General features: G+C 50.7%; 1 protein-coding gene across 1 annotated transcript; it reads right to left on the bottom strand.

Moving 5' to 3' along the window:
• Positions 1-21,468: 21,468 nt before the first annotated feature.
• LOC119109861 (alpha-mannosidase 2x) lies at positions 21,469-71,347 on the bottom strand. Its single transcript, XM_037233613.1, has 9 exons — positions 71,191-71,347; positions 53,091-53,355; positions 39,765-39,854; positions 37,167-37,339; positions 35,909-36,042; positions 34,665-34,792; positions 29,069-29,190; positions 24,455-24,590; positions 21,469-23,748 (listed from the first exon to the last, which is right to left on the bottom strand). The coding sequence occupies exons 2-9, from the start codon at positions 53,343-53,345 to the stop codon at positions 21,469-21,471; spliced, it is 3,318 nt and encodes a 1,105-aa protein (XP_037089508.1). The 5' UTR covers positions 53,346-53,355; positions 71,191-71,347.
• Between the last annotated feature and the right edge of the window lie 742 nt (positions 71,348-72,089).

Here is a 72,089-nt window from a genome sequence, read left to right as displayed (position 1 = left end):
GGTACTCAACGATCGTTCAATGTTTCTGACGTACATGCAGTTACAATTAAGCCGTGAAAACAAAATCACCAATAACAGTCACCAACGTCCATCTACAGTAGAACTCATCTCCGTTCAACACGCACAATGAGCATGAACGCATGAAATGATACTAATATTGAAACGCAGTAGGAGGCAGTATATCTGCACATGCGTACACAAGCACACACAGACACACACACACAGACACACATACACACACACACACACACACACACACACACACACACACACACACACACACACACACACACACACACACACACACACACACACACACACACACACACACACACACACACACACACACACACACACACACACACACACACACACCACACACACACACACACACACACACACACACACACACACACACACACACACACACACACACACAACACACACACACACACACACACACACACACACACACACACACACACACACACACACACACACACAACACACACACACACACACCACACACACACACACACACACACACACACACACACACACACACACACACACACACACACACACACGCACACACACACACACACACACACACACACACACACACACACACACACAAACACCACACACACACACACACACACACGCACACACACACACACACACACACACACACACACACACACCTTTTAATTTATCTACCAACCCCTCAACCTTGGGACGGCGATTTTCCGACTCAGACCTGATCACGACTGAAATTGTCCTACGTCCGCCATCTGCGCTGATGCGGTTGGATATATTTCATGCCAGAATCGATGCGTCGGACAATAAAATGTCAGAACACCATCATTTCAAAGACATTTCCAACCACTGGCTCGCTTTTTGGAGGTAATCATTCCTTTTACCGGTGGCGGACGCTGAATCGCCCCAGTAATCTGACTTAAAGTTCCAGTCACTATCCGTAATTTGGAAACCAATCTGAACAATTATACGCCAAACAAAACTGGCGAACAAAAGCACATAAAGCGACGAAGTAAGTCTATAAACGCCACGGTCGGATCGCTCGCGGCATGGGCCACACATAGCTACGACATGAAAAGGTCCGCCGATGTGCACCAATGTGGAATGTGTTCAGATTCGTCCAAGGCCAGTCATGAGAAGATGGATCGATGAGACGAATCATGCGGCGCCGCCTAACGTCAAACGCACGCGTCCGTGCTGTGGCGGGACCATGCGCATTACAGCTGGGTTCATCAGGTGCGTGCTGGTGCGTATACGAAGACGATTCAGAGTCAGAGTCGGACAGAGTACTGCAAGCTGGATATTTCGTTGCAAGGTCATCTGGATTGACGAAACGTGTCACCAGCATGATTGCTATGGTGTAAGAAGTTCTCTCATGTACCACGACTAGCCATGTGCCGAAACAATGCGAACACACACGCTTGGATGACATGAGATCTCAAGCACTTCACATTTCATCGCATTCAGTAGTCACACTTGAGGTAACTTAAGCATTTGTGCTTCAACAAGTACGACAAAAAGGGTAATAATTTTGCATAAATTCAAAAAAGACAAAAGGCAAAAAACAAGAGAAAAACACGAGTAAGATGTGAAGGCTAATGGGTACAGTACTACTTTTGGTTGAACTGTGAACTATTTTCAACTTTGCTTGGAGAGAATTCTGAAACGAAAGGCCGCACGTTCGTTTCTATTCCAAATAAACGAAAATGTGTTGATTTGTGTTTTGCTTTCTGTTACAACACTACTGCCTAATGCACCGCGCGGTACCTGACAGTACCAATCACGACCGGTACTCGCGTCCACATAGTACCCATGTGAAAGGAAAGGAAGCATCTTCGCGAGAGACTCTTCAAGGAAATAGCTATCTTAAATGCGCGCAGAAATATTCAGGCTGCCAACGTACAAATGGTCTAAGACATTTCACGTCCTGAGCCTGAATGAAGGCTGTCTTCCGGACCACTTCATGGTGGGCCGCCGCGCAGGTAAACATGTGTCACGTGATCAAGGCGGGCAACACCAGCAGCCACCCGCCTGGTCGTCGTGCAGCGCAGCCAGCCAGCACCGACGCCGGTCGGTGAGCCGCTGGCTGTCGACGTGCGCATGCATGGCGCACCGCGATGCCTATTTCTTCTACACTTAATGTTGATGCTTACATTACTTTTCAATGAAAACAAACAACGGACCACGTCCAGCTCTTTTTAACATAGCACGCTTATAATTGTTTTCAATCCTTTAAATGCGAAACATTCGATTTAAAGCTGAACTGTGTGTCATTGTTTCAGAGATGGGAACAAGTGCTGGAAAAATAAAGATTCGAGGTTAAAGGGGAAAGTATGTGAGATTCCCGAATATAGCCCCTTCCTCGATGTATCGGTCTATTAAATGTGACTGAAGACAGCTTTTTAATCTGAACTATCTGCTGGATCCACGAAAACTAAAAAGATTTAAAAATGCGGGCCAAGTTGTTTGGAGATCTGAGCCGCACAAAACTTATTCTTATGGATGGATTCAAATAAAAAGACTACTGTGGAGAAACATTCCTCAAACCGATTATGATGAAGTAATCGCCACCTCGTGTTTCATTAGTAAACGTATCATGTTTTTTCGGATGTCATCCTAAAACGATAAACTGATCATTTTCAAAAAGCAGCTATCAAACGATGAACCTCTCCATACCGAGATCAATGCTTAACCTTACATCACGGTAGTTCCATCAATAATTAACGGGAAGGCTCCGCATTTAAAGATACTGAAGCAAGCATCAGGTATGATGAAATAAGCTTACTTTTAACTTTTGGTATATTTTTAAGTGGAAGAGACTGCTCTAGATATCACAATATATATGCTTAGCAAATACACACCTCAATACGTCATTATTTGATTGCATCACTGTACCTTGCACAACACTTATTGAAAACCAATTGATGGCTGTCATATCTTGAAACCGTGCTCAAGAACGCTAGACATGAACGACTCGAGAATTTTGTCTTTCTTGGCCTCGATTGCACCATGGCCAATGGAATGGCAATATGTGAATGACGTCATTATGGCATCATGGATGCTTGGGCGTCCTTAAAATCGTGTCTCCGAACTAGTCTGCACATCTTTGCGGGCGTGCGGCCCAGAAACTAGAGGGTTTTAGGTACTAAGAAGTGCAGGGCTGTGAACTGCACCGAATGATCTTCAAGATCGTCATTTCTTTCAAACCCGATAGAAATGTGCAACACTCCCTTAAACGATAATTTGCGTTTGTGCGTGCGTGCAAAATGTCTGTAGGTGCAGATTGCTTTACAGCTTTTCGATGTTTATTCGCTAGCAATGTAGAGATTTCGCTATGTTTACGTAACAGAACTATATCCACTGTACCATTTTCACATGTCCTGGTGGAGGGATTGGATATATTATACTTTTCACATGTCCTGGTGGAGGGATTGGACATACTATACTGTAGGAGCCAAAGATGTGAGCAGTGCCAAACAACAAAGTGGCAAATCGAATGTGCCATTGCAACTCGATACACTCGAGAGGTGCCTTCAAAATACCGTTTTTATCCAATGATTTTCGACTGAATTCGGTGTGTGAAAGTTGGAAGCCGAGATATTTTAATACACTTGGCTTCTAGCTGTCGAAGCTACTGTCGGGGCGTGCGCCGTCTTTGACTAAGCCAATTCGGCGATTACGAGTTCTGATAGTGAACATTGTGGACCTCCAGTTGACTAGAAAGAGCTGAGTAGCCAAAGGTGACAGCAGTTTTTCATATATATCGTGAAAGCACTCGACGTGTCTAACAGTGCGGGATGGTAGACCTGTCATGCCTGCCATCGTAGACAGCCACTCTACTAAGCAGAGGCCGCAGCCAGCACCATGACGGGCCTCGGTCTGATTCCGAACGGCAGCAAGGCCTCGGCCTGATCTCAAACGGCAGCCAGACCTCGGCCTGATTCCAAACGGCAGCAAGGCCTCGGCCTGATCTCAAACGGCAGCCAGACCTCGGCCTGATCTCAAACGGCAGCCAGGCCTCGGCCTGATTCTAAACGGCAGCCATTGACAAAGCATGATTGGGTGGGTTAGTTGCCGATACCGCGAAGCTGCACGATATGCCTTTTTGCAGAAACCGTACTGGAAATTTCGCTCGCTTGCAGAAATCGTCGTTATAGTGCTACGGGTTTAGGCACGTGTTTTTCACAATCCACGCATAAACGAAAACTGGAATGCTTCATTATTTTCACGGTCACCGTGTACAAAAAGTGTGGAGGCAGCTAGTACGCGATGGGACACGCCTGTTGTGCTAAACTCCATAGTCGCGCCAGTGACAATGGTCTCATTGCCTGTCATGTCATGTCATTGGGGCTTTACGACGCACTCAGCTGCTGAGACTATATGGCGTCGCCTGCCTCTCACCCTGGCAGGAAGGGCGGGCACCGCGGGGAATCGAACCCCGTACCTCCGGTTTCCCAGACGCGCAGGGTCTCATGGCCTGTCACGCATTTCAGCATACATATGTATGGCGACTGAACCGGAACAGACTCAGGTATCCTAGCATGGAGCGCCATACGAAGGCCCTGGACATGGGTCTTCATTTGCAGCAAATACAACAGGAAGGTTATTTGTCAAGCACAATCCATTTTAATTAACCGCAGCTTATACGTCAAGCCAGGATAAGCATGCGCGAATGGGGTTCATCCGAGCGGCATACAAATGGCATCAGTTAGTATGTACGTTTCTTCCACAAATGACACTTTTTGAGCACCTGACAGCCCAACGCCGAAGTAAGACCCCACAATGGGGAGGCGGGGGGGGGGGGGGCATTGGTACCTTGACCAGTCAAGCTCTAACCGCCGCTGCGCCCGTTAGTCTCCGACAGACCTGGCCTGACCGGCGAGCCGGGGTGTTTTTGACTGACCTCGGCTGGCGCGCTTGCCGTGACCAGACTGGGGCCGCCGGACCGGCAGCACAGGGGACGGCACGATGATGCTGAACGGCTCGGCACTGGATGGACGTAGCTGCTCGGCGCTGGTCGGACAGAGCAGCTCCCTTGCCTGCCGGGTGGACAAACAGGTCAGCGGACCTTAGACTGGGGTGGATGAGCAGGTCAGGCGACCTCGGAGACTAGGGTAGACAGCAGGTCAACCGATCTCACTAGGTTAAGCGAGCAGGTCAACCGACCTCAGGGACTAGGATGAACGACCACATGAACCGATTTCGGATGCGCGGGTGGGCCAGCAAGTCTACCGACCGCGGAGATACAGGCAATGGGTCCCTTAAGCTCTTGGTTTTCGGCATGATGGGTTTAGATTTTTATGCCGACAGTCATCGACCTGGCCGATTGACCTTGATCATACCGGCGGGCACTGGGTAAGCAACGTCATAAACTAGCCTACATACACTCGCAATACTTAATTATTGACGATATAATCAAGTCTTCGCCGCCCAACAACCAACAATACATTTTGTCGTAAACAAACTTATAAAGGCACACCATTACGGGAACTCAAATGAGAACAATTAAAATTACATGTTCAAGTTTCCCATGTATGACAAAGTTGAGACGGACGGCAGCGATCGAGGTAGCATTGCTTCTCACACAGGCGACGCTGCGCTGAAGCTGATGAAGCTCATCACTTCTTGGTTTGGTGATGCATAGATGGGTGTTTTGTGGGCTTCAACGCAAATTTATTGATCGTATTGATGAAAATATGTGCTGGCAGTAAAACACTTCCATCTTGGTGTCTTCCGATTATTAATTCACATAGAACTGGCACCATGCTGTTGAAGTATATTTGCCTACAAACAGCCATTTTGAACAAATTTGGATTGCGGAATGTCGCACGCCTAAGACATAACAACAGTTTATTTTGTAAGGTTGATTAAACGAAGCGTCCAAAGTTAAATAACATTAGCAATGATACTAATGCAAGGTGGACACCTACCACAGCTATATCCCATTAGCACAGTGACCAAAATTCATGTTTTGACGAGATCAGTCCCAAAATTTTGTATGTTAGTCAAAAGCAAATCATGTGCTCCCGAATTTTTCCGTTGAATACACGTTTTTACCCTTTGCCATTCAAAATTTCATTTTGAGGCGGGTTGTTCCATACAGATTCCAGTTTGACATTCCACCTTGACTTGTTCCCTAGTCTCAGGGACGCGCTAACACCCATACATTTGTTTCCGGCGATTCTTGATGTCCCTCCCCTTCGCCAGCATGTGCATTGACCCGCCAGACAGTGGCACACAATGCTCCATCCTTTCCTTCTAACTCCCATACAGAAAACAATGACGAGCTGTACACATGCGCAGTTAGACCTGTCTGCAATACCGGCGTTAGTACAGAGTCCATCCGTTACCGTGCGCCTCTAACCTTTGGGCACACTGGACCGGAGTTTGGCTGGTGCCGCGACACCACAGTCGTTTTTAATGCGCATGACATGCTTCCGAAGGAAAACGTTTGCCCGCCGGAGAGTTCATGTTCGCAGCAGTTACAGGGGCACATGACAACCAATGCGCATAGGTGGGTTTCGACTTTTAGATAATTTGCTGCATCGAAGGTAGGAATAAAAGCGGAACTTTTCTACACAAGCTACTAAAAATGATAATCCCGTCTCAAATCAACGCATCAGGTCACTCCACCAAGTAGGTAGTGTTTGTTTCATCTATTTTACGGACCGCAAGCCGGACAGAGTGCATTGCGCACATTTCCATGGGTGACGGCACTACTGTCGCCATGTTAGGGGAAGCGGCAAGCTTCAGATCGGCCGGACTCGCTCCAAGTTTGCTTTTAAGGTGGACTTTGCTGCCACTCTGGTGGATTTTACTTACCCTCGTACAAATATAAGATGTCAATTTCATTCCTCAAGAAAAGGTCCCTTCACGACACGTCCAAACAACCAGTACCTCCCGGTATCTTGAAGGTCGATAAGTGTCAGCATCAGAACGCTAAGCTCATGACCTCGGAACGCGGGCGTATGGCCATGCCGAACACCCGGTCCACATTGGACGAATGGATCGGTAAACAACTGACCGGTCGGTCTGATGAGTACGGGTCTTGGGTGGTGTGTCACGAGACATGGAAGTTCGAGAAGCCAGAACGTCCCTAAAGACCCGTGTGGGCAAACAGCTTTCTGGTCAGAACGTCTTAAAGACCCGTGTGGGCAAACAACTTTTTGGTCGGCTCTTTCCGTACGTCACAGTAGGCTTGATGATCAAGTTCATTTAGTATTAGAGGGACATGACTCATCCGGCTGCTCTCTGTTACTACTCCTATGCTCACACCAATTCGACTGGCTGCATTTAAAATAGCTAAAAGACCACATATTTTGTGAAGAGTCATTGCACATTCGAGCGTTGTATTCCGTTGATGCCCTTGGCGTTTTGTGGATTAATCATGACGAATAAAATTGTTTGTCCTGTTGAGATTTTAACTTCAGCTCAATGAGAATTTAACATTTCGAAGTCAAGCCATCAGCCGAATTGATAAATTGTGCATTGGTTTGTTGAAGTAAATTGCAGGAAGACAGGATTTGGTCTCCTGGTCGTTGTCAGTTCACACACCAGCGGACAAATGGCAGCACTTACCGGCCACATCAGCTGGTCGGCCATCGCGGCGCCGCACCTGTTGCGCTCGTCGCTCGTGACACCACGCACGCCTGCCGCACTCCTCCCGCACCCAACTGGCCTTCGCTCCGGCCGAGGCCCGAGCGGCCTCACTAAAAGCCGACCATCGGCCTCGGCGTCGGCGCCGACGGCCGCGGCGGCGTCCGTGACGCGGACCACCACGCGCCGTGACGCGTCAATTAGCCCGCGGCGGCAAAAATGGCACGGCGCCGCCGGCGGTAACGGCCGGCCGTCACGTGATTAGCCGGGGCGCCGCGCGCGGGTCGCGGGCCCCTGGATGGCCGGCGGCGGTCGCTAATGGCACGCGCCGAGCGCCTGCTGCGAGGCCTGAAGTAGCACTTGGCGGCGGGTAGTGCCGAGCATAAGTGACTGTGGCTTTTAGCACGGTCAGAAATAAAGAACAGTCGATTAACGACTAGTCGAACGCCGCGGATTGGGCCGACCTTGGACGGATGCGTCACATGAGGGACGGTTTGGATCCCATCACCGATAGGGTATATCATTTGTGAAAGCACTGGCGCAGCTTCGGGTTTATGCGAGTAGAATTCCGTGAAGCGATCATTATATCTTCGTTACGAATGAAATGATGCATCGACTGTCTTAATTAGACAGTGATTCCAATGTGACGGATATCATGTACGTTAAAATACGAATAGCGATAAATATGCATGCATTCTGAGATAAAGGCCGTAGGCCGTAAGGACCTGTCTAAATAAAATAAAAACATTGAGGGTACCACCACTCCAAGGATTCGAAATCCCAATGCATAGCGATGTACAGGTTGAGCCATGCACTTATGTGCAGGGCGGCCCAGATAAAAGTTAAACAGCATTCCCCTCAACAGGAAAAAGTGTACCTGCCGCACAATCATTGCTATAATGTCTTTCGACTGACACGTCAATGGAAAATGCAATTTGCGACACTGGTAGTCATTAGTCTCCCCACATTTATGAACTCTCGACTCTACAAAAAACTGACCAGATGGACTCCTGGCGGTCCAGGATGCGCTACGGCCGGGACTGGTTCAGTTGGTCGATCATCCTGTCGGTCTTGCTGGCGGTGACGAGTCCCATCTCAGGTCCGAATGCCGCCTCAAGCTCTGGGAGGCTTGTCGGTCTAATTTGTGTCAGATCTAAATTGCACCCATGTGCAAATCTTGCCACCGCGCTATCTCACTTGGAATTTAACGCAGGACTTCTCCCTCCACTGCGTGGCAGATATGTCGGTTGGCGTTCTCAAAGCCCGCTGCGCTTGCAGCGTGCCGAAAGCTGGCTTTGAGAACATCTTGAGAACTAGCGCGACACCACAGCCGTTTTGCTCGATTCCGCACGTCACTTCCGCAACGTCAGCCGGTGATACCGATCAAACACCACTGTGACACCGGTCAGACCGATCAGACCTGTGATACCGATCATACGCTATTGTGACGCCAATTTGACACCACTGTGGCACCGATCAGACTCTACTGTGACACTGATCAGACACCACCATGACACCACCTCCACGCTTCCCGCTAACCTATGACAGCCATCTGGTGGCGCACGTTCTCGTCATCCAGCAGCGCCGCCAAACTAAGCACGGTGAAATCTCGCCGATAGCACTCCTGCAGGTTTTCATCACTGCATTATTATAGGCACTGTTGCGATTGCCATCTCAGGTGCTGGATGTGGAGCAAATGGCCGGAGCTGCCATCTCATCGCAGCACGCGCATGCTGGAGCGATTGTAACTGCAGTAAGAATATTTTATCATGCTTGAATGTGCTACCACAGCACTACGTAGCTCTCGTTGGAACCTGGTCAGTGACCACAGAGAGTAACTGTTTTACTCTTAAAGGTAATGTTCCACATTTGTATGGCGTTTTGAACTGAAATAGCCATCTTTAGAACGTTTTGATGCAGTTCACCGATATGCCCTATTTAAGACCCAAAACGCGCTGGTTCCTGAGCCACACGCCGACAAAGTACGAAAAGGCTTATTTACAGCCAACTTCAAAATCGCCTTCTGACTAATGACGCCGTAAAAACGTCATTAGATCCCCGTGGGTACAGGGTGTTTTTGTTTGTGGTTAAAACAGCAAGCCCGCTGATACATTCGCAAAGGCGATGATGCTCCGCATGTGGTACAGCGCGCAGAAGGTGTTGGCTGTCAGTAAGATGGTGCTGCTGAATGCGTGCCGCGAACACAAGCGTGAACAATTTTGGGTTGTGCGACACTTGTCGTGAACGGGTCATTTTTCCTGATTTCTAGGCCGCTGGTCAATGTTATAAAAAAGAACGCCACTGTCTGCAAAAAAGGTATGGCACCCAAGAAATGGGCACTCTCCCGAAATTATGAAAAAAGAAGACGCGACGGCAAAGCTGTCTTTTTCTCCTGCTGGCCTTTCTTCTCCTTCTACTAACGTATCTCTTACAGACAGCTCAGTTGGCGCCTTGTGTACCGGAGCACAGAACCTTGCACGGGTTTATGGGTTAACAAGGCATTATGAAATTAGGGAACATTACAGTAATTTTAAATTTATATTTGTCTAAGTATTTCACACATATGGTACGACAAATTTAAATCTTGATCAAAAATTGTGTTTTACGAGAAGAAGTTCTTGAGCCGCATTACCATGAAGCTCCGTTGGGACTTTGTTTCGAAGGGAGGTCACGGTGAAGTCCGGTGTTGTGAGTGAAGATCTGTGTGGAAATTGTGAGAATACCTACGATTTGATAGTCCCGCAAGCTGTGCAAATGTGAGATCACACTTACTTGACAGAAGACTGAGTCGGGGTCCCGAAATGCGTGTAATCACTAGTGGTGTGTGCCAGTGGCTTGTGTTGGTATTGATGTGATGGGGAGTGTGCGTGCGAGGTTTGTTCTTCTGAAAGAGATCATTGTTTTGGTGTTCTTCAGTCTACTGGCTCCCAATAGAATGTGATCCATTGATGCCTGATATATTGATGCCTATTGATATTGATGCCTGCATTTACCTTTATGTTTGCGTTTGAACTTCACAAAGGGATGCTGGCAAACTGAGAGAAACACTAGCACGTTTATTGCAGGGGTGTACAAAGGCAAGTACTGGTGCTGGTACTTCATTATGATTTTGCCAACATTGTGAACCTATTGAGGTATTGCAGCATGTAATTAATCCATTGTATGTCATTATATCAGCAATTCATTTTGGCAGCAAGGGCTGGTGCGTGCAGCTCATTAATGAACATGCTCAGCATAGGCTTACATTATGTAGCTTTGCAAAATTGTCGTTCCCTAAATGATTCTTAAAATGCAGCTTTATTGCTACTTATGCGCATTATACTGTCTTCACAAGTCTTGTATGCAGGCGAGCATTGCTTCTGAGTAATCAATGTGATAGTCATTGCAACTTGCGTGTGATGCTGGGTGCTGAGAAAGGTGAAAAAGTATTGCTGTTGGTGTTCTGGACAACACTTAATAATATGTTCAGCATGAGCCTGGTGTGCACCGGCAGCTTCATCACTTCCTTGCATTTTGCCCATCCATCCATGACTACATGCACTTGTCATGTCTCCAGCCTTGTGCAAGGTCAGCATGTTTGTGGGGTCATTTCACCGCATGCAAAATGTTACTGTTACTTTTTAGTAAAGCAGCCTGATGGCTGCAGCATGTGGCATGACCATGGAAGTGAAAAATGTGTTTGCATCTTTCTCACCTGTGTTTTCTGGATTCCCGAAGCAGTCTGAGCAAGTGATACCCCTTATTGGTTGTGTGCTTTGCTGAAAGTGATTTGCATATTGTATCGTTTGTTTTTGGTCAGCCATATGCCAGATGGGGAGTAAATACAAGAGCGCATACCTAACCCATCTTTTCATTCTGGAATTTATTATAAAAGCGGCATGGATTGCAGTAAAAAAAAACATATTGTTGTTCATTATGTCATACCACAGAACAGCACCGAGATAGTGCCAAAATGAAGCTATTGACCAGTGCCATTACACAATGTACCACATTGGTTGAGTATCTTGGTCAGGCTTATGAGGTCGCAGCTTATAACTTATGAATGACTGGTAAAAATTCATTTAATAAGGCCAAAGGACTGTCTACGGCAAGAATGTCTTTGCACCACAATGGTTATGTCAGCGTTGACTATTAACTGCAAAACAAATCTAAACAAAAAAAATTATATTGGTAGCCCAACGTTACCATCTTTACCATAGCAATAGCGATGTTTTGACAATCAATGCATGGCAACGTTACAAATTTATTAATTTTCGCATGACACCACATTTCCAGTTGCAAACGATAAAGACAACGTTACAAATTTATTAATTTGGCACGACACCCCATTTCCAGTCACAAACAGTAAGGACAGCGACAGCACACATCACATAATATCAATGTCGGGACTACAGCACTGCGCACAAACGATGGGCCGACGATAAAGTATTGACAAAATCATCGACAGGAGAGCGGCAACAGCAGCAGCACAGCATATCGTGCTTTGATATTAATAATCTGTCATAAAAGCTGGCGATCGCTACGTTGCGCATGTCAAACAGTCCACGAAAGCTTTTCTTGCGGCTAGCACCAATACAAAAAACCCACGAATAGCCTACCTACTATTCCCCCACCGACACAGCCCCCCGCGACGAGAATGGCCGGTTGGCGTCAGCTTTCGTGTGTTTCGAGGTATTCTTTAGGTCTGGCTGCCAGACGCTGCCAGGTTTTGCTGTCGTCACAAGCCCATTTCATGACGCCATCAAACAATGACGAATTGGGGCCCATTTTTATAAACTTTGAGACTTTGCTACTTAGCGTTATTTTTGAAGTTTGAAGGCTTGCCAATAGTTACAAGGAAGCATTTCCCACCATATCTAATGCCTAACTCAATATCCTCAAATGTCGAACATTCCCCTTAAGCTGTCAAAAAAGCCTTTTCGTCCTTAGCCGTCACACCTACCGGGATGCATATAGGATGCCCACCATCACGTTTATTGGCAATGGCTTCTCCTACTCCCATGATCTGTGCAGAAGAGTCACAGTCTCACAACCTGTACAGACGAGTCACGGTCTCACCATCTGTGCGGACGAGTCACAGTCTCACCATCGGTGTGGACGAGTCACGGTCTCACCATCGGTGCAGACGGGCGCTAGTCTCACTATCGGTGCGGACGAGCCACAGTCTTACCATCGGTGCGGACAAGTCACAGTCCCACCATCTCACCATCGGCGCGGACGGGTCACGGTCTCACCCATCTATGCGGATAAGTCACGGTCTCACCATCGGTGCAGACGGGTCACAGTCTCATCATAGGTGCAGACGGGTCACAGTCTCACCATCGGTACAGACGAGCCACAGTCTCACCATCTGTGCGGACGAGTGACAGTCTCACCCATCTGTGCAGGAAGCTCGTCCGCTTCCATCGCGCCGAGGATGATCCGTTGCCATCCATCCTGTGCGGCGCGCGTTCGTGCAGGTGCAGGCTTGGGGCTGGGGCTGCCAGTCCGGCAGCCAGCCAGGCCAGCGCGAGCCCACGGCCACGGCATGTACCGCTCCGTGTGCCGGTACCGACCGTCCGCGACAGGGTCGCAGACGACTTGTTCCTCAGTCAAATCTCCTGTACGTCTAGAGACTGAAGTACCGCCAGACACCGGGCAAATGGCGTGGTTTGCGGCAGTCTCCTGTCCGCAATACTGCCACCGACTGTCACTTGGTCCGGCTGTGTGGGAGCGAACCCGGAACCTGCTGGGGACGCGTCGACACTGCTGTGTCTTCCGTCCGCGTCGAACACCGCCCGGCGCCGACTAATTGATCACGACCCTTTCGTGTCCCAGTTGCGCAATAACTTTCATGGTCAATATTTAAAGGGCAGAGTCGATTGGATTAGCGGGGGATTAGCAGAAGACAGCTAACTGACTGCGCTTTCACTCGGTGTTCAGTGGCTCAAATGACCGGCTCCAGTGACACGCTTGGCTGTTGGTAACATACTAGCTTGCAAATAAGATCAAACTCATTTCAACTTACGCCCATTGTCTTAAGCACTGAAACTGTTGCTGCGACGGAACCGGATACACGCCATTCAGCGGATAAGTAGGAGTAGTGGATGAGCGAGTTGCGGAAGGTAGCGAGCGAAGTGTAAGTGGTGCTCAGATCGTGAGAAAAGGGCACATGTCGGGCGTCACGGCGAGCCGACATCTTCGGGAATCGGAGAGCCACGGGGAACTTATGCCGTACCTTTGACACCACCTGAACCAGGTGCGCTTGGGCTTCTTCAGCTCATGCAAGCCCGTTCAGGTGGAAACAAGCATTCACAAGCACGCAGGAGGAGCATGTTTGCAGCATGTTATCAAAGCTCGATTACCGTGTTCAGTCCAGAAGCCACTCAATTTAACAATGTGAGAAACACAAAATCGAAGTTGTATTCGAAAACACAAAAAAGATAAGGCGGCAATAACAATTATTTCGCAACAGTTCAAGCTTTCCTCAACATGCCTTTTTTATGTAAAACCCAGAACCTTGGTTGCAGTTCCACATTTCGGTGCCTTAATGCGGAGAAGGATGGTGCTCATTGGAAACATGATGTTATTCCTGAAAGCTTGGTCGAATAGCCGAACCTTCAGCTGCTCATTTGTTAGAGCATTTAAACTAACTCCCAAACAGTGGGGTTCGAATTTCTGATGAAGGTCACATCCTGGTGCCTGCTAGATGAGCAGTATCATCTGCTTGCAAAGCGGCTACCCAATACAGCCCTTCACATCCGTAATAGGGGGGGGGGGGGGGAATTGCACGATATATGAAATACCTATACCAAAGCCTTTCCACTGCAACACAATTGCCCGGCTAGGAATAAACGTATTAGCCAATCATACTCACCGATAGCTACCGTACAGCCAATTAGTTTCTCGAGGCGCCGTGGAAAGCGCCCAATGCCGCGCATGGTCCGCCGCGAACGGCCGGCCGGCCTGCGCCGCCGTCACCCCAGCACTCCTCGAGGGGCCTGCCCGTAACCTGCGCCGCTGGCACCCCAGCACCCCTCGAGGGGCCGGCCCGCAACCTGCGCCGCTGGCACCCCAGCACCCCTCGAGGGGCCGGCCCGCAACCTGCGCCGCTGGCACCCCAGCACCCCTCGAGGGGCCTGACCGCAACCTGCGCCGCCGGCACCCCAGCACTCCTCGAGGGGCCTGCCCGTAACCTGCGCCGCTGGCACCCCAGCACCCCTCGAGGGGCCGGCCCGCAACCTGCGCCGCTGGCACCCCAGCACCCCTCGAGGGGCCGGCCCGCAACCTGCGCCGCTGGCACCCCAGCACCCCTCGAGGGGCCGGCCCGCAACCTGCGCCGCTGGCACCCCAGCACCCCTCGAGGGGCCGGCCCGCAACCTGCGCCGCTGGCACCCCAGCACCCCTCGAGGGGCCGGCCCGCAACCTGCGCCGCCGGCACCCCAGCACTCCTCGAGGGGCCTGCCCGCAACCTGCGCCGCTGGCACCCCAGCACCCCTCGAGGGGCCGGCCCGCACCGCCGGCACCCCAGCACCCCTCGAGGGGCCGGCCCGCAACCTGCGCCGCTGGCACCCCAGCACCCCTCGAGGGGCCGGCCCGCGCCGCCGGCACCCCAGCACCCCTCGAGGGGCCGGCCCGCAACCTGCGCCGCCGGCACCCCAGCACCCCTCGAGGGGCCGGCCCGCAACCTGCGCCGCTGGTACCCCAACACCCCTCGAGGGGCCGGCCCGCGCCGCCGGCACCCCGGTACTTCTCGAAAGGTGGGACCGTCGCCAGCATCCCAGCACCCGAGTGACAGCCCTCGGCTAGCCACCAGGCGGCGCGCAGTCGCACCACTATATCTATCTGGTGATAAGTGTGCAGATCTGCTTCGGAGCCTTCTCTTGCGGCTGAATCCTTCCTCTCCGGCCAGCGAGCTGCCGTTCAGGCACTTGGCCTTGAAACTTATCGACCACAGGCGCCCTGCAGTCGTCCGGGGCCTCGTCCAAGACCCCCAACCACCGATGGCATGTTGAAGCAGTAGAGCTGCAGCGCATTCTTGGCGGAGACCATCTCGTGCTGGGCATCGTCGCAGCACTGGCAAGCACCCCAGGCGAAGAATGTGGCTTTGGGCTGAGAGCGGTATGGTGAAGCGTGAACAATATTGTTAAAAAACATGGTGTAACCATCGGAAACCATGCAACAACGGCGTGGTGTGGGTTTGAAAAATTACCAACAATGCACACCGTACTGAGAATATCCAAACTATACCAATTTACCAAGCTTTACCTTTGATATGATGAACGATATTTCACCTTGCTTATGGATGGCCGTTTCAGGTTCAAAAACGTTGCTACCAAAACCGAAACCGAAGGGAATTTAAGAAACCTCTTCCCACTAACTGGCTCTAAATTAAGATCACACTGTTCATCAATTAAGGTCACACTATTCAAAAATTGGTCGAGAGCCGTAGGCCTAAGCGACATTATGACATCAACTTGACAGCATCATGTCAACCAAAAACACTCCAAATGAGACCATTATTTAACCATGCTCGCGAACGAAGCGATTTTTGGCGACAAGGCCGACATTTTGGTACAAGTAGGCTTGTAGGCAGGTGGGCCTAAGACCATTGTATTATTTACCACTTCATATTGACATATGCATGTTAATAAGGTCAAAACGTATGTGCTAGGTCACTAAGCTTGTTTAACGTTGAAAACGTTAATGGCATGCAAACGATCGCAGTAGTGTAAATATCCCCTTCAGGCCTCGGGTTTCCTTTTATCCCTTATCGAAGGAGCGTCAGGGGACGTTATTTTTCACCCGCTCATGCTGGAAAATAGCCAGAATCTCCGCGGGGGAGAGGGATCGAGAATTCTGATTCCGATCTCAGCGAACACATCGTATGACGGTGCAGGTTGGGGTAAAAATAGCCTGTGTCACGTGTAAGCCATCACAGCCGGTATTCCCTTAAGAGCCCCTACCTACAACCTATTAACAGCATTTCAACGCATAAACATTTAACGCACATGCTAAGGTAGATTACATTATATCATTGGCAGGGGTAACCGCGTGTTTAGAGGCAATATTTCGCTTTTGAAGATGTTGAAGCAAGCATTAGATCTCATGAAACAAGCTCACTTATAACTATTGGTATCCTTCTAAATGGGAAATACCTCTGTAAACAACATTTCTTTGCATTAGAAAATATGTTCCTAATACGCCATTGTTGAATTGCGTCATGGAACGTTTGTATGACATTGAGTTGTTGCCAAACTAGCCGTGCGAAATTGCCACCAAGGTTACCACTTGAAGTATTCCGATCTCCCGACAGGTGGCCTTGACTGGGCTGGAGGTGTGCTAAACCAAATGTCGCCATTTGCTCGGATTTCGGCCCTTACTGATGGCGTTCTTGCATATTTATAACTGAGTAAAAGCTGTTGAGTTTTTTTGGCCCTCACTTGTCATGCATTTGCATCCATGTTCTCGATCACGGCGTTATTCTCAACAAAAATTCTCGCACTATGTGACACGGACGTGATTCGTTGTTAAAACGCACACAGCCTACACGGCATTTGTTGAGAGCTAATTGGCGTCCGTTATACCTGGATGTCATGCTCATGAGCGCTAGATATAAAGAACTTGACGACTTTCCTGGTCTTGAACGTCACATGGCCAATGGGGTGACATGATTTAAATGACGCTTCTATGGCGTCATGCATGCCTGAATGAACTTAACATAATCTACGCGAAAACCCTGCACACCTTCGCAGGCATATAGCTCAGAAACTAGAGGATGTTAGGTCTTAAGAAGAGCAGGGCTGTAAACTGCACCGAATGATCCTCAAAATGTGGGCTTCGGTTCAAAATCCACACAAATGTGGAACATTTCCTTTAAGCGTAAAATTGAGCCATAATACGATTGATACCAAATCATTACCTGCCGGTCTGCATCACCTGTTTTAATCCAATTATAAACCCAGATTCGACTTCGACGCAGTCAACGTGGGCCGACGATGACGACTTGGGCTTTATTGAGTTTATAGCTAGGGTTTAATTATCAGATTTATGTGACAACTATGCGTGATCAAAACTACCTTCAAAGTGTTGGGTTTTCACGCAGCTGTTGCCCCTGTTGAAAACCCGTGATATGCGTCCCCGCACCGATAAGCGTAACCGAGAAGCCCGCCGCAAATAACGCTACGTACCATTCTAGCACGGGTGGCTCCAGGGTCGAAAGGGGGCTCTCATATGCTCAAGTGAGCCTCAGGCTGGCGCGCATCGAAAACCTCCTCAGGAGATGTGCGCTGCGTAACCGATGTCTAGCGACCCCATAGGCGTACAAACATTTAGTTATATAAATGAAAGTGATTTATCCCAGAGCACACACTTTGCTGTGTTGCACCGAGTGCGATGACAGCAGAGCTTGCGCCAAATAGTATCGGCGCGGCTCTACATCAGACACGTTCACTGTACATTCCTCAGTATTGCCCGTGACAGGCAATTATTATTTTCTCCAGACTGCTCAGAAACTCTCCCTTCTCGAGGATGGCCTTCTCCTCATTCCCTCCCAGGTATGCCATCAGGGTCCCGCTAAACCCGTCAGGACACCTCTGACTTCTCTTCCTGTTGGGATCATGACTTGCAGCCTGAAGTCTCTAGCGCTTTCAGCACACTTTTCCATGATCGTTCTGCTAGACATCATGACTCTTACCCTGCAGCCTTAAAGATGTTCGGGACATTTTTTCCTTGTCTTTTTATTAGCCATCATGACTTGCACCCTGAAGCCTTCAGAGAATTCAGGATATATGATGTGGTGCTCAAAAGATAAAGGAGGGACAGGTGTTCCAAAGAATTTAGCAAGAGCCTGGTGGCATGGGAAAGGAGGAAGGCAAGGCCCTCCCCAGGTACGGAAAGTTCAGGAACAACCAGGAGAAGATGCTAACTCTCTGCTGAAAGTAACAGTGGTGCATGCACAACGAGCGTTTCGTGACGACGAACGTGAACAACGAACGTGAAAATTTAGAGGCGCACCAATGCCGTTGGCCACAAACCTGCCGTCATGGCACGAAGTGGCACCCCGCATAACACTATCGTGGGTCTAATATAATATAGATCGATATGGAATATATATGATCGATATAATATAAGCCGAATAAGAAAACATCCTACATTTATACCGACGTTAGAACGGAGTTTCCCACACAGAGTTTCCAACTTCAGCACGTCTGGTGGACCGATCATACACCGGTCATAGCGTTGCACGTTTACTCGTCCCTGGAGCGTTTTCTCCCTGCGCGACCGTAGTCTGCGAATTACTCTTATGAATTATGATACCCGGACTCCGGATGTCACTTAGACGCCACATCATGCCAGAGGACATGCGTCTTCCGTCTGATTTCCTCCAATGAACTAGGAACAGGAAGTTTTACAGCTTTTCTCAAGAAAGCTACCTTTATTTCTTTTATTGGGAACGACTCCGAAATAAATTATACTTAAAATGTAGGAGACATTACAACAGATCATATTTGTATGTCACCAGAAACACCAGTGCAACACAAACGCAAGTTGTAAGAAAACCCACAAAACCCCTCAAATCTACTCTACCTGGAGCCGCCCCTGCCCAAATAGGCGAAAAGCCCACCACCTTGCACAAATCCGGATTCGTTGACCCCAAAAAATCCATTTAAACTTTAATGACATGACATAAACATATGCTCTTAACATTCCGCTGTGCCTGTCTAGTTAAGCCCCAACAAGGAAATGTCTTTTAGCAAGCATTCAGACTGGTGCTGGTGAAAGCTGGTGGGAAGGTTGTCGATAAAGTCAATAAATGATGGGGATGGAAGCGTTTAATGCATCCAAAGTATGATCACTTAAGAGCCTACTTGGTCCAGCCGAAATCGCGGTATTAGCTGACCGGACGCGAACTATCAGAGGCGTAGGAACGGCAAAAGAATTGCTGCCTGGGGTGTCAAGATCTGTTTCGAACTCAATCATTCCCATACATCACGGCCAAAGGGAGTGTTCCACATCTGCATGGGTTCTGAACTGAAACAGCCATCTTGACGATCATTCGGTGCAGTTCATAGCCCGCCCTTCCAAATACCTGAACTCATTTAGTTTTTGAGCTACACACCCGCGAAGACGTGCAGACTTTTTTCGGGGAGGCTATTTTAAGGTCACCCAAGCATCCTTGACGCCATAATAACGTTATTCGAATCCTGCGATCTCATAAGCCATGCGGCGCTCAAGGCAAAACAAAATTGTCGAATCGCTTATTTCTGACGTTCGCGGGCCTAATTTCTAGACAAAACGGCCGTCAACTGACTTTTAAACAATGTTGTGCAAGGTACAATGACGTGATAAAAAATAACGTATTGAAGAGCATATTTACTAAACCAAGAGCTGTGCTGTCTAGAGCAGTCTTTTCCACTTAAAAGCACACCAACAGTGATAAGGAAGCTCATTTCATGATATGTGATGGTTGCTTCAATATCTTAGAACGTGAAACATTCCTTTTAAGCTTGTGCAAGACTTCGATAAAATGTTGGTGAGACGGTGATCCTGCCCCCCCCCCCCCCCCTCCCCCCGCCGACTTCAAAATCTGCGGACCTGGGCAAGGGATTAGTGGCCACTGAGGGAAATCAGTATGAGGCCGTGATTTTGTTTCGGCGGAGGGGATCGTTCCGGTCAAACACCTTCCAAGGAGCACAGTTCACAACGCACATTGTATTGCACAGCAGCCAGATGGAAGACGTCGGTTACCGCGCCAGCTCGCCGATCACGAACTCTTTGATTAGGTCGGAAGCAACGCACATTCTTGCCAACAAATGCGCCTTGCATTTACGAACCTTTTGGTGCAAAACTCATAGGCGTAGTTTCACAACACAAGTTTGGGCTGAGCAATGAAAAATGACGGAAACGTACCCCTCAAAAAACCTGAAACGGATTTCTCCCCAAATTTGTTGGACTTACTTCTCAAGGTTGGGAGCCCTCCCCGCAAAGAATAGGGAACCACGCCGCTGATAGAACTATACGGACGTGTCGAAAGGGTGCAAAAGACATCTTGTCCCAAGTCAGGTACCTACACTTTATAAAACCGCTACTGCATCATAGAGATCACGCGCATAGACAACGTAGACAGGTGAAGGTTGTGCAGGCAGTGATTTTTACACGTCAGTGTAATATAAAGCCGCACAATTCACACAACATCTTTCTCTTGAAGGAGGTCGGCACCATCAGAGAAAATGTCATAAAATCGTAAAAACCACAGCAACTAGCGCACTGCACTGTGTGACTAGATTCAGCAAAATACTTGCCATGTGTAGTATATGCCAACCTACAAACATACATTGGAATGGACCTGGTGAGCCTGGGGTCCACTGCGCCAGCTCGATCTCTGGACTATACACTCACATCTGCGTGAACGAAGCTCGACACGGCATCCACATGAACGAAGCTCATCATGACATGTAGAGAAGGAAAAATAGCAGCCATTCCGCTCCCAAGTGCAACGAAGTAACATAATTTACCATGAGCTCAGCCATCCGCACTGACCCCGGGACTTGGACCCACTGGCATGTGCGTGGCCCACGGATGCATATCACGAGCTCCTCGCCAAGCTATATCCAGCACTTCCCCGTCCGTTCGTCGGACCCGAGCTTCTACCTGTGACTTGTCAATCGTCGGCCACCTGCTGGCTACGAACCAGTCACGCCCCACCGTCGGCCCACCACTATTCCGTCTACTTGATAGAACCCCGCTTCCTGCCGGTGCCTGCCCATCCCCATTCGTCACTGGCCGAGACCGCGCTCCACCGCCACACGCGCTCACGTCGTGTCACCAGCATCCCACTGCGCGCGACGCATCCTATCTGACCGCCTCTTTCGACCCAACTCCGTTGAGTTCCTTGACGAAGTGCACCTCCTCTTCGTCCATCTCCTCGACGCTATCGAGGCCGGGCCGTCTGTAGCTGAGTTCGAACGTGCGCAGCTCGTCGGGCTCGAGTCGCAGGTCGCGCAGCCCGCGCAGTGGCTCGGCCGGCGCCGGGCGCTCGCCGCCCGTCAGACCCACGGGCTCGACACTCTCTAACGAAATGAACGGCGAGAACTCGACGCCGGGGGTGGCGGCCGGCCGGCAGCGCAGGCCGTCCTCGGCGTGCCACAGCCGGCAGTCGAGGCGGCGCCGTAGCAGCGTCAGCTGCAGCCGCCGGCCCGGGTACTCGTAACGGTGCCGTTCGGGCAGCTGGCGTAGCGTGACCAGCTCCCAGTCGCAGGGCAGCGCGCCGTCCAGCAGCTGCAGCGCACGGCGAACCCGCGGCGCCTGCGGCTCGCGACCCATCAGCACCTGCGGCGGATGGTTGAGCTGGCGGGAGAGTGCCGCAGTCAGGGGCCCGTTCGCGAACAGCTCGTCACTAGCCGGCGGCTCGGGCAGGTGTTCGAACGTCACCAAAAAGGAGGCCCGCACCGGCCGGTTGGCCTGGTTGCCCTGGCCGATGCCACGGTCGTCATCGAAGCGCGAGCGCCGGTCCAGCATGGCTGTCAGCGTACCCTCCTTGAGGCTGGCGACGCCGCGCGAGTGGTCCATCAGGAGACTGAGCCGCAGCCGGTGGTCCTGCAGGCTGGCCTGTGTCGTCACCGGGTACACGTTGCCGGCCACTCCGGCCGCCGGCACGTAAGGCCGCCACACCATTTGGTAGTCGTTGGCGTCGGCGAAGAAGCCGCAGCCGCGCGCCGCGCACGACGCCACGCCTGTGCGCAGGTGCATGAAGACGTCCGTCTCGTCGTCGTCGCGTGAGAGGCGCGTCTCGGTCTCGAGGTGCACCGCCTGGCCGGGTGGGGCGTCCGTGTGGAGCAGACGCACGGTCAGCCGCACGCGGCCGCAGTCCACGCTCGCCTCGGAGGACACGGCGTCCTCGCGCACGGCCCAGCGGCGGCCGGCGCACGGCAGCCGTCTCGGCGGCTGGTCCTTGGCCGCGAACAGGTACAGGCCACTCTCGCGCTCGACGGTCGCGAACGCACCGAAGCTGATCGCCAGCGGCAGCTCACGATTCACGCGCCGGTCGCGCACGCTCCACAGAAAGCCGGTCTCGTTGAAGGACAGCTGGAAGCGAGCGTTGCTGATGGTGAAGGCGTCCCCCAGGTCGGCGCCGGTGCGCGCGATGGCGGCTGGCGGCGCCACCTCGCCCTCCGACCGCACGCCGATTACGCTGAACACATGGATGGACAGCGGAAGGAGGTGCACCAGGAAGTGGGCTAGGAACGCCTCTCCCTGCGGCTCCAACTGCACGAGCACGCGCTGTCCGCTGGCGTCCTCGACAGCTATGTTGGGCTCGGTCACCAGGAACTGCACGTGCTCAGTCCTCTCCTGCGCCAACGGGTTATAGAGGAAGAGGCGACGGCGCGAGCCCGGCTCCACAGAGAACTTTACCAGTTGGGGCGGCATGCCTAGGCCGCGCTGCAGTGGCGAGTACTGCGCGAACAGCTCGACCACCTTGTCCTGCAGTCCCAGCTCCAGCAGCAGTGAAGCGAAGCACATGATAGTGGCGCGCGACAGGTCCATCTCGCTGATGGCCAGCCGCTCGATGAAATCCTTCATCACGTCCGTCGACGACGTACCGGTGATGGCGTCGTGGTGGTTGAAAAGCGCTACGTCCTGACGGCTCATCACTAGTCTGTTGTAGCTGTGGTAAAACGGGTTCTTCACCGTCTCCACAGACTTGGGCGTGATCTGCTGGTTCCATGTCCAGGCGTACAGGATATCGGTGGCGCGCAGCTGCGCCTCCAACTGGCGCGCCGCGCGCTTCCAGTGGGGCAGCGTCGTGTAGTAGCCCGACCAGTACTTGGGCTTGGCCTGGAATACGTCAGAATACACATGGAAGTCGCCGACCAGCGTCGGCAGCCGCCCCCGCCGACGCGTTCGCTGACGCACCACTCGGAAATATTCGGCCGGCGTGGCGAACTGCACGTGCGCGTTCAGTTCAGGGTGGCCATTTATGTATTCCATGAGCTTTGTGTAGTTGGAGTACTGCTCCCGCCACTCGAAGTCGTGCTTGAACTGGAAGTCGGCGCCCAGCATCATCAGCGCCACGTTGTGGGGGAAGAGCGAAGCTGTCCTTCCCGCGGAGTCCACCAGAAGCTCCGCGCGCTCCTGTGTGAGAAGCAGTGAGTCAACAATTCAATCAGCAGCGGTCTTTTTCTAACGAAGACCGTAAGCATACCGTAAAATATCGCACGGAACAGATGAAGTACCGGGAGCGTAAAATTATCTCTGCTGGTGTAAAACTAAGGCGGCGGGTGGAGGAATGTTCGTCCGTGCTGCAGCAATGAACCCCCTAAGGTTTCCACATCGAGCTACCTGCGATGAGTAGGCACACTTGTTGAGCACGACGACAAAGAGCAGTCAGGCCGGAGAATACCAACAAACTGAATTATCCACAAAAGCACACAGGGCATACGCAGGAGGTGTAAAATCCTTTACAAATAGACGATAGCTCTAGCATGGCATGGGTTCAGTGCAACACAGACACGCATGCTTACTTACTGAAATGCCTGTTCATGCCTTTTGACATAAAGCGACACGATGCGACACAACGCTCCGCGCTGTGATTGTTACGCTGTTGTGAGCGTAACTCACAACGTTCTCAGCTTTAACCGTCCGCTGATCACGTAAACTGACATCCGGCAGAAAACTGAGGCCACAGTGCCAACTGGCACCAGCATAGGCTATGCTCAGAAAGAAGTTTTGAAAGTCTACTGCTGAGCAAAAAACTGAGCAAACACCAAAGCCGAACCGTTCCAGCAACATCAAAATACAAAACGATAGCAAACACCACTCACGGAAAACGTCGCCGTACCTTAATATTTGCCTCCGTCACATGGGTGAATTGGTTGTACCAAGGGACAGGGTTGGACCAGTCGCGCGCAAAGTCGAAGTTGAAACACATTTTCGATGATTCGCCAAATGGTCCGCAGGCGGCGCTGGTTGTGTACCTGAAGCACAATAGATGGCGTTGAATGGTCGGACGCACACTGGAGAAATACTTGTGGCAGTAACAGCCCCATAATATCCTCAGTGATGTGCTTTCTTAGTGCAAGGCACGCCAAAAAAAAAAACTCATGAAAAACTTATTGGAAACGCGTGAAAACTAACGTTCATGTGTGCTGCCATCTGCGTTTAATGTCACTTTTGCATTCCCTTTCGAGCGGCGTCGGCTTGACCCAGGTCACTCAAGTTCTAAAGAGCCCGGTCCGGGCGGAGAATCACTCGTCCAGTTGTATTACTGACAGCATTGCTCCCTTGTAAATGGCGGTGGCTGCGCTGTGAGAGTGCCGTGGTGGACGCGGCGTACACGCTCGCTGATAGTGCTCCGATTTCAAGTATATGCTCGCTGATAGTGCTCCGATTTCAAGTATATGCTCGCTGATAGTGCTCCGATTTCAAGTATATGCTCGCTGATAGTGCTCCGATTTCAAGTATATGCTCGCTGATAGTGCTCCGATTTCAAGTATATGCTCGCTGATAGTGCTCCGATTTCAAGAATATGCTCGCTGATAGTGCTCCGATTTCAAGTATATGCTTGCTGATAGTGCTCCGATTTCAAGCATACGCTCGCTGATAGTGCTCCGATTTCAAGTATACGCTCGCTGATAGTGCTCCGATTTCAAGTATATGCTCGCTGATAGTGCTCCGATTTCAAGTATATGCTCGCTGATAGTGCTCCGATTTCAAGCATACGCTCGCTGATAGTGCTCCGATTTCAAGTATATGCTCGCTGATAGTGCTCCGATTTCAAGTATATGCTCGCTGACAGTGCTCCGATTTCAAGTATATGCTCGCTGATAGTGCTCCGATTTCAGGTATACGCTCGCTGATAGTGCTCCGATTTCAAGTATATGCTCGCTGATAGTGCTCCGATTTCAAGTATACGCTCGCTGATAGTGCTCCGATTTCAAGTCGCATCTCTCTGATGCAATGCGTGACGCCTGGTGGGATCACATGACAACATGCCACTCCCGAGGCCCGAGATTTCTCATTTTAGTGCGGGAATTGATTTTGACATCTGTCACGTCTTAACAAAAACGCATGTCTGACGGCCCGCCAAGGATGCAACCCATCATTACGGCGAACTGGTCACGACAGCAGGCTCTGCCGAAGCCGGATGGACGTACCGCTTCGGTGACCGATATTCTCACGAGCTCTGATGCAGCGCCCCGCTTACCGCCTCCCAGCGTCGACCAGAAAAACCGCCCCGCCGCCCATTACACCGGACCAGCCTGCAAGCCCAGCCAGGCCGTTCCCGGGTTTCGGCAGCCCGTCACGCCCCATCGTCCGTCGGAAGGGCCAAAGCCAGAGCCGCGCTCGCCGGACAGCATCAGAGCCAGAGCCGGCGACGTAGCCGGTCAGCGCACCGCTGCCTGTTGCAGTCTGGAAACGGGCGGTAGGCCGCGGGGCTTGTGCAGAGCATGCTGCTGCGCCCGTTTCGTCAAACTCATTATTACCGATTTCAGCGAGAAGCCCGGCAGACTGAAAAATCGTTGTTTAGATCTGAAGCAGAGACTACGAAGCATTTTTACTTCTAGGTGGCGAAAAGTGTCCCCCGCACTGCAATATGACGTCATTTGTACGAGAAGTTGTTAGTTGATTCTCCTGCAGGAAAAAAAATCGTCGGAAGGTGTCCCAAAGTTCGAAGGCACGTTAGAGCACCATTCTGTCACCAGCGAAGCTCAAGTGTCCACTGGATACCAAACAACTGTACAGGAAATAACACCACTTATGTTCAGATAGACCGGTGGTGCCACAATGTCGGAGGTATTGCCGTTATAAACATTTCCTATCAGTACAGCCGGGTTCTGGCGGTTTGGATACGGCTGCACTGGACGTACTTGACCAACAGTTTGCACTCGGGCGCGGCTGAAGAACTTGCTTATCCGGCTGCTCACACCAAATGAAAACGATACGCGGCTGTGCTCTGCGATGCGCCTCGGCCAAGCGATGCTTAGGAGCTCCGGCCGAAATACGAATAACCTTCCACTTATGCACTCAGTTGTCACAAGCGTGCAATAGTGCATTTTATCGGCTATTAACAGCGTTGGGCAAATGAGAAGCACTTTCAGTTGTGAGCGTGCTGAGTGTGTCGGCATGCTCGACCAGCAGACGCGCAGCCCTCTCATCGGGTCTACTAGAAAACAGACGGTGTATTGCAGACATGGGAGAACACGGAAAATAGTCATGATACGTTGCTTGCCTGGGGTGGTATAAGAGGGCTTACCAAGTCAACACAGTTGACCTTGCATGAAGCATTCAGCCTCGCACAGGCAATCATCTACCGTCGGAGCATGACAAGGAATTTTTACTTGGGGTCGGGACAATATTTATCCCATTTCGCATCCAACTTGACATTCTATGGACAGACGTGATTATTTATGGGCCGGACCGCGCTGCCATGAATGTGCAAAAGTGTTTTTTCCCAAGACATGTACGATTGTGATTAACATTGTGGGTTTATTGATGCTTACGGGCCTACATATATACCGAATGATGTTGTGCGGCATGAAATGCATAACTCAAGTAACAACATATGCTGGCAATAAATCACTTCTTTAAGGAAGCAAAATTACTCTCTTCTGTGAAGTTTGCTCACTTAATTTATCGTGCCACTACGGAAACCTCGGGATGCAGCCTGTTGACAACCTCGGCAACGAATTGACACATTACTGAGGACATCGGCATCTTTGGAAGCGGGCAGACATCTACATCGTCTTGAAAGCAAGGAATCAGCAAAGACGCAGCCATGTGCGAAAAATAGGTAAATTAATACCCTTTTTACAAAGCACTGTCATCACCAATGTTATATTTTGGGTGAAACGGCCACACATAGTCGTCAGAAATCTGTTTTATAGCTGATCCTCGAGCGTGTAAAATTCCTGCAGCGCTACCACTGCCATAGCCCATCTGAAAGTGGTGCAGACCACACCCTAACGATGCAAATCTGTATCAACCGACACATAATTTTTTGGGAAGGAAAATATGTCAAATGTTTCTATTCAGTTTACAATGCAACTGCCAGAATATCCTAACAACCGTACAGTATATGAGCGACACAAAAGCGACAATCTGGAGAGTGTGGAGTGCACCAGATCAGTCGCTGGACAGAGCCAGCCAGCCGGCCAGGTCGGGTCTCAACGCTGACCTGCGAGCTGTCAGTTGGGCCACCCGTTCAAACCTTTACTGAAACGGAGACTATCACAAACATGACAGGAATGAAACATGGAGCGCGTATACAACTAATCGCGCAAATTACGTTGCATGACATATCGTTTAGGACCACGCCATCTTAGGCCCACGCAAATTTGTTCAAACAAAGTAGGTAGGCTGGCAGGCACAGCGGTGCATTTTGCTCAGGACTAGCCTGACCGATGCAGAAAGATGGCCACACCACTTGAGAGCAGCGAGCTAGGACCTCATTTTCATTCCTTCTTGCCTCACAACCGCGTGCCATGCATATTGATTTTCAGGCGTCACCCATCACTCTATTTAAAACGCCAGGAATTCGAGCCGGCCGCCGCCAAGCCGAATATTGGCCGTTTCCCTGTTGAAGCGCCATCCGGCCGGCTGCCGCCCGCCGCTCGCTGCCCAGAGATAACGTTCAGCCTCTCAGGACGGACGCAATTAGCCGGGCCATCCCGCCTCCGGAGCGGCCCGCTGTCTGATTGGCTCTCGGCACGGGTATGCAGCCGACGATATTGGCACGCCGGATGAGATATGCACGTGCATGGCAACGGATCCAGGCCGCCAGTTTAAAGGGACGGTGCTGCCCTGCAGGCGACATTCAACACTATTCGTCTGCAGCTAGGCTCGCAGTGACCGGTTCACACCGCGAGTCATTTGCATGCATTCGCACCCGATTATTCATGTTTGCCATTTTTCATTCGGAAGTACTTCGAGGTACTTTTAGAGTACCTAAAGGTTCTTGTCTTGTCCCCAAATCATTACATCGATCTTGAACCTCGTCAACATTATGTAATGAGTCAACATTGTACGTGTAATCTTCAGCAAGATTTGTTGCAGTTTTTGGCCACCTGGGGTCAGAGAGTGCGTTCAACACATTCGATGCCTGCACAAGTTCATTACACACGACGAACTTCGCCGGCTGTCAACCAAACCCTTGCTGTCATTACAGTCTTCAGAGCATTTCTGCGCTAGTCTTCAAAGGTGACACTCGACATTTAATGTTAATTCTGATGTATGCGCATTTTGGCGCACGAGATTCGAGAGTTTGCGAATGTAGTTCATTCTGTACATAAAAAACAAAGTACGCCTTTGATTATAAAACTGCTCTTTCATGAAAGAGAGCGTTGAAAGCAATCGCATGTGCCACAAATAGAAATAATGGATTAATGTGGCACTGGTAAGCGATGAACTACGATACTTCTGATCACCCTGAACAGTTCCATTTAAAAAGACTTACATGAAGTAGGGATGATGGTGAGTGAGAAGTGAGGTGGAGCCGTCCTGGTCCCATTGCTGCTGCCATATGAAGTCACCGCTCTGGTGCGCTGCCAAATACTCCTTCCAGACGTACGGCGTTCGCTGAAAAATGCCGATACTTGCTGACATCGGGATTCATCGGGGCAGGGGCGGGGCGGGGCGGGGTCGGGAAGTCGACACATTTGTCGGCTGCTTCGGACGAAGCTATGCTTCCCAGTCAGACGCAATTTTGACGCTACAAAATTACTCTGTGATCATGAAACACTCACCGGTTGGTGACCAGTATCGAATCGTGAGATCCCACCACAGACGAGCGAAGCACGGCTCCGAAGTCGACTGTTAGAAGTCAATGCAGACACCAGTGCCGCGCACGGTGCTTATCTGGACCCACAATATTTTGTTATGATGTTGCATTTTCCCCATTTTAACGCAAAAACGATGAATATTGTAACTGCATTTGTGAATGCATAGGATGGAACAAAAAGCACCGCCTTTCCGCCAGATGCATCCCGATTAGACGTTCCGCGCACCGACCGAGCCTTTCTTTGGGGCGTCTTCCACGCAGTGATGCCACAGTTACTGATCCCCGGGCAAGCCCTGATGGGCAGCCGAGCGCGTTGTCGGCAAATCTGGCGGATCTGCTTCTAAAATGCAAACTTGAAAGGGCACCGCCACCACGCCCGTTTAATGTGCATCAGCTTAGCTGCTGTCCCCACTGGTTTACCAGTTCTACGGATAGGGAGTGCGGTTAACAAGAGCTATTAACTATTACTATTAACTAAAAACTATTAACGCCACCTGGGGGTCGTTACCTCACCAAATGTACTACATATCATATCTATTCGGATGAATACTGAATAGGCAGCCGCCTTCTTGGTGTAGGGATCAGTCCCTGCTAACCGTGTTTGTTGATTTATTTGCCCTTCCACCCGGAAGGGGGGGGGGGACTAAGAGAAAATTCAGCCCACATATAATCTTCTATTCATGTTCGTTTTGCCTTTCATTGCATTGATAAAAACGGATGGCTAAACATTATCAGCATATAATTTAGGCATATATTATTTATTGCCGAGTGTCCACGAGAGTGAAGCATTCAATCCAAAGTTGTTTCTTCTCTAGTAGAGTTTCTGCGTACGCCCTGCCAATGATGATGAGCACACAGCACCTCACAGATTCTGTCGCTCTTGTTCGAAAAAGACGGTCTTTGAAATACCAACGATCTTGCGTCAGTTTCTCCGACCCTCCCCCCCCCCCCCCCCCCCTGGCGGAAACACAGTGCACCTTGGGTACGACACGGGCTGACCGACGGGCGCAAACGCGGGAACTATTGCGTCACTGGGGGTTTCAGGGCCCGAACGACTTCCCTAAGACCTGTGAGCATTTGGCAGGGGCTTACGGCGGTGCATGAGAAGAAACGACACAAAGTGCCTCTGGGGTCCCCACCCCCAATCCTGTACACTGCCGCGCTGCTGGCGGCGGATGCGCTGTAGGCTCCCCGACGTGATGTGCCGTAAGCTCCGCAGTGTGGGGTGTCGTAAGCTCCGCGGTGTGATGTGCCGTAAGCTCCGCGGTGTGATGTACCGTAAGCTCCGCGGTGTGATGTGCCGTAAGCTCTGCGGTGATGTACGTAGCTCGCGGTGTGAATGACCGTAAGCTCCGCGGTGTGATTGTAGCCGTAGCTCTGCGGTGTGATGTACCGTAAGCTCTGCGGTGTGATGTACGAGTAGCTCCGGTGTGATTACAGTAAGCTCTGCGGTGTGATGTACCGTAAGCTCGCGGTGTGATGTGGAGTAAGCTCTGCGTGGTGATGATGTGCCGTAGTTCCGCGGTGTGATGTACCGTAAGCTCCGCGGTGTGATGTACCGTAAGCTCTGCGGTGTGATGTGCCGTAAGCTCTGCGGTGTGATGTGCCGTAAGCTCCGCGGTGTGATGTGCCGTAAGCTCTGCGGTGTGATGTGCCGTAAGCTCTGCGGTGTGATGTGCCGTAAGCTCCGCGGTGTGATGCACCGTAAGCTCTGCGGTGTGATGTGCCGTAAGCTCTGCGGTGTGATGTACCCTAAGTTCCGCGGTGTGATGTGCCGTAAGCTCTGCGGTGTGATGTGCCGTAATCTCCGCGGTGTGATGTACCGTAAGCTCCGCGGTGTGATGTGCCGTAAGCTCTGCGGTGTGATGTGCCGTAAGTTCCGCGGTGTGATGTGCCGTAAGCTCTGCGGTGTGATGTGCCGTAATCTCCGCGGTGTGATGTACCGTAAGCTCCGCGGTGTGATGTGCCGTAAGCTCTGCGGTGTGATGTGCCGTGAGTTCCGCGGTGTGATGTGCCGTAAGCTCCGCGGTGTGATGTACCGTAAGCTCCGCGGTGTGATGTACCGTAAGCTCTGCGGTGTGATGTGCCGTAATCTCCGCGGTGTGATGTACCGTAAGCTCCGCGGTGTGATGTACCGTAAGCTCTGCGGTGTGATGTGCCGTAAGCTCCGCGGTGTGATGTACCGTAAGCTCTGCGGTGTGATGTGCCGTAAGCTCCGCGGTGTGATGTACCGTAAGCTCCGCGGTGTGATGTACCGTAAGCTCTGCGGTGTGATGTGCCGTAAGCTCCGCGGTGTGATGTACCGTAAGCTTCGCGGTGTGATGTACCGTAAGCTCCGCGGTGTGATGTACCGTAAGCTCTGCGGTGTGATGTGCCGTAATCTCCGCGGTGTGATGTACCGTAAGCTCCGCGGTGTGATGTGCCGTAAGCTCTGCGGTGTGATGTGCCGTAAGCTCTGCGGTGTGATGTGCCGTAAGCTCCGCGGTGTGATGCACCGTAAGCTCCGCGGTGTGATGTGCCGTAAGCTCTGCGGTGTGATGTGCCGTAAGCTCCGCAGTATGGGGCGCCGCAAGCTCTGCGGTGTGATGCGCTGCAAGCTCCGCGGTGTGATGTGCCGTAAGCTCCGCGGTGTGATGTGCCGCGAGCTGCACTGAGTGGTTGGTGTGGGGCAGCAACCGTCCGGCCCCCTCAGCGGTCCGACGGCACGACTCATCCGGCCAGGATATTGATCGCAGCACACAACTGTAGCTCCTGTACGTACAGCTGTGGCGTGTGAGAGCAACGCCGAAAACCGCACGGGGAACGGCGCCGGGAACGAACGCGATCGGCAAAGGGAGTCAAGGCGCTTCATAAATCGTTAAAACAATTATCGACAATCACTGCCGCGGCCACTGATGTTAAGTCTCGATAAAAAAACGAGATCGTGGGAGGAGGGATGATATGACACTTGGCAAATGAAATGCTCGTAGTGTTTTTCAATGATAATTGCTAGAGGAACACGTCTTTCACTGAAGCCGGTCAAACAGACAGTGATCCGGAACTACACCGATAAACATCACACTGGTTAGCAGCACATAAAACGGCATGTGCTTGTCGTTTCCAGAGGAGCACCAAGTTTTGCATCGAAATTTGAATGAACCGGTAAGGGTCTACCCTAACCTATCCCATTCACGTGATGAGGGGAGTTTTCATAAAATCTTCCTTGATCATTCAGATTCCCCAAGTAAAACAGTTTTAAAGATATATGTTTCATCCAGTGGGAGATGGAAGTGTTGTAGAAGAGCTTATGACTTATAAGGTTACCTTATTTCCCAAAAATGAATTATTTAAAGGATTTGTAGTGAACGGATCACAGGCTAGTGCCGAAATAATTATGTAAATTTCATGATGTTTTCCGAAGCACAACGTTCGATGGTCCTCATTCCCGCGGACTGACACTTTAGCAATAGCCTGTTGCGGGCTTCCGTCCTGTGATTAGCTTCCCGGCGGATCGGTGAGCACCTGCTTCCGTTCAAGTTGACAGCTACTGATCACCGCACCGTGCCATCAGCATCCATCCAGTGATGTTGACAGCCCTCACTGGGCTTTCTAACGAATCAAAACGAAGGATTCCCTTCTTCTGTGCTAAGGGAGAGCAAAGTGCACTTCCCAGTGTGTGCTCAGTGATTACAAACGAGGTCCAAGGTCGGGCGGGCCTTGAACTTAGAGACGACTTTTAGCTTGAGCTGCTCAGCTGTCGCGCTCCTCAGAGACTAATGACACTGCGACCACAAACCCCAGTGAACTTTGAGACGACTTTCAACTTGAGCTCCTCAACTGTCGCGCTCCTCAGAGACTAATGACACTGCAGACACAAACCCCAGTGAACTTTGAGACGACTTTCAACTTGAGCTGCTCAGCTGTCGCGCTCCTCAGAGACTAATGACACTGCAGCCACAAGCCCCAGTGAACTTTGAGACGACCCTTAACTTGAGCTGCTCAGCTGTCGCGCTCCTCAGAGACTAATGACACTGCAACCACAAACCTCAGTGGTCATTAAAACGTCACTGGCGCTTTACGAAACATTCAGCTGCTGACGCTATATGGCGTCGTCTGCTTCCCACCCTGGCAGGAAGAGCGACCAATGCGGGCTATCGAGCCCCGTATCTCTGGATTCCCGGAAGAACAGCTTAGCCACCACAGTGTCGGTAATGCAAGTTCATGCAGTTTTCGGCAGCACGGGCGTAATTCCATAAAAGGTGTACTGCAATTCAGACATTGGCGTGTTAACTGTTTGATCAGATGGATTTTCTGAGACACCACAACATCAGCACGATTCCACCTCCCCAACTCAGTTAACATGGAACTGGTGAAATTTTCAATTTGCGAAAAACACCTCGAGGCTATGGGCCCGAACAGGGTCAGACCTCCGACCCAGGATCACAGCAATATGAGAATATAATCTCCAAAACGCGACAGCAGATTCTGGCGCAGGAGAAACTGGGCGATTCCGATGTCGAGCGTGTGGGTCGATCCTTGCACACGGTCACACAAACATCGTGTACGGACGATGGATCCGCCCGTTCTGGGGTATCTGTGCACATTCGTTACATCGCAACAATAATCATGGTCGCATGCCCCCAAGCAACGCCCCTTAATCAACAAAATACGCAAAACATTGCAAATTATGTAGTTAATAATTTATCAAATGGGCGAAACCGTAAACTACTCTGTTCATGCCTGCATAAAGCCCCACATTTGTTTTAGTGCACTGAGCCATGTAATGAATGGCGTTAATACAGTGAGCCCTGCAGTGACTGACGTTAGTGCAGCGAATCATGTAGTGAGTGACGTTAATGCACTGAACCCTGTAGTGACTGACGTTAGTGCACTTAGCTCTGTGGTGAGTGACGTTAGTGCATTGAGTCCTGCAGAGAGTGATGCTATTGCGTCGGGCGAGGCACCACCCAAAGTGTTTTCACTGCCTCCTCCGCGGCAGGACGTGAGAACACAAACAGCTGGGTGCAGTGCAACAGTTCACGTCCAAAAGCTATCATAAGCGTCACGTGACACGGGGTACGAGGCCCACATGCAGGGCGTCCCCGGCGGTGGCCGTATGAACACCGGCCATCGGTGTCAAAGCCGCCTTTTCCAGACCGCACAGTAATACCAGTTGAAGGCGGGAGATTACAGACCGACTCCAGATCGCCCACGTGCACGTCTCTTTGGTCTAGGACAGACTGGTCCCCCGTCTCGAGGCCCTGGATGCGTCCCTGCACTCCAGTAACCTCACCATTATGACGGCCTGCTTGATGTCAGCTTGTCGTAGGATGTACGGCATCGTCGAGCCGTGGCCGAACGGGTCCACCGACCAGCCCGTGCGCACCGTCACATTCAGGCGGTGCCTCAGCCAGCGGTGACCTGGCGATGGAGCGTCAGGGTTCACCACCGTCACAGGTCACCGACCGACGAACAGTCCCGCCCATATATCAGGACACGTTTGGAATGGAGTTGTTCGCGCTGCTGGTGATCGCGTCTCATATGAAAGATGATATCTTGAGGGGGGAGGATGTTGGACGCACCATGTCACTGAAGCTACGACGGTGACAAATGCTCACATATGCATACTTTGCTAGTTGGGGGGTTTGCGGCACGGCGTGCCAGCCGATGGCTTAGGATAGCGAGGCGTTTCTCCCATATCCGAGAAAGCGTGATGATATCTTGTAGCTACATGCGCTGCTACGCAGCAACCCACTTTCTGCCGCTGGTCGTGACCTGCAAAATAACACATGGCGGCCTCCTATATGTGCGTCACTCTCAGGCGCGCCGTACGGTACCGAGATCAATAAGTCATTGTGTTCTTCCGTGAGATGGCGGGCTCGAGTCCGCACCTGCGCACTAATTGCAGACACTACCGCTGGACTCCAAGAGGACTCGGAGTGCAGTTCAGAATCAACCAAACTTTCGTTGAGAGAGACACAACAGCGTTCGATATCCTAACATATCAATGACAGTGGGGTTGAACCCAGAACAATCCTACCAAGGAAATGCTTCAAGACACAAATCTATCTAAAAACCTTGCGCCATACTCTTCCGACGGTCCGATCACGTGTTTGTGCTTTCAGTAGGTGAAGTCGATGAACAGCCATGACTGCAACACAAACAAGGCTATGGCTGTTGACGCTGTTGTTATGTGTGAAACTCCTCGGAAAATCGAAGAGGCGTCCAAACGTCTAGAAATTTGGGAAAAAAGCAGCGACGACGTCTTGGAGCCCACACTGTGGGGTAAACCTTATGTTTTTGGTCCATATACATAAAGCGTTTCAACTGCTTTCAGTTATCTATCTTTCGAGGCCGCGCCTATTGTGGGCCGCAGGACACAGTATATCAGCTCTTTTTACAGCGCAATTGATGCACGTGATAACCGCGTCCTCGTCCCCCTGGAAGGATGAAACCCTGGCAGGTAGATGCCTCAGGAAAGCACGAAAATCCCACAATGGTTTGCCGTGATTCGAGATGCTCTGTCGGTGCACCCACCCTCTGTGAGCTGGTCCAGCATGGGGTACATCCTGGTGACGGCCTCGTCCGTCATGACCCAGCCGCCGGTGGTGATCTCCAGTCGGCCTGACTCCACCAGGCCCCGGAAAGTCCGCTTCTGCTCCGGCGTCGCACTGAACACACGGATAAGAGTCACTCGGTGGCACAGTACTCACCTCTGGCTCGGTGCGCACGAGAGGCCGGGGAGCGGAATGTGAGGGTTCGCGTCTCCTCTGGCTCGGTGCGCACGGAGGCCGGGGAGCGGAATGTGAGGGTTCGCGTCTCCTCTGGCTCGGTGCGCACGGCGGCCCGGGAGTGAGGCGTTCGCGTCTGCTTTAGCCGCCACTCTTGATGATCGAAAAACGCTCCAACAGTAGACTATACAGCAAAACAATGCAATCACCACATACATGACATGAATGTTTCTTCACGTTAGGTATTGAATTGGCTTGTAATGAACCATAAAACTTTGGGGAGTCAACACACCAATATCTTACCCGAGGGCTCGTAATGCAGTTGACTCAAGCAACGTTTTGGCTCTTCTTTTAATATTTCGAAAGCTTGTGTGGTAAGCCCGAGGCTATCTAACGGTCTGACGGGTTAGTCTCGGCTTCAGAACACACGCTAAGCATATCTCGTGATGTCTGCTCTGAACCCATCACTGAAGTTGTGTTTATCCACTTCATCTGACACTTGTCGCCTGTCCTCGCCAGATGGCACTGCACCGACCGACCTGTCCTCGCCAGACAGGACCGCACCGACCGACCTGTCCTCGCCAGACAGGACCGCACTGACCGACCTGTCCTTGCCAGACAGGACCGCACCGACCGACCTGTCCTCGCCAGACAGGACCGCACCGACCGACCTGTCCTCGCCAGACAGGACCGCACCGACCGACCTGTCCTCGCCAGACAGACCGCACGGATCGACCTGTCCTCGCCAGACAGACTGCATGGATTGGCCCGGTCGAGCCCCACAACGGGGCACTGCACCCGTTTGCCTGGCAGCTAAGGCCAACTCCTTTTCTGTTTCGAACGCTCGATAAAGTATTACAAAACACCGGCCTTTCTGTGATAATTTTCCGGAATACGGTGACGGTGACAGCGCAGTCATAATTTTGCGTATCAGGGACTGATTCATAGTCCGACACTTGACGACAAAAGTATCCATATTAGTGCATTTTTTTCGGTTCATGCAAATACTTAACGGAAATAACGTGTGTTCTCAGTGCTATTTACCGCCGGCTGACCTCACTCACTCATTCCACCACAGCTGGAGGAAGGTGATTTCCGTCCACATGAAGCGCATCAGCGGCAGCTGGGGCATCATCGCCACGATCGAGTCGAGTACGTGACGCGTGCGTGTCCGGTAGTAGTCCATGACGGTCCAGCCCCAGCCCGGGTCGTTATGGCTGTGTGGCACCACCATGATCTGAAGCACGGTACGAACGTTTCATGTCAAGAAATTCTACTTAATTCGATTTTAAGCTTGCACCTGAACTACTCAACAGATCACAAAACGGGTAGAGGATTTCCCTGTCGTGCATTGGTGTAGTTCTCGCCTCGCTTGCCGGCGCCACGAGGAAGGGCCTCCCCATCACAGCCCACAACCGTATCCGTGAAGTCCGTCACGGAGGCTGAATGTGCAGGCCGGCTTATGTGTTTACGTGCTCAAGTCGTCAGATTCCGGACGACCCGGCCCCCGGGCGATGATACTCGCATGGCAAGCGAACGCTGACATGGCGAGTGGACGACCTCATGGGAAGCGGACGCTCACATGGCGAGCGGGTAACTCTACGGTGGGCGGACACACACATGGCGAACGGGCACCCTCATGGCAAGCGGACACTCCATGGTTAGCAGACGCTTGCATTGCCAGCGGACACTTCATGGCACGCGGACGCTCACATGGCGAGCGGACACGCCATGGTTAGTGGACACTCACATGGCGAGTGGATACTCCATGGTTAGCGAACGCTCACATGGTGAAACGGCGATCACTCGAAGCCACTGCGAGAGAATCGTTATTGCAGTTTATTTGACGGTGTTGGTTTCAAAATCGCACAAAACAGCCAACAGTCGGATACCGAGGCGGCGCGTCCGTGGCATATCCTGAAGCTCGGTGAAAAGAAGATTGGTGTTTATGTTGATATTTGGCTTATCCAAAGCAAGTTCGTCACTTTCGTACAGGCGAATTTCGTACGCAAGGTGCACCCTCAGGTCAGAATGTGTACAAGCGGCACAATTCCAAAGGTATCTCAGACTGAAACATGCCCTAGAAACGGACGGATCGATGTACCAATGCCACGCTTTATCTGATGAGAAAGTTATGGGTCATCTCGGGAGTGCGTGGTGATAAAGGTCCGGTCTTGCTTCAGCTTCATCCACAGCGAATGTTAATCCTGACTTACCTTTAAGTCCGCACCACGCATACAACATGTGAAATGGAAAACCAAGTGCCATATAAAACAGGATTTAAGGCAGAGGTGAAACGCTGTGTGATCGAAGTGTTGGCAGCTAAGGCACTGTACGAGGGCACAACCAATGGCATCACTTGCTGGCTTGAGCCACCAATGCTCCTCTGAGCCGCATCAATGCAAAGGAGCGAAGAGGGACATGGGCTAAATAAATACAGAACAGTTATCCAACTGTAAGTATACTGGTAGGCACTTAAACACGTTGTTACTACTATCGTGTTAATTTTGTACCAAATAATATTCGCTAGGTACCCAACGTTTTTCTCATGCTTACTCCTTCATATGTTAAGCCATTCTCCAAATATTTGACAAGTTTTTTTCACATGATAATACCTGACTGGAACAAAAAACAATGACAGTTTATTTATTGCGTGATCGTGGCTGTCGTGATGGTACAACACGATCAGCAACAGCGGTGATAATTTATTAGGATCTGCGATTGGAAATGATACATTATTCCACTGCAGAAAAACAATTTTGAGCCTACACTTTTTTACATAACAACGGTAATTTACCACCGAGGACACAAATTCCAGTGACCAAAATCCAGGAGAAATCAGGTTTTGGGTTAAGTTGGGTGAACGTTTTTGGCCCCCCAAACGATTTAAAAAACGCCCTGTATTTTCTTCGTCGGAGGTCCACCGATGTATCACCCGCACGCGAATTCACAATGACGGTGCTTAAAAATAGACCGGATGTGAGTAAAGCCCGTGAGTCCACCCAGGCGTAGTAATCTCAGTCGGTGAAATCGAGATGAATTCGCAATGATTTACGCTTAAGACAATCGTGACCACTTGGAAAAATCATATTTTTGGGCGTTTCCGCAAATCTTTTGGGAAGATATCACTCACACTGACATAATCTAACGCCTGTGTATCGTTATGGTCAAATCGTTCGGTTTATCGGCATCAGTAATCTATCGGTTAACGGTTCTCAGTATCTTGCATTTGAGATCGATTCTGTTCGAAGATTTCGTCGGTCGATTACTGACGCATTTGTAGATCTTGCAACTGGTTTCATGCTTTCGTCTACTACGTTGATTGGGATATCCCACAAATGTTTGAAAACGTGCAAAAAGGGATCTGAAATTGAAGGAAACGCACTGGATATTCACCGGACAGAAGGCAGCAAGTACGAGTTATGTCCTTAAACTCTAAGCGTAGCAATCTAACGATAACATCAAACCAAAGCCACCACCAGTTTCCGTCATCATTTACCTGCATCAATTCCTAAAACAAGGAAAGGTATACGTCGTCATGCAAGACTGCTGATTCTATTTTCAACCAAACATGATATCTCGGCTGATGCACAACAAAGAAATAACTCAGTGCCTCCTTCACGCACAAGCTAAGGAAGATGTCCACAGAATCTGAACAATACCTTGAGGGGAAATCGTGGTTTTTTCTTCATATTTTTGAACCGCTCCTCCATCTGGCCATTCCAGAACGTTTTCGTCTTCGTCCACGTAGCCTGTAACAAAAGAAAAGTTCTTGACATTATTGCGATTAGTGTGACATTCTAGCCCATATCAGTTGGACATTTTTTACATCATCTCGGACGGCTTTCCTTCATAACACGCGATGCTTTCTAGCATGCGAGGCACACTTGGACAGTTTGATGTAAATCCTCACCAAACTCCTTGTGGCTTATTGCCAGGTTATGCAAAGGAATTATTCATAAACGCCCTATTATTAGTCAACTAAAGCACCCATGAATGCGGAAAGCCTGCTTTGAACGTCGAACCTTGTCTTTGCGCCGCGGTCATGGGCGAATGCTCAGCACGCAGGCGCCTAATGGGGAGGTTGTGGAAATGGGCCGGGCACATATCCAGCGAAGGCAACCAATCATATTACACAATATACGTCCGGCAATAGACAAAGGACATGATATAGTCATGTCAATATCTACCTGGTACCCCAAGCTGGAAACTAATTCATATCCTGAGCAAAGTATGTTACAGCACATTCTTAAGGTTGGCAAATCAAAAATAACTGCCGCGCCTTTGTAATTCCTTTCATGTTATACCATGACAATAATTGGTGATGAAATACGTGCAGCTGCTGACTGCGGGATCGGCTCACCATCACCTGAAGCCACCTCCGGGGCTGCCGCACAATGCATCATACGACATACACGGGAGCAGGGCCAGCACAAGAAAAAACCAGGAGGGTGGTCAGAGCGTCTGCCACGGTGGCGGAGGGCCGGGCGCGGCGGCGTCGACGGGGACAGCGATCGTTGGTTCGCCAGGTCGTCTGCAACACGAGCAAGGACGATGCGCGGGGGGCAGGTCCATGTGGATAAACAGGGCGAACGCTGCACTGTTGGTGCTCTGAGGCGATCAACGGTCACGCGATCGGCGTGGGATGGGAGGCGGGGGAAGCCAGCACGACGTTTTCGAAGGGAGATACCCGAGCTCCGTAAGGATGCATCACACGGTTCACAGAGCGTAGGACGGGGCTGGGGGGTGGATGACTCGCTTCATCGTCTGATTCCTCGTGTGGTGGGAGGTCATCCGCCTGGATTCAGTTCTCCGTAACGGAGGCAGTGTCGAGGGTGCAGGTTACTTTAACTGTCCATAGGCGAGCACTGCCTGCGAGCTCGTTGCTTGCTGGACCCTCAACCGTGTTACGGAGTGGCGTGGCCGTGCTCAACACGTGCAAATGCCTGTGGGCAATCCGCATAGGAAGCGGATGGGAGCAAAGGGTCTCCGAAAGCCAGGTCCCAGCGAGAGCGGGTCACGGTGTCACCTGACCTGTCGCTGTGTTCGGTTCCCACTGCTATGGCGTTGGTGCAGAGCGCGAATCGGCACCTCCTCTCGCGCACCAGGAGCGGCGCTGCCATGTGGCACCGGCGACAACACGGATTTGTCTGAAGGTGCAAGCGTCGCGTGACGGCGCACGCCGGGAAGGGGCTCACACAGGCGGCGCGGCCCCCTCTCGTGGCGCGGCCTCTGCCGGCGTGGCCGCTGACGGCACTCGGCCAGGTAATGTATCTTTGGCGGCGATCGGCAGCGGCGTCTGAAACGGCGGCGTCCCCGTCCTCTAGATGCGGCGCTACTTAGGCGACACTGCTGTAAATGGCGGCGTCCATAGCACCGGTGACACAAGGCAGCTCTTGCACGGAAAGCCTGTTTGTCAGCGTGCGGAGCGCGGCCGCAAGCGGAACATCAGCCCGGCGCCTGGCACGAGGCTATCCAAGAGCTGTTCGGACGACTGTAACGTTTCTGACGGTCTCTAGTGCGTCTGCACTCGAGGGCGAGGGCTCGAGTGGCGTCGGTCTCACCAATGGGCCTGCCGTTCATTTGATCTGTAGGTTTATTAGCAGGTCTGCATGTCAGGCGGTTCATGGATATTGGTTCCGGACGTAGAGCGTCGAGCCGCACCAACTGCGCACCTTGGGCGACGCTGTATAACCTCCAGACGCCTAAAGGTCGCCGGGTGGGTGTCCAGCGTTCTGCTTGGAAACGCTGCGGTTAGTTCCCGTGCATGCTTGGTTTCCGCGGAGTATTGCGAAACAGCGATTATCTGACTACTGGACCTGGGCGTGTTACGTGGCGCGTGAATATTCAGATCCCGGCTGTAGACTTCCGTCTTCGCTTATGGCCCCACAAGCATGAGCGGCGCGATCTCGCCACCCACGTCGAGCATCTCGCCATGGCCCTATGGTTTCACTGGTAGGCCCTGTCGCTGTGCGACCGGCTGGCCTTTTCATTTCATTTTCAGTTTCGGGTTTGCTGCTTACGCTGCAGCAGCTTAACGAAATGCTGCGGCTCAGCCCAGGGACCCGGAGTTGCTATCCCACTCGCTTCAGATCAGCCTGACGAACACAGCGTCAGAAGCCTTAGTCAGCGGCGGTGGCCGCGGGCGTCGCCGATAGTATAAGAGCAACCAAGGCCTACTTAAGGGGGGTGAGGGTGGGCGGGGGGAGGGGGTGGAACAGTGGGGTGGGGTGGGGGTCAGGGCCATTGCATGTGCATATGCATGATGAACAGGCTCCACACAACACCAACAACACTATGTTTGATTCCCAAAAGATGTGCCATGACCGTCATTCTCATAGGATATCAACCTGCGACGTGTTGCTAAAGCGCACACAATTCGGCAAGTTATCGCCCTACGCTCTCATTCCTACAATCCCACAATACGTTCTTCATTGTACGCATGCATTACTGATGGAAACAGTGCATTTCCCATAAGCAGATATATTATACGCCTCGTCCCCCAAAAAACGTCATGATAAAGAGGCTAGTGGTATACATACAAGAGACATGGGTCGCTACAGCGTTCAATAATGACTACTTGTCGCCCTTAAGTGTGACAATAGACATAGCTTCACTACACGGCTCAAACATAGACATATATATATATATATATATATATATATATATATATATATATATATATATATATATTGTAATGTATATGCACGCATTCGTCTGGCCAAAAACCACTGTAGTTAAAAAGATTATCTCACCTTTTTGTACATTGAACTTATTGTGACATCACACTCCACACATTTGACGAGTACTGCCAGCTTTCTCAAAATCCTTCTGATTAGCTCAGAATTGTTATTCGAAGTAGCCGACCCTGCGGAGAAATCTCCTTTCACTCCCTGCCCATCATTATAAAATTAACACATTGCATTTGTCTTGTTTTTCCAACGTGTGTATTCTGCAATGTTTGCAACACACTAATGTGTCGAAATGATTGTGAAGTAAATGTTATGGAAGCGCAACACACGATGTTTGGACAAAAAGACATGCGGACATGAGGCTATCATCTCGCGAATTCAAAAGAAATGTTTTCATGTGGCTATGGCTTTGGTTTCTCCACTATGACATTTACCAGTGTCTATTTCCGAGGTACACCTTGGCTTTGGTAATTGGAGTATCACATGACCCATTATGAAGCGCTGGTTCAAAGTTAAACCCGTGCACTTCTGGCTAACAGGCTCTTGCCCGCTGGACTAATCACACATGTATTTTTGTTGCACCAGTAGGTGCGGGCGCCCGGTGGTTGCCATAACTTGGACTCTAAATAACTAGTTCTGGAGTTTCACTGAAGAGTTTTTTGAAATATGGCCCAAAGGTGGGGCGCTCTCAGTACATAACAAACTGGATTATCGGATGGATCATATGCAAATATTAATTACAAGACAACTACGGCACATTAAGCTATAGCCCGTGTAGCTATATGGCTATAGCTTTAGCACATATAGCCCGTGTTTCACACCACAGGGGCAGAAGAAGGTTAAGAGTAAATAAACCAAGAATACTTCAAATACCCTTTGCTTCATAGCTGTCTACAACCACACAATCTCTATGTAAACTGCAAGTATGCATGACGCTGCAAGTGTACGCCACTTCTGCCTAAATTACTGCAGCTTGGGCGAAAACCTGAACCACCAAAACAGAATTGTTGTTGGCTATCGGGACTTCACAGCTGTTAGCTTAGTAAGTATCGGGTCCTCAGGCAGTTCGCCTTTATGCTTGATAATTTTGCGCATTGCATGTCATGTATCCGTCAGTACTGTGCCATAAATTGGCCGCCATATTTTGCTTTCAAACTTGCGTGGATTTTTTTGTTGCACCCGTGAAGGGTGTCTTTTGACTGACTTTGAATTGCTCCTTCCTCAGCAAATGTTCGCTTTTTGTCCAAACCAATGTCATAATTGACGTGTCACAAATACGTACTTCTGCATAAGTTCAAAAAAATTGAGAGGGTGACGACTTCCCTCTAGCCTAGGCCTTGCCGGGAGACAGGCCATGGGTCTCAGCACGGATGGTTGTGGACAACCGACTGAAGAGAAAAGGCACTGAAGAGCACGGCGGCACCAATGGGTGACGCAATGCCAACTGTCAACTCACACCACCAAGTCCGCACCCGCCAAATACCTTATCGAGAAGAAGTCAGTACGTGTGACATGAGGTGGGAGTACAGCACCTGCTATTCATTTCGCACCCGGTGGCTCATGATAATCAGGCGTACGTGCCTTCACGCCACGTGTGTGCCTATTCACGTGCGTAACGTTTCAAAGCATCTCACGCTCGCATACTTCGTCAAGGTGCATGCAAATTTTGGCAGAAGCACTAGGGCGTCTTTGACGAAAGCCTGTCACTCCCCTCTATCGGGGGTTCAGTCTGCGTGGCGTTGTATCAATCTGACGGCTGCGTTCAGTTATGTCATGCTAGCGGCCGGCTGACATGGCGCGCGCCGTCCCCGAGACCATAAGCGGGGGGGGGGGGGGAGCTCAGAAGGTCCGTCGGCGGCATGCTTTTAGTAATGTAGTTCTTGTCCCCTGACATGGCCCGGGGAAGAGGCAGGTGCTGCTGCAGCCACACCACGGACAATCGGAAGGTGTCTGAAAGCCGTTTGTATGGGTTCGCCAACTGAGAGCGTTCTAAAGAAAGCCACCCTCCACATCTGCACCAAATAATTGCGGCAACCGACACTTTGGTCAGCTCGGCGCAAGCTCAAAGTCGGTTGGCCTCTTCAGAAAGATGTAATACCTGCGAGGGGACTGCCTTTGTTCACACTCCCGGGCACACTGCCATTGTTGTAAATGAGAAAATGAGGTCAAGTGTCAGGCGATTCACCCTCATTTCAGACCCCTGCATACTTGCATCGCTCCAGCGTGATGATGCACCACTATACCTGAACGTGGCTCAGCCATGAGAGCAGTTCAACGGGCTCTGCAGCGCGGCATACTGCGCCTACCGAGATTATTTACTTCATCCACTCCCATCGTTGCCCCATCAAGCTCATGAAGGTGCACCTTAAATTGACTCCGAGACACTACCTTGCCTGCCGAGACCGGCCATCCTTCTGACCTCAGCATCATTGACAACAAGCCATCCGGCTCATCGGCCACTTTGTATTTGTCGCGCGGTAGTTCTCTGAAGCCCGAGACCACACGGATGGTGAGAGGAGCAGGGCCTGGGTGTCACCAAAAACGCCTGTCGTCTGCCAGTCGGCACATACTCCCACTTACTTCATTTGGCCGAGAGTCGGATGTGACGGCGATGCGCCGCACCTGACTGCGCCTGTCTCCTTGACGACGCCCAGGTCAAGCCATATGACTGCAATGTCAGCCAGAGCACTCGGCAGCATGCTACAGGCCCTCTGGCAGCCGCTAACAGCAACCAATCGTCAGATATTGCCTGGACAGACTGCCCGATGGGTTCTAGCCTCTTCTTGAACAGCAATTCAACGGGCTCTGCAGCTGTCGCTTCCGAGAAGATCTGTGGGCTGCTGCCAGACATCGCTGTTCCGCTTTTGCGTGGCATCTCTACCGGGACTGTTCAATCGCCCCGATTACGAAGCAGTCATTTTTGATGCCGGTGACCTAATGATGACCAGCTCGACTCCTTGCCTGCTCTCTTCCTTACTGCTTCTTGCCAAGCTGATGCCTGACAGGCCCGACGCTACCTCAGTTCTCTGGCCGCATTTTACTACGGCCAATTCGATTCCCTGCCTGCTCTATTGCTCGCTGCTTCTTGCCAAGCTGTTTCCAAAGAAGCCCGACGCCGCCTCAGTTTTCTAGCTGTATTTACTACATGTCCTGCGTACAACTCCGATGGTTTCTTTACCAGTACACGCACGAATCAACCTGACCATGGACATCTCACTTGATATTTCGTCATAAGTTACCGAACATGCATGCTGTTACTAGCTTCACATAAGCCTTCGTTCAGACAAAACGTAGTTACTTAATGGCGTCTTGATGTCAACCCCATTAGCAACGCGCTCACAATGCCGTTGGCGAGTATCATCACAACACCTGTGTCCCCGTGGCACTGCTCCCTTGCCAGCGGAACCGAGCTGACATGACGGCAGCCGCCACGTTGCGGGGGGGGGGGGGGCGACCACCCCGTCCCTGAAAACGGAACACAGCGCAGCAAAGTCGAATGGAAATGAGTGAGGTGGGGACCACATCCCCAACTCCTCGTATGCTTCTGCGTCACTGCCGCGTGTCCATCCATTGAGGGGGCGGGGGTGGCACGCGTTACGTCACCGAGCAGCCCACTTGGCCGCGTGCCCGACACCGGGGCTATTTCTGACCGCAGGCTGACTGCCCGCCACCGCAGACATGGGATGTGCGCCGCTTTTTTGCAATGGCTAGCTGGCTAGGCCTCAATTCAAATATTTGTGACTCGGGCTTTAACTTTATTTTTTGAATGCATCTGTGTATCACACACGATGCTGTCCTTTTCTTGGACAAGTTTGGATATGCAAGTCAATTTCAACATTCGGTTCTGGACAGCCTCTTGCAACTACCTGCCTGGCTGCGCCCATACCGGAGAATTCCTCGCCATACGTGCAGACAGCAAGCATAACCGGTCTGTGAGAGCGCGTGCTCCCTGCACCGTTCACTGCGCAGAGGCTCCCACCGTGGCTCATTTGCACGTCGGCTGACCCGTTTTCATCGCGAGCGCTCCAGCCTCTCACCGTGGCTGGTGGTGGAGCGTCTTGCGCCCGCTGCGTAACATAGTTCACTTGATGCAACTTTTCTCGTGATGCAGAATTATTGCTTTCTAAAAATGTTTTAAGATCAGTCTGATAGTGCAGTCTGATAGTGCGTTGCATTGACAGCGCTCAGAACCGGTATGTTATCCATCTTTTGATAAGAAGGTGGTCTGTTCTACATGAGTTCCTGGTCCAACACGATTCCCACGCTGGTCAGGTCCCTATGCCTTCCGCCAGCGGTCACATGCTTGGACTCCCAGGCAACGGCGCACGCAAACCCGCCAAAGGTAGAGATGTACATGTGGATAAGCAGTCTTGCATTGGTCCTAAGTGGACATATGAATTAATAGCTCCTGCAACAAAGATCGACTTCACAAAAGTTCTGGTCACAAAATCAATTCCGTCCCAAATGGAAGAGCAAGTTTCGGCTGAGCTCTAAGTCTGACACCACTGATCCGCGACATAAATGCGGCCAGGACTTCCGGAGGGAATCACGCCGCGTTCATATAGCGGTGTTGGCGAAGGTTGACGCCACGTACCCAGAGTTGGGTGGGAAAATGTTCGTTACTCACTGTTCGGGACCTTGTAAGATGTTACCAATGCCTTTCAATTTCCCACAGAGTCTCACAAGCGCATAGTTATGGACAACCATTAACCATATCAGGGCGTTAGAGGGCCTGAAGTGGCGTCTACTTAGATAAGTTGGGTTGACACAGGATTTAGTTTCATTGGATCAACAGCTACTTACCGCAAAAGAGAATGCGGGATTGAAAGCAAACACTACTTGCAGGCAGCATACAGTGTCCTTAGACTCACTGTCTGACCCATTGCTGTTTAAGATCTTCCGAAAGCATCTTTCCATCTTCCTCCCCACAGCCGTCTTTTGTAATACGCACATGACGAGTGAACCCTGGACAAAGCTTTCCCTGGCGCAGAAAGCATAACATTCTCAAAGGCCACACTGAAAATCCCTTGATATATATATATATATATATATATATATATATATATATGATATATCGCATCATGTATCTTGCGTCTCATCGTAGTCGGTACCAAACTGCCGGAAAGGGGGGGGCATGACGAAGTCCAGCATGAAGGCTACCAGCCTAGACTTTGCATCCTTTGACGTTCATGGAAACGCTGGGTATACTGATCCCCAGGCTGGAACTGAGATAGACATGATATAAATGGCACGGAAAACACTATTTGATCACGGCCTTCGCGAAAATGGCGACACTATTTTGGCTCTGAAGCACCTCGTCGTCGGAATGCCAACGTTTCTCCGCGCGTCGCTCTGTTCAGTCATGGCAAGCCAAACACGGCAGCAACTCGGTAGGGTACAAACGTCAATCAGTCGTTCTGGCGCGTGACGTCATTGGTTACCGGAAACTCAACCACACTGCCCATTTACACGAGGTTACGGCGGCCAACGGTGCAAGAACCGCTGGCATCTTGCGTCCTGGAGTCGTCGCAAAACAGCGTGGCGCTTTGTAGCTTCATGGCTACAAGCTGGCGTGTTCAAAAAGAGCGTTTTTGTACAGGACGGTCAGTGCGTGGAACGTTTATCCGCAGCACCTTGTGCGTCACTCAGATGCTTTACATTGTTCCCAAGCGGCATTTATAGCTCAGGTGAGTGGACGTCACTGTACATTGTTATCTTATCAAACTATGTAACTTACTCTTACGTGGTGCTTTTATGCACATAATGATTACTGCCCTGCAGCGTGAATGTCAGGATAACCTGAAATCCATTAGCATGGCAGGATAGCGACGAAGAAAAGAAAGCTATAGAACGTGAACATGGTGCATGATTAGAGCACGGTGTGAAAGTGATGCAAACACCATAAGGACAAAATTGAGGACGTCCTGTACGCTGCATTTGTTTCCCGTGAATACTGGTTAGGGCTGTTCTGTCTCAATTGACTGCCCTAGCGGTCATCCCTTCCAATGTCCCCAGCCACGTGGCCAGGATTCTGCCCTGCTTGGGATGTCAATTTTCGCAGAACACCAGTGAATGTGGACCGAGTGTTAACCTGTTGACTCAGGGGGGGGGGGGGTCATGTACTTTATGGGCCCCCTTGGCTACATCCCCGCGCTAGCTCCGCCCGACCAGCCTCCGACCTCCTGTGTACTGCAGCTAGTGAACACAAGCACAATCAGCAAGGGACAGAGCATGGACAAGACCAACATCAGGCAGTACATGACCACTGTCCAACCGGCCACGCAGCCAGCCACATGGAGTGGTACAGTGTCGCAGCCAGCATGGGATGGTACAGGGTCACAGCCAGCATGAGGCGGTACAGAGTCACAAGCAGCATGAGGCGGTACAAGGGCAGAGCCAGCATTGGGTGATACAGGGGCACAGACAGCATTGAGCGGTACAGGGGCACAGCCAGCATTAGGCAGTACATGGACGGTCAGCATGAGGTCGCGTGGAGACACGCCTAGCATGGGGCTAACAGTTTACGGCCCACACAAGCCTCTCCAAAACCCATCACAGCTTAGGGTTGTTGTGTGGCGGTGGGATACATAGCTAATATATTTTCCGGCATGATTTCTGAAGCATTTTTAAGTATTGATCAACGCTGCCAGCCTTTCTCCAGGCGTCGTTATCTCTAAAAGAAGTGTTAACTCCGCGTCACTCCAAATGTTAACGCGGGAACGCGATAACCCTTATTTTTGACGTCATTCAAGGTAACACGTATACGAACTCACCATGCCTCGCGACAAGTGCCATAGCTGGCGTTACCTTTGCGTGCACCGCTACCTCACACGCGCAGCGTCTTATGGCATCCACATGTGGAGCCTCCGCGACGCGCACGGGACTTCCGTCACTCAGCGAACGGGGACAGGGAAGAGGAGGCCGGACGTGACGGAGGCGAGAGAGCGCCTGCACCGTTGTGGTGAGAGTGGCACCGTCAGGGGCTGGCAGAACCCCGATGACGGCAGTCAGTAACGAGGTCGCTGGGTCAGTCACCAGACCAGACGGCTGTTCCTCGAGACACCGGCTGCCAGCAGGCTGTTTGCCGCAGTGACGGTGTGTGCCTCGAACAGTTCCAAGCGGCAACGTGCCTTTTACATTGGTTCTTGTCATGCAACGCCGTAGAGTTAACGCTAAATTTATCTAGACGCCGACCAGCGGCCGGCTCTTCCCCCCCCCCCCCCCCCACACACACTTTTATGTCGCCCCTGTTCTAACGCAAATTACCGCTGACAGTCGTGACGTCCATGCACCCTCGCAGATTGGTGGAGCGTGGAATTCCCAACAAACGGTTGCCCCATGCGGTCGGTGGCAACTCACAGCGGTGTGAAATACGCTGAAGATGTCCTATCTACTGTACGAACCCCACCGTAGCAACACCAGCGCCTCGCGTACGCGCCGGCTGAGTCGGCAGATGTCCATACCTCAACGGTGGCGGTCGGCTGCGGTGACGGCCAATCCCCCCCCCCCCCCCCCCGACGAGTCTGGGGACAGACGCGAGACTTACCTCGGCTGTTTCCATATCAAGTCATGGGACTAGAGTTGGAATGTTGTCTAGGGATGGATCCATGGATTTCCTGATAACGTAACTCGTGGTAGTGGTCTATAGGTGGTCTACGTGTAATTGACAGCCACCATTTGAGCTAATGAGCAACATCTGTCGTGATTTTATTTCAAAATGCTATGCTCAGCTGCAAGTCGAATGCAGTTGCTCGTTCATGAAGCGTGATAAACAACCTGATGCTCATGCACCCTCACCCTCCAGTATCTGATTGAGACAACCAAGGCAACTCCACCTCGTGATTCAGTTCCAGCCCGGCGCGGCGCGGCAGGTTTCCTTGGTTAGCGAAATGAAGCAAATATGATTTGTAAAAATGTCGCCAATAACCACCTAACTTTCACATGATCGGATGCATTTTGTCACCATTGTGCAGATGCGAAATGAAACATGGTGAACATATTTGGACGGTTCACTTTCTATCGCAAATTTCGTGCACTGGGTGTATACAACATGGATTAAGTGAAGTGAAAAATATCATAAAAGTTGCGGCGCATTTTGTTTTATTATAGTGACCTATGCACGACTGTATTACGGCGGTGCTGGCTGCTCGGTGTCATAACATTGTTGATTAAATGGGGTGCTCCACATTTGTATGGGATTTTGAACTGAGGCAGCCATCTTGAAGATCATTCGGTGCAGTTCATAGCCCCGCCTTTTTAAAATCCAAAGCTTTTTAGGTTCTGGACTACACGCCAGAACGATGTGCAGACTCCTTCGATGGGACTTTTGCAGGTCACCCAACCAATCGCTGCAGCATCGATTTTCAAGAAAGGGACAAAAAAGTGTCAGTAACTACAGGTCTGTGAGTCTAACCTCACTAGTTTGTAAGTTCTTAATGAAATTCATGAAGGCTGCATTCAGTCACACTTAAAATGCATCAGTTGATAAATAGAAGTCAGTAAAGCTTTCTTTCTGCCAGGTCGTGTTTAATAAATATTCTAGAGTTTATGGAGCATGTTACCGGTCAAATAGATAAAAACAACAGTTTGGATGTTATCTTTCTAGATTTCAGTGAGGCATTTGATATGGTGCCACACCGTCTGCTATATCAGTTAAAATTGCATGACATTGAGGGGAAAATGTTTTGGCTAGGTAGGGGCCTGGCTGCTAAATGGGAAGCATAATGTAATGTTCAATGGTACAAAACCTCAGTGGGAGCTAGTAGACAGTGAGGTTTCACATGAGTTGGCGTTGAGCCCTTTGGTCTTTATTATTTTTGCACATAATATTAGGATAGGATTAGGGAGTAAGGTGCTAAACTTTGCTGACGATATCAAGTTGGTAAGGCTGTCAAAGAATACTGATCGGATGAACCAAATTCAACTTGGCTTGCATAAAGTAGTGAACCGGGCTTCTCCATGGCTTCTCCATGAATGTTGTCAAAAAGTTGTACTTGGCTTATGTCAGACTACAATTAGAGTATTGTGTACAGGCTTGGTCCTCGTGCTTCAAAAAGACATGGACAGACTGGAAAGAGTACAGCGAAAAACAACTAGGATGATAAATAGGATTGGCGACATAGAAGATAAGCACAGGCTTAGTGCCTTGGATCTGTATTCACTGAAATATCGCAGACTTAGAGGGGATCTGATAGAGGTATGCAAGATTATGAAAAGGATTTGCATGGAAGATCTACAAGGAGCACTGGAAATTAGGCCGAGACATAGCGGAAACCAGTTTCATTCAGCAAAAGGTAGGAGTAGAACTATGAAGAGGTAGATGTCATTTAGTCAAAGGGTATTAACCATTGGAATGGGATGAAAAACAAAGTTATAGAAAGTCCCTCCCAAGCAACATTCAAAAAGCGTTTGGAAAAGTCATATCGGTCTAAAAATATCATTTATAACTAAATTTATGTAGGCGAGGCGATTGGTTTCGAGGAGGTGTACGGAACCTGAGGCGGGTCAACCTCGGTAGGCCCTTGTGGCCCTTTGTTGGCCGGATATCGCTATGTCTTTAACCATCCATGACGCCATAATAACGTTATTCCACTCCTGTCATTTCGATGAACATGCGGCGATCAAACCCCAAAACAATTTCTCGAGTCATTCATATGTGGCGCTCGTGAACACGATTTCCAGACATAGCGGCCGTCAACTGTCTCTTTATCAATGCTGTGTAAGGTACGATGACCCTATCAAACGATGACGTATTGAGGGCCATATTCACGAAAAAGAGAAACTTTGTCGTCTAGAGCAGTCTTTTTCACTTAAAAGTATGCCAATAGTTATAAGTGAGCTTACTTTATCACATCTGATGCTTGCCCCCAAGTCTCCAAATGTAGACCATTCCCTTTAACCTCAGCCATTGTTCGGCCGAACCGTTGGCTGCCGGAACCGTGCAGCACTGCTTCATCGCCTGCAGTATGTCAGCAGTCACTGATAGCCATCGCTAGCTAATGCTGGTCATTATCATAGGCTGAGATCATCGGCCCCGCCACCAGTCACTACCAGCCCTATTCAGCTGCGGATAGACAGACTGTAGAAGGCCGCGATCGAAGATCACGGGCCGCTACCGCCAGTCGTGCCCAGCCAGCACATAATGTCTGCGGCCCTCACCAGCCATCACTGCCCGTCACATCCCATTACCAGAAGCTACCATCACCCATCACTTCTCTTGTCATCGCTCGTCATCTGTCATCACACGTCATCACCAGCGCATTTTCCACCGCTTTTCCGTGCCCGCGTGCTACTCACCGTGAAGTTGAGCGTGGGGAAGATGGCTGTCAGGTCAATGTCGGGCGTGTTGCGGCGTCGGCGGCCACCACAGCTGACCGGCTGAGTGTCAGGCCACCGACCTGCCCCGGGCGCGGTGGCCGGCGCCGACAGGTCAATGACGGCCAGTGCCAGCAGTGAGACAGCCGCTGTGCAGGTCAGTAGCAGGAGACGCAGGCCGCGCCGGCGGGAGCGGCAATACAGCTGCCATCGCACCAGACTCCGACCACACTGCATGGCGCCGCGCCTGCGAGGCAGAGCCGTCAGCGGTTAAGGGTCAGTGGTCAGGGGTCAGCGGTCAGGGGTCAACGGTCAGCGGTCAGCGATCAGGGGTCAACGGTCAGCGGCCAGGGGTCAGGGGTCAGCGGTCAGCGGTCAGCGGCCAGGGGTCAGCGATCAGCGGCCGAGGGTCAACGGTCAGCGGCCGGGGGTCAACGGTCAGCGGTCAGCGGTCAGCGGTCAGCGGTCAGGGGTCAGGGGTCAGCGGCCAGGGTCAACGGTCAGCGTTCAGGGATCAGGGGTCAACGGTCAGCGGTCAGGATCCAGCAGTCAGCGGCCAAGGGTCAACGGTTAGCAGCCAGGGGTCAATAGTCGGTGGTCAGCGGTCAGCGGCCAAGGGTCAACGGCCAGCGGCCAGGGGTCAGGGGTCAGAGATCCACGGTCAGCAGTCAGTGGCCAGGGGTCAGCGGGGGAAAGAGAGAGGGGGAGAGGGAGAGAGACGGGGAAGAGAAAAAAGAGGGACAAATAGAAGACAATGCGATTTTATGCGATCAGACAATGAAGCGAACCAGTGGGTCTCCCGCAAACGAGCACCCGCAATAACGAACCTGGGATAACAAGCGGCATGGGTGAAGGTAACAGCCAACTGTTCTCAGAAATGGGCATCACCGAAACGCATACGACACCGTAAGCGATGGGAGAATAAAACAGCATTGTGATGCATCCCACACTTAGAACAATGCCTTTTGTCGCATAATGAGCCCGGAGTATTTCAAAACAATGGACACAAATTTCACGACTAATGAGCTACTGTGAAAAGCGACAGAGCAGCCTAGAGCTGCGTAGCGGGCATTAACATCAGTGCTTCAGGCATTACTACAAGTCTAGTTATAGTGTGTATCAGTCAGTGGCATGTCTTAAACAGAAGGGTTGCTGGCGGCCCGTTCACTTGAGAGCTCAGTCCTTGTCTCCGCTCGAGATTGGTGTGGATGTGCACTTCCACAAAAAGAGCAGTGCTGGACGCTTCAAGGTGTGTGTTACATTTCAGGTTCATTGTTCTTTGGGTCATTCATATTTATCCTTCCACAAACATTCTTTAAATAAACATCGACGTAAATAATATCCAAAACCGAACAATTGCTAAGATAGAGCATGCTACAACGTATGTTCCAAAGGACCACGAAACACTGCGGATACTGAAACAAACAACAAATTTCAAACAGCATGCTTCGGCCATTTTTTGTGAAGGAACTGACCCAATGTTTTTTCATTTTTGCTTGAAAAGCGTAGAACGTTCGGACACTTCTCCCGACTCACACGGTATCTTTTTTCACCCTGTTTCATGGCTTTCAGGCTTAAGTATTTCTGTACTTTTTGTCAAACGTAAAGTACCTGCGGCAGGACCACAGACGGACATGGCAATGGTTTTGTCAATGGCGTCACGGCTGAGGAAAATGGTGGCAGTTACAAATCTCCCGCTGCTCGTCATTTGTTGCTGCTGAAAGGATGCCCTCTGCGGCCACGATTTCTTGTTCGTTCCGAACATAATATTAGAAAGACTTTTTACGGTGGTCCCAAAACCATATCACTGTTGTAGAAAACCATCAGTTTCATGTGGTCACGGAAGAGAAGGGACAGTCAAGTTGTAAAAGCCGTCGCGTATTTTCGACAAGTTACCACTTATGCGTGCATCCGTAGGAGCGTATTCTGAATCCCGCCTCACCTGCCTTTCGGTCGCATGGGAGCTGGCAGGGACGCCTTAGGCCCGGCCAGACCGACCTCTGTTCCGGAGCAGCGTGCGTGTCGGATACATTCCAGCGCCTATGAACGCATGTTTGTGACTGCTCCGCTATTCTGGCGTGAAATAGGTCGGCGGCTCAGCTCTCCCGTGCTCTGTGTATTTGGACTGTCAACAAAGCCTGAAGCCTTGGGAGCCGCGTCGGCCGGTGCAGCACGACCCTGCCGCGAACGCGAGCGGTGACGTCAGACGCGTTTTTGCTCACGTGGTGGCCTTCGCGTGAACGCATTTCACTCGTCGAGTAAGAGGGTTAAAGAACTGTCGCAAAAACTAACGGCGGTGAATGGAGAATTTCACTTTCGGAAGTGACGAGCGAACCGAAAATGGTGTTACGCCATTCACGTCCAAGGATATCGCAAACTTAATTCAAACGACTTCGAATTTCGCAACGCATGCGCTTATGGTGATGCCAAGGTACCCTGAAAATTTCACGATTCTCATCGCACCCCAAGGGTAAAATCTAGACCGTCTTCGTCTGAGGTGCTATGCGCTTCCGTCATCTTTTTGTCCCGGACTTTGTGCACCGACGGATGGCTATTGCGCAGACCACTGGGCAGTTTTTCGCTTCAGTTGAGAAGGAACTGTCGGTTCACATTCTCAGCCGTCTGTGTACGCCATCGATAATCACTACTCAACCCGATCTGTGGCGTTCCCAAAGTATCAAAAACAGAGTCTCTTTGAGAAGCCCTACAACCTACGGCCAGGAGTGCCTCGTCCAGTTCTGGAACCAGTATCGTATGCCAAGACATTAGGTCCACTCGCCATTTGCGTCTCAGTAGAACTGGCTTTTACGTAAAACGTGACGTGAAGCCTGCAAAGCCGTGCACGAACGAGCCAAACCTATCTATTGCATTCATTGTTTATCAACCTGTCCATTTATCCTCGAATGTCTGCTTATGCTGGAACGAAGCATTGCTCTTCACAGACAGCTCTGTTCATGTTTTGACATGAAGCAGACGATCGCTGAACAGAATCCGCTGCTTTCTGGCTGAGCCAACCTAACCTGGGTGGCTGCTGGAGCTGTGACCGGGCCAGCGGGCGGACACGGCCACCGCCGGCACGGCCGGCAGACTCAGTCAGCGGACACGGCCACCGCCGCCACGGACGGCAGGCTCACGGTCAGCTGGAGCTGTGACTGGGCCAGTGGGCGGACACGGCCACCGCCGCCGCGGACGGCAGGCTCAGTCAGCTGGAGCTGTGACCGGGCCAGCGGGCGGACCCGGCCACCGCCGGCACGGACGGCAGACTCAGTCAGCTGGAGCTGTGACCGGGCCAGCGGGCGGACACGGCCACCGCCGGCACGGACGGCAGACTCAGTCAGCTGGAGCTGTGACCGGGCCAGCGGGCGGACACGGCCATCGCCGCCGCGGACGGCAGGCTCACTGTCAGCTGGAGCTGTGACCGGGCCAGCGGGCGGACACGGCCATCGCCGCCGCGGACGGCAGGCTCACTGTAAACTGGCTCCAGACACGGCAGACGGTAATCAGCTCCGTTGCTGCACTCCGCCGGCCGGCTATGACGGCTCGGGTAACAGGATGGGCTTGGCGGCAGTGCAGAGACCATGCGCCGCGTCGCTCTCGACCGGGCCGGTGCTGAGAGCGGCCCGGTCGAGTGATGCCGAACACACCGCACTGCTTCGGACCTCACCGTCAAACCCTTCACTTCAATATTCGGTCGCGGCGCTGCAAAAGCTCGGGTAACCGGTCGTGCGCGGCGGCAGTGCAGAGATACCTTGTGCGCCTGCGATGCCCACGTACTGCTCATGAACGGCCTGGGACTGGGGAACGCACTTAACTGACATGGAACAGGCCGCATTGCTTCCAAGGCAGGCGCCAATCGCGAACCATTGTCGACACGTATAGCCGCGAGGCCACACGTATGACCAACTCTTGCCAGCCCATCGCCTTGCCAGCCTCTCGTTGACGCGAGTTGACGCGCTAAGTCGCAATAAATTTACGCAATGTGCGGGATTCGAATCCGGATTTCGCGACCGCAGTTGGCTACGTTACGCCCGAGAGACGGATTCGCGCTCTGGCCTGCTGCGCTCTCTCCCCTGTCTGGCCCGCCGCTCGCCTGTCTGGCCTGCTGCGCTCTCTCGCCTGTCTGGCCTGTTACTCGCCTATCTGGCCTGTTGCGTAGCAGGCCAGACATGCCTGCCTGGCCTGCTGCGCTCTCTCGCCTGTCTGGCCTGCTACTCACCTATCTGGCCTGTTGCGCAGCAGGCCAGACATGCCTGTCTGGCCTGCTGCGCTCTCATGCCTGTCTGGCCTGCTGCGCTCTCTCGCCTGTCTGGCCTGCTGCGCTCTCATGCCTGTCTGGCCTGCTGCGCTCTCTCGCCTGTCTGGCCTGCTACTCGCCTATCTGGCCTGTTGGCAGGCCTGTCTGGCCTGCTGCGCTCATGCCTGTCGCCTGCTGCGCTCTCTCGCCTGTCTGGCCTGCTACTCGCCTATCTGGCCTGGGAGCTCGGACTGAGGCTTCGCCTTGCGCTGCGCCTTCGCGTTCCAAGTGCGGCTATAGCACACCACCACGGCCGCACAGGTGAATCAAGACACCTGTGGCCCACGGAGGTGGTACAGTCACTCCTGTCGTATCCCAGCTGTCGCTGTCGCCGGAAAACACTCCCAGTGGTGCGGCAAGCTGAAAAGGCGATTGTACCTTGCAGACCAGCCGCTTCACGTTTCGTCTGCTGCAGGTCGGAACAAAAAATTATTCCCAAACGCTCATGTACATGTTGTTCAACGGCGATCATGAAAGTCATCTTGTCATTAGGCATTATGGAGTCCGCCTTCTCCCTGACAGGGGGTCCGTACGATCCGCTACGATTTTTAAGATGCCCATCCGGAACATCGCGCAGTTGCACGGCGATCTACGGCCTGCGCGGGTGATGGGCGGCAATACACGATACGGTGGAATGCGCAAGGCCGGTCGACATTGCTATATAAACGAAGCTATACGTCATGCATATAAGGTAGAAATGCATAAGACCATACACTATTTTACTCAAAATTAAACAAAACAAACCAATTTGCGAACAAAAGTTGCAAAACGAAAATGATTCTGAACGTTTGAAATATTTTTGAGCTGAACATAGCCTATGTAAAAACAATGTTTTCAACAGATTGTTTATATTGAACGGGAGCTTTCAGAATTACTGTTATCCTTCCTACAGCTTAGATCAGACAAATAACATAAAAACAGATTTGGGCACGCATTAGGGAAAAAGCTTCTATACCGATCCCTTCGAGGTAAACAAGTAGAACAGATGACTGGTTTTGCAATTCAGCCGCAAACAAATAATGCAAAGAACGCATGCTATGTTTTCATAATTCGAAACGATTTCGGTACCTTTCTTTTCAATTTCGCCATGTCACGTGACAACTACCTGTCAGTGCGAATAACTCTCGAAAATGTGCATAGTTATTCCACATTTCGATAATTTCAAAATTCGATATACATCTGCTATCAGCACCCTGGGTTTTGCATTCAAACATTGGTCAATGGTCTTTCTAGGGATGAAAATACCCTCCTTCGACTTTCTTTTGCAGCCATTTGTCTCGTAATCTAAGAATTTCCGCTCCTAATACGCGAGGATGGGAGGGGGGACATCGAAGCACGTTTTGACCACAGGTCATTGCATCGCGTGGATCGGAGCTGGAAATTTTAGATGATGAGATCAGTTGGAGAAAGGGACAGACTGAGAAGGATATTTATAGGATGAGGCATGCTCAAAACAGCCTGATCTACCATCTCGAACTTGTAAACTGGACTCTTAAAACATCCTGCTGGTTCTTAAGTGGAAGGAAAGGTGACCTCATGGTGGTGAAAATGCTTTTGCACTATTTAATTGCAAGTGGGTTGTGTATCTGTAATGCGTACATGCAACGCCTTAATCAATCGGTTGGTCCAATGCTGGCTAGGGAAAGGGGAGCTTAGGCAATAAACAGTACAGAAAATACCATGTTCTGGAGTTGTCTGAGGTATTTTTTCGGATGCGTCAGACACAATTTTTCCCAATGAGTCTGACATAATTGTCCGGATGCGTCGAAAAAATCGTCCATTTGCGTCTGAAATAGTTTTTGCCGGATGCGTTAGAAATGTTGAGCGTACCTATTCCTGGACGTCCGGAACAAAAGGAACATTTCGTTTATTGCGGACTGTAGCTACCGCAGTACCAAATGCTTGCCCTCTTGACTCGGCTTGCTTTCATGCTTTCGTGACGTGGCTCTCGTGGCGTGACGATCCTGCAAGGTTTCATGGTTCTAACGTCTATGCTAAAAACCTGTGCCCATCAGTGCGACACGGATGGCGTTCACGTGTCGAACGCAATAGAAAGCAACGGCGCAGCACGCAGTACACAGCGTGATATGTCACACTGCCGACGTGGGTTGGGTAACCTAGTTGCCCCACATAATGCCTGGAGTTGCAACATCGGTCCGCGCTGCGGCGAGCACAGCGGCTCAGCTGCACGTGGCGCACTCTCACCAGGTGAAGCCAAGTTTTCGTGAGACCCATGGCACGGGCTCTTCGTGACGGTCCCATGGCGCTATTTAGCAGTAATGCATTTGTTATGGGCATGCATATGTACACAAACGTACGCACATACTATAATATATATATATATATATATATATATATATATATATATATATATATCACCACATAACGTTACTATCGTATATAGACAGAGGCGGAACGGAAGGCAGGATAAAACAACTCCTGAACATCGTTTATGAACAGGGAGCGTATTCCATTATTCTCTCCGAGTTGTCTGAGCATTAGCTTGAACAGCTGAACCAAAATCCCCCAAACAGTATACCATTCGCCAGATATTCGGATAGCGGGACTAGCATCTGAAGTTTAGGAAACGCACAAGAAAGCCCTGTCTTCCAAAAGCTCCAGTCGGGCTAGTCCACAAATGTGATTTGCTTGGTCCACGTATTGCGAAACGACCGTAACCATGTCTTGCTTAACTGTTGTTTAAAAGCAGACTGGCCTTCAGGGGCTGTGTTTAATAAAATGATAACAGCATGAGAGCTTATTTCAATGGACCGAGGCGAAGAAAAAACACATAACTAAGGTCACATGAAGACAAAATTGGCATATCAAATGAACGGCTTTCAATCCTAGTTTCATAGCTTATGCAGGTTAAGATGCAAGCAGTGCCTGCGAGTCCACTCAATTACCGCACACCAGATCCAATGCGCAGATTCATGACGAACTGTTAAGGACGATGGCCAGACCGCTGTCGTATTGTGTTACCTACCATCCGCTCTGCTGACAGGTACATCTTCAGACATAACTAGTACCGTGCGTACCGATCTTTCATCGCTGAGTGGAGGGACACTCTGAGGTACTCCGAGGGGTACTCTATCGGTCTCCCGGTACGCTTAGGGGAGGGGAAGGGGTACTCCGTCGGTCCACCGGTTCGCTTAGGGGAGGGGAGGGGTACTCCATCGGTTCCTCGGCACGATTAGGGGAGGGGGAAGGGGTACTCCATCGGTCCCTCGGTACGCTTGGGGGAGGAGGAAGGGGTACTCCATCGGTCTCTCGGTATGCTTAGGGAAGGGGTAGGGGGTTCTCCCTCGGTCTCGGACTGAGGGCGCTCACCTCGCGCCTGGTCGATACAGACCGTGTGCTGTGGGAATGGTTCAGGGTTCTCCTACAGCAAATATCGCATCAGATATCGGTGCGGCGGATGGAAGCACACGCTGATCCGTCCCACCTCCTTGTGAGAGCCGCTGCAGTGGTCTAAACAACCTTAATGTAAACAAGAGAGCCCTTGAGCTTATGGTTTTTCGGCACCATGACTCGACGTTTCGAAGCTGTGCTCATGGTCGCGAGTGAACAACATTAAGCTTAAAAGAGCCCTTAAGATGCGCTTAATTTAGAACAAACCCTTAAATGTACATTCACCGCTATTCGAAACAAATGAACCTTGATAATTCGACCAGCGACATCCATACCGACCAGGCACGCTAAGATCCTACGCTGGGGGCTACACCAACCGCAGGCTTCAGCGGCATATTGAACTGTGCAAGTTGACCGTTCATCCGACCGGTGCTGACTGCGACCGCGCTCCCGTCGGCCCGCACGCGGCTGGCGCGCGCCCCTTCCCCGTCGATTACTCGGCTCAGCGGCCCACGCTCGCGGTCGGGTAACGGCGCCACGGCGCCCGAGACAACCTGTTGCAGCGTCACGAAGTAGGCCGGCCGCGTGCCGGCCGCGCAGCCCTGCACGCTGCGACCGAGCCCAACGCACGTGGGCGTCGCGGAGCGCGTCGGCGCCGGCGGCGGCGGCCGGCTCCGCTGCTTCCCGGGTGGCGAATAAACCACTGGTGTTTGGTAATTGCCATGAGGCTTGAAGAGATCATGAAGCGGGACGAGGTGTTCGCCTGTGTTGTGGACTGTGCAGAACAGCGGCTTATGGCTGCGTTGGTGTTACGGAGCTGGGGCATACTTCAGAAGAGTTTTACCATACACGGCCTTTCAGTCTTAAGTGGCTGGAGATATTACGGTTCGAGATATAAGCGCTTCGTTTTTTATATGACTCGCATGGAAGGCAAGTTTTAGCCTTTTTAAGAATATTTCACACACCTTGACGCCGAAGAACCGTTTCGAACATGATGGCATGCGTAATGAATGTTAAGATGACAACGTAAGCCTACGGAACATGCCTAGGGATGCCTAAATTTGTATCCTAAAATGAGCTCTACCTACACCGGGAGGGCATGTACGTCCCTAAGTGTAGGTTACCCCTCCCACTGCTATCCGATATCCGCTCACATTGCATGACAACTCTTGCCGCACAGGAATTAGCTCGCCAAATAGCTAGCCGATCCCATACGTGTGAACTGGCCTACGACATCATGCAATCGAGGGGCAGCAGTGCTGCTACTGTATGAAACCATGCTGGAATAAAACTGAAAGAAGTCGCATAGACTGCGACTACGGAGTCAGAATGGAAACTGGCCGTTGTCATTGGGCGGGCCACTGCGCTGCCTGCCGTCTGTTTGGCCAGACCCAGCGCAGCGCGGCATAGGGTGACTTCCGCTCGACCCTGAGAGAACAGCTCACTCGGAACTTACTATGTCATCGTGTACCTCACCAACCCGGCCGCATGCTGCGGTGATTCGATGGTTTTCAGTTATGTTCACAACCGGAACGGTCCGCGTGTTTTTGTTTCCAAACCACACCCTCTGTGTGACAGTGACCAGTCGGGCTGCATAAGACATCATGCCTGTGCTACTGGCACCGTTTAATGCTCCACATTCGTGCAACGACAATCATGGTTTTGCCTTAAAAATCGTGTGACGAAGTAAACGATCGAAGACAAATGAAATTATACACTTCATTCAACAATTTAAGTTTTGGGTAGATATGTCCATGCCGTTATCACCCTGTCCGAGACGGCTGCAAACATGGCCCAATGAGAGAAAACATGTAGACGGCATACGTACAGAAGAAAACGTATGCAACAAAAAGAAAACAGCCCGTCGTACAAATAGCGATCTGATGGAGGACCGAATGCGGACAAAAGTGAGGTGAGATGTCTGCTGCCCTTCCATTGCGTCTACGACTACCCGCATTTCCCTGCCCGTAAAATGAGACATGTACAATGTTGTACGTGTCTGTGCGTGTCAACGACGCTTAAACAACTCACTAGTCCAAACAAACTGGAATACGCTTGCGTGATCACTCCAATCACTGAAACTTGTAATCACGTGGCTGAACCACCCACCTAATGCATAGTAAATATGAGATGATGCATGATGTATATGCTCAGTATAGCGGAACGTTTGCATGTACACCACACACACGCACACTACATTACAAATGTACATATTGCACGCAAGTGCCTGAAAGCGCGGACCCTTTTCTGATCGTCTGGGGGAGGGGACGCACCTGTCTTCTGTTCGGAAAATTGATAGTACGGATCCAGGCCATGACATGGCCTTAGCTTGTAACATGGCTGACTTCCACATTCGTTATGACGTTCAGAAGGCACCACGTAACGTTAACTAACCCGCGTGATGGTAAGTAACCCACATGAAAGCATAGCATGATGGAAAGAGCTCTGTTGGGACGTTATCTTTACGTGTAACTGTGATGGATTCTAGTTGTAGCGAAACTTTAAAACTTATTCTCACAAATATTGTTTACTCTTGAGTTTTCACTTCCCTTTCCACCACTTCAACATGATGTGGCTTATGCAACTCGTCAGTTGGTCCGAGACCAACCTAGCCCACCAGTTCCACCAGTCCCGTCGTTATATCCCGTGTCCTTGCTCTAGCAAGTGCATATAATCACATTTTCCTGCCTGAGTCATGTCACACGACCAGTTAGAAGTGGTAACTAGGATCACCAGGTAAGCAAGCCAGGCATTCAGACCCGCCAAGTGAGGTTTCCCTTGGTAGTTTGATTTGTGAAGCCACGTGTTTGGGCAGCGTGTATACGTAGCAGCATGACGATACCTTGTGGCGGAGCGGAGCGGCAAGATCTTGCTCGTTGTCCAGCGACGCATTCCATAAAGGTTTTACGCGGCCCGCATTGGATAATAAAACGAACGGCATGTGGGAGTGGTGTCATAATCTCCACTGCACGCAGGTAATTCTAGGCCGGATGCGGGTATGGACCCAAAGTTGAAAGGTCAGGGGTGGGACCAGAGCTCACGCAACAAGCGCTGCTTGGTGTGGGCGCTCGCCCTACAAATTCATCCCACCAAACGGTTCGGACCGAATCTTAAAAAAGAGTTGATTTCTGACTGCGAGCGATACACCACGATTGCGTCATCACAAGAAGGGTCTCCGCATATCCCGCACCAACTGCACCCGCTTAGTACTCACGAATTATTCCTGACTTTCCTCACGCGACCACCAAGACATCCTTCAACTAAACATCATCATCATCATGCAACATCATGAGCCTCATTAAATCATCTCAGCAACATTTCACGTGCTCGCACTGTGGCTTAAGACCACGGAGGAGCGCTGCTTAACGTAGATTCAGGCAAGACCAGGAGTACGCACTCAGGCTATTTACCATGGGATAACTAGGGGCCGACCTTCGACAGCTGAGTGTCTGCGAACACTAGCATACGGATGCACTAGACCCAGCTGACTTCGTAATTATGACAGAGTGTAGACAACTCGTTCGCTTTCACAGCCGCATTATGCGCTGGGCCTTTCCAGCTCATGCTCAATAACTGTCTCGGACAACATCCCGTGCTTCACTGTCCGCCTCTAGCGTAAACAGGCCGCAGGGTGCCGTATGGGACTTGACAGTAGCGACGGGAAGGATCGGATGCTACGTCACGTCGGTGATCTAGGCCTGATTTCGTGGTCGTTGACGGGCGCGGCAGAAATTGTGTGCCGCTCCGAAGGAAGGTAATCAGTGGCAATGTCTCCTGTCAACGAACAAAAGTTGGGAAGGTTCAAGCGTACGGGTCCGCTTGGGCGTCATAAGAGGCAAATTACAGCGAACAAGCGGAATTGCAATGTGGTCAAAGCCGAGACCTCTACTGAAGGCCGAGGGAAAATTGAGGTAGGAACCTTGGATTCCTGAAACTATGATTCAACAATCAGAGCACGACAGGATTTTCCTGCGGAAGAGACTGGTCACACGACTGCCCGAGTACTGCTATACTGGGGAACGCCACTCAAGACAGCGGCCACGGGCAAGGCATGCATTCAGGTGGTTCAATAAAGTAGATGTTCGAGTATCCACGTCAATCTACACTCAATACACATGTGATGAAGAAAACCCTAGAGGTAAAGGCGGCACGCTAAAAGACGAAGCAGGTAAAAAAGTGACAGCTGTACGAGCTACTAGCCACGACTTGTCGACTGTTAATAGGCCGGAATATGACACGTAACATATCTGAAACCAAAAAAGTACATTTCGGTATTTGTAGAAGCTTAACATCACAGTCCTTGCTTTTTCAGCAGAGTTAAAAGATAAAAGCTGGGCAACATTGCTTAATTTCGTGCTTAAAGTCCATAAATTCAAATAGTGCGAAGTGCAAATGTTCCCCTTCTAAATTTTTTTGGGGGTCTGAGAGATATAAGGATGTTTTGATTTCGACGTTTTGGTATTGCTGTTTTTTTACAGATTTGAAGTGGCTAAATTCACTGACCTAAAGCAGGTCATATCGTTGATAAGAGAGAAGCAATAGTCTTATTCCTCGGAGAAAAATCAGGAGACTGGAGATATAGATGGGCTGATAGTTCGGCAACATGCCTTTATCGAAACAATAGCAGAAGTTCCCATAAAGGCACGGTGCCGAAATGTCAACCCATCTATACCTCTATTTTTTTCTCCGAGGAATAAGGCTATTACTACTGCCTTATCTATGTGAATAATGTTCCTCGCAAACGCACTGAACAACTTACGTAGGTCATATCGTTCACAACTTAACTCAGTGATTCAACCGGTGTTAAACTTAACACAAAATAACAACACAGTCACTGCACCCAGTTAACCGATGCATCCAGTTTCAAGCAATTCTGAGAAATGAAGTCACTAAATTTGTGGTCCAGATGTACGTGTTGTAGCGGAGAACTGCGATGCAATTCTACACCGTAACGGTGCACAGCTTAGCTTTACGCTAGCTTAGGTTTACAGAGCAAGCCAGAAAACCAAACCGTAAAGTGCGCATCGAGATACTCGGCCACTTTTAGTCCAGGTCGTGCAAAACAAGGTTCTCTAACGGGAAACCATAACTCATAAAAATGTACGGAGCCATTCCTAGGCGCGTATCACCTTTCCTGTACACACGATGCTCCGTGCTGGCCGCACAGGTGCTGTCTTGACGCGAAATAAAGCCGCCAGCGAGACATGTCACCGTATAGCGAGCTGGCTTCAGCAGCACTACATGGTTTAAATGTGCGTGCGGATGTGTTGCAGCCATTAGCTGATCTCGGTGTGACACGGTCAGGCGTTGAAGCTGACCGAAGCTCCAGTGTTCGCCACTAGCAGCCGTGGGCTCCGGACAGCTGGCTCGGCCGCCGAGATCCCCTGGCGGAACGCAGGGTCGCACGACCGCAGCTGGGAGCTGATAAGACACGTCAGGACAGCGGCACCGGCGGGCGGGACGAGGCAGGCGCAGGCGGACGATATCACGAATATCGGGCCTAGCTGTGCCGTTCCGTCGTGACGTCCACACCTCTACCGACCTTTACTTTCCTCTCTACAGCCCGCGCCACGGCCTTTGCGCTGCGCTGCCTTGGTACCCCGATAAACCACGATAAAGATGGCGAAAAGGTTTGCTGACATGTTATGATCGGCGAACAGATGCGTATGGGCGTATGTATTTTGGACATTGTGACCTTAGACATACCCATGTTTCGCATCGGCTGTCACAAATTTCAGGCAGCTACAAAACCGGCTCAGAATGAAGCTGAGAATGTTTCATCCATCTCCTAATCTCTCCTAATTTCATACATCTCTTGATCGTAGTACTACGCACATCACGGGCACCCCATAGCGTGGGTATGCCTATGATAATTTATTAACGCTTGTTTATTACATGCAGCAGTGCTGTGGCGTATTACATTACAGCTCAGTATAATATAACTGATCCGCGATATCACGCCGTCATTTTGTAACACTCGGCGATGTCTCACTAGGGCGAGTTATGGCATGGGTATTTACATCAGTACATATCACATTCAAGTGATGTGCAATGTATGACATTGCCAAGGGCTGTTCAAGATTCCAGAAGCTATTCAAGAAACAGTTTGGGCACGCAGCTACATGCATGAGCAAAGCTGGGCGACTCCTGGAGACATCGTAATCTGACCATTAAACCATTTTACGAGCTGTCGATCCTAAAGCGCATGAAAATATCAAGGTTGCGGCAATTCATGAGCGGTGATGATGCCAGTATCTGAATGGGGTGAGTTGTAACCATCTTTCATTTGTAGTTTGTGCTCCGAAACACATCGTTCCGTTTTTGTTTTCGTTCTGACTGCTGGCATCGTTCAGGTCATGCAGGTGGAATAAAAACACCACGATGTCCGGTTTGCACAGGCATGCACATACTTATATTGGAAGGGGGGAGGGGGCATGCTCTAGTCGCTGGGGATGGCGTGGGCCGGACGATCATAAAGCCCGTTCAATCATCAGTGCGTTTCAGACCATTTTCTGCAGCAGATTCTGCAGTCGGACGGCTGACGTCAGGTCAGTTTGTGTGAGATGACTTCATCCTGATCACCAATGAAAACGTCGGTCTGGTGTTGACCATTCGCTGCTGCCTGCAGCAGGTCCTGCTGCAAACGACGTAGAGGACTACAACCAGGCCATTACAGACGACGAGAATTTCGATAAATATGTAGAGCTATGTGGCTAAACCGCACCGAACTATTTGTTGTGATTTTGAGCGAAAAACCATCTTGTGCTACCCCCTCCCCTCATAAAGCACCCCCAAGTACTTAAGCATTGCTAGAACCTCGGCAGCACCTCAGAGAGAATTCAGAAAATATACTGGTGTTACGCCCACTGATGTAAATTATCACAGATGCTTGGCTTCATCAGCTTGGCTGTTGGCCCAGTCCATATGATAGCAATGGACAACTACGTCCGTCGCCGGGCTCGGCCCACGCGCATAAAGCTTCTGACAGGTCTACGGCTGTTTTTGTTTGTGTTTCTTATAGTTGCTTTCGTCAAGCATTTCAACACTCACTACGTATGCGTGTCACAACGCAACGCAAACGCGGTCAGGTTAAATGTAATTGGAGATAGCAGCGCCTGCTCTGGAAACTTATGCACGCACCGCCATGCCACGCGTCACGGTTCGTGCGGGAGCCGGCCTTGGGTGGGGCAAATTGTCGTTCTAATCCATATTCCACAATCCACTGCCAACAAACGACGGAGGCGTCTGTCCTAGCTTAGCGGGCTGTAAATAAAGTTGCACATCCATCGCGCCAGTTACAAAAACGCGACTTATGACAACAAATCGTGTTATCCGTTACATTGGTTACCAAGATCGACCATTGACAATTGTAGCCACACTTAACAGAAAGTGTCATTTGCTACATTGGTTGACCTTCCACCATTCCAATCATCTCGAGCCAGGCTTCCGATCCGTCCAGGACACTTGAGCGTGGCAGGTTGGGAAGGCTGAATCAAAGGTCAAATGCGTTCACTTACGGGATTTTTCGACATCCGCCACCTTACGGTGAAGCCACCCAGAAAAAAATGTATAATGCCATGTGTTTCCTAATTAAAATTTACCGAACGTACCATTAAGCCTAGCTATCTTTTAGCTGCTTTCAGTTTGGTAATTCGGAAACACTGCTTGTTAGACCTACATTTCAGCCTCGCTCTAAAAAATGAAGCTGGTTAAGTGGTTTTGGTGGAACAATGATTTTTTCTTAAATATCTAATCCACACCTTTTGAAATAATGAATTTATGGGATCAGAGCTCACGCTAAGCGGTGTTTGTTGTGTGACCCCTGACCCCTGCCATCCGATTGCGCAACCCCAGGTCAAGGGTATAATTCGGTGGGGAAAGTTTAACGTACCGCGATGATCGGCACGCTCCGTCCTACCCTCTGACGTCACCTGACCTTTAGCGCGACCGCTGCCACCGACCGCGAGCCACGCATGTCAAGGGCAAACGGCGAGCGCACTAAAACGCATCGGATCCACCTCGCTACGGGTGGGTGGGTGGATCGGAAGGCAGGTGCTGTCACCAACTGACCCATCAAGACAGACAACCCACATCTCCTTTAAAGGCATCTCCACACCATAGCTAGAGATTTTACCTTACTATACAACCTGTTTTTCTCAAAAACTTATTTAAAGAAATATATTACTAATTTCCGCACCACGGACAATACGTAACATCTGTTTTGTGTAAGTGCCATTCGTGCAATTGGCTACAGAAATACCAAGCTTAAACGGAGCCATTTCACTATATCACACTTCTGACACGATCGCTGTGGCTTACACCGGTACAGATATATTACTCTAGTTCTGATTGGAGCCGTTATCCAAACCGTCACACACGAGCACAGTGACATAGGCAAGAGTGGGATTATGGGGTCATGAACCCCAATGGGACAGCAGAACTAGTAGGGTTTGGAGCAGAGCAGCAGAGTGCTTTTTGGCAGTTCAAGAAGACCTTGATAATTATAAACCATAAGCAACGGGATACCGAAACATCCAAATAGCATGTCAAGCCTAAAAAGGCAAACCCGTAGAAAACGCAAGGCTGGGGAAATCCGAATAAAAAACCGCGTTTTTCACGCGACGCCCCCTGGATGGAAAGACCCTGTGATCGGATTTGGCCGGCTCTTGGGTGAAATCCTAGCTACCCCGCTATGCGAGGATATATCCAGGAGGAAATACATATTGTGTAAAGTTGTTCGCACATTCGATAAAACACAGCGTTTTTATTTGTGCATCCGGCAGTGTGAATAAGGCATTCGCCGTTGCCTTTAAGGCACCTGAGACGCAACTTTCACAAATGCTTGAAATGCTATTTGTGCCGTACCTTCAACGAAGCCAATATCATTACGGACTGTTTGCAAAGTGACCAACTTTAAGCTACTTGGCCCTCCAAACCAAAAAATTACATGTAACTGACGACTGATCGAAGCTTCAGTTCGGCGAGGATCTGATGATGGATTGCTGTCTTCCAAATACTCTATAATGCAGCAGCGAACACGAAAACACCGATTTTTGTCAAACTTTGTGATGTTTAAAGCGAACTCTGTTCGAACCAAGCTCAAAGTAATGCTTACCTTGAGCTTAAGACGTCCGCCAGGGCCTCTAATCTCTTGCTCTGACCCGTCCAGCTGCAAAAATTGTTTTACTCTTTCACGGCCCAAAGTCTTGGTAACGGCATAATATGAGCAGCGTTGATGGCATTTTACAATGACTAATAACACAAAGCTGTCAAAGAACAGCTTTGGACAGCTTTGGATGATGAGGTGAAGAGGGAAGGGAACGAAGAGCTTGCGGTGCAGCCCAACTTGTTTGAATTGCTCCACACTGCGCGCACCCTCGCATCGCCTTTTCTTTTACTACGCACGACTCCTGAGCCGTGATAGAAATTCGCATAAACTTTTCAGGATCGGTCTGAAAATAACGTTGGGCATCCGGAGTCAGCGGCATTCTAAACAACCAGCAACAGATGCCCTGTATGGCCCATCACTGACGTAGGTCCTTGGTTCGCACGCTATCATGAAAATATGCATCTTCATTTCAAAGTTGCCTCTCGTCACCAGCGACGTTTCTGCTCCAGACACCTGTTTTTTATTCGTTTTGTATTCGTATTCGTTTTTTATTATTCTATTATACCTTTTTCGACTTGGCGTGCTATATTGACGCGTGCCGGCCATATCTATGTACATTTGGTCTTCTTCTAAACTCCCCAAAAATATTGCGGATTTTGAGCCCAGGGAGGCCGTCATGATGTAAGCAGGCCACCGTGCTTCGGACTTAACTGTCGACATTTACGCCACTGTGGTCATCGTACTTAGCGCTTCGCAACCAGGAGGCGTGTACACTACCTCAATGTCATGAGTTGCCTGCTGGTAAAGACATTTTGTTACCACCTGCCAAGCGCACACGTCTGGTTGAGCCTAGTTTCCTCAGGTTTGCACATGTCACAAGGCATTTTAAGGAATTTCGAAAATAATAATACCAATGGCCGCTCGTTGGGATGCACCATAAGTATAGATTTACTCCTACCCACCCTAAATACGAGAATTACTCAGATCTAGATAACTGTGTTTCCACCTGCTAACAACAAATGACAGAGGAGACGCCGGGATCTTGCTGCGCTGTTTGAGGGAACGATAATGGGTCTAGGAAAGGAAAGTATTTGGTCAGTGAGTGGAAATTTGGCCACGGTGATTTGGCCATTGGCTGCGTAATTTACGCGCACTGGCCTACGCTCCGAATTACACAGATAAGCCGGTGTAATTGAGCGGGCAACAAGCTTTCAATTTGTGGACGTTTTCTCAATACCAATGCCATTTACATTTGAAATTGCTGTGCTCTCGGTGATAACTCGAAACTTGGTTCTGTGCCATCAGTCCACATTTGTCCCCCTGCTTACCCTTGACGGGCACGTGAAGCCTGTAGTTGCAGCGTCCCACTCGAGTTCGGAGCAGAGTTGCTCTCCCGAATCACTCGCGCACGAAGCCAAAGTCAACAAGCCCTCCCCTCAGCTCCTGAACACTCCGCCCCGCCCCGACACTGGCCAGGTCCTTCAGCGTCGAGCACTACTAACACACTGCTCGGACCATCGCGCCCCCCTCCCCGCAATCAGGGCCCACGCGACGCCACCGCCTCTGCCGGCCGACCAAGGAACTGCTGCGACGCGCGGACGGGTGCGCGCCTATCTTCAGGCCGATCGCGGCACGACACGCGGCTGCAGAGATGTGGGCGCGGATTCGCGGAGCTGCGTCAGCGGCACGCCTTCCTTAGTGGTGCTGCAAAGTACAGGAATGCGACCCGACTTAGAATACTAGATGGCTTTAAATAGCTTTAAACGGAAACTTGTAGTAGCTCTAGTTTTTTTTTAAGCTTGAAATAGCAGCGCCAAGGATAAGCGGTTGTTATGATGCACTAAATGCACGCTACTAGGAACAGTAAGCTTCGAATTCTGAATCTATACGCGCGTGTACTGGAGCGGTGGCTTGCTTTCACGTGGATGATAATGAACTGTTTATGTCAGATGGCACTTAAGTTTCTGTGTTATGTTTCTGTGCAACCCAAGTAGCAGCCTCGGTGTTTTCGCTGGTGCATGCCTCGCTGGCCCTTCCGCTGCAGCCCACTACTGCAACCCGCATGCTGCAGCCACGGCTCTGCTTTCAATCACAAGCCTCCGCCACAATACAGGTACTTGTTGTCGCTGTTTATCATAGCTCGGCCTTCTCGCATCAAATGAGCACATTTGACGCTTGCTTTTTTCCATACCTTTCGTTCTATGTCAAGGCTAGTTTTTCACCTTTT

This window comes from Pollicipes pollicipes, unplaced genomic scaffold (genome assembly GCF_011947565.3).
Source record: "Pollicipes pollicipes isolate AB1234 unplaced genomic scaffold, Ppol_2.1 Scaffold_7231;HRSCAF=8579_pilon_pilon_pilon, whole genome shotgun sequence".
Lineage (NCBI taxonomy): Eukaryota > Metazoa > Arthropoda > Thecostraca > Pollicipedomorpha > Pollicipedidae > Pollicipes > Pollicipes pollicipes.
The sequence above is the reverse complement of the archived record's forward strand: the minus strand, read 5'-3'. Positions and strand labels throughout refer to the sequence as shown.

Coding starts and splice junctions, on each gene's coding strand:
- LOC119109861 (XM_037233613.1), bottom strand. CDS start 53,345: ATGCAGTGTGGTCGGAGTCTGGTGCGATGGCAGCTGTATTGCCGCTCC. Junction 36,043..37,166: donor CTCCAGCTGTGGTGGAATGA/GTGAGTGAGGTC, acceptor CCGTGTGTTCAG/TGCGACGCCGGAGCAGAAGC. Junction 23,749..24,454: donor TGACGGAGGCAAATATTAAG/GTACGGCGACGT, acceptor CTTCTCACACAG/GAGCGCGCGGAGCTTCTGGT.